At 45.2% G+C, this 71,478-nt stretch overlaps 2 long non-coding RNA genes across 4 annotated transcripts in view; both read left to right on the plus strand.

Moving 5' to 3' along the window:
• The first annotated feature begins 14,603 nt into the window (after positions 1-14,603).
• On the plus strand, positions 14,604-38,521 carry LOC118169969. 3 transcript variants are annotated; one of them, XR_004752400.1, is made up of 4 exons: positions 14,604-14,620; positions 15,846-15,961; positions 16,299-16,376; positions 37,265-38,521. It is a non-coding gene; the product is annotated as an uncharacterized LOC118169969 (long non-coding RNA). The 3 variants fall into 3 exon arrangements; XR_004752399.1 differs by lacking the exon at positions 37,265-38,521 and adding an exon at positions 21,043-21,151; XR_004752398.1 differs by lacking the exon at positions 37,265-38,521 and adding an exon at positions 18,814-19,419.
• Positions 38,522-68,419: 29,898 nt separating this feature from the next.
• LOC118169970 overlaps positions 68,420-71,478 on the plus strand; it is a 7,655-nt gene continuing 4,596 nt past the window's right edge. The window contains exons 1-3 of the long non-coding RNA XR_004752401.1: positions 68,420-68,491; positions 69,953-70,046; positions 70,562-70,855. This is a non-coding gene — a long non-coding RNA (uncharacterized LOC118169970). The remainder of the gene's footprint in view (positions 68,492-69,952; positions 70,047-70,561; positions 70,856-71,478) is intronic.

Here is a 71,478-nt window from a genome sequence, read left to right on the forward strand (position 1 = left end):
TAATTCACAGATTCGGATTAAATTTGAGCCTATGTAGCAATTTAAAACAGTTGGTGTATGCTAAACGTCTGTCACTGAAAACCGTGACCTACAAAAACTGTGTTATAATATCCTAAGCAATGAATTATTCACATACTTGCACATACTGTAAATGCAACGCCAGCTTCAAAAATCCAGACTGAGCTTTTGATCACATCGTCCCAGCAGGTCTGGCACTTGGCTGCGCTGCAGCTCTCCTCCGCACCCTCGGTGGAAAAGGAGAGGAAAAGCCAAATAAAATTGTACGAAGTAAGCCAAAGAAAGAACAGAAGATGGAGAAGAGAGAGAAAAGATGGAATGGCTCTAGTAGAGGCATAATGCTCAAGTGTGCCACGTCAGGAGCCTCTGCTTGCTGCCTTGAATTATCAGGGACTTGGGAAAGGTTTTTTAGAGAAGGGGAAAAAGAACAGGCCACTGGGAAAGCAGCTGATGTGTTCATATATGCGCGTTTCCAGCCACTGCTGTCATGCACACGTGTAGCAGGATCCAACGTTACACCTGAGGACCAGGTCTTGACAAGCGAGATATCCATAAGAATTGCAAAATGATATGGGTTTTAAGCACACATCTCAGAGCGAGTGAGCCGCTAAGGTTTTGAGGGAGAATGGTTCAGCGCGGGGCCAACAGCTTAGAGCCTGTGTCGGCTTTGTGAGAGGAGAACATGTAAGGCTGACGTTTCATAGCACTGTTGGCTCTGCAGTGTTTATTTATGTGTCTCATAATGGAGATAAGTTTTTAGTTTAGCTTCTTTCTACCACGACTGGTACGGAGCTGTATGAAGAGCTGTATGAAGAGAAAATGACATCCTACTCAAGTATTTCTTTATATGAGCTGTTACCTATAATGTACTGTTCATTTTGGTTTTGTGGGACTTTTAAATATTACCTGATCAAAATGAAACCTGTAGCTTGTTTAGATTTGCATTTTTGTAATTAACTGCACCATGTGAAAATCTGCAAATTGTCCCCAAAAGCTGCAGGTAAAACAAGCGTTGCTATTTCAGCTCATTTCTTCATCAGTAGAGCTCTCTGATTTTACTGCAAACTAGATGAGAATTTCTTGCTCTTTTAGCAACCCAAAACAGGTTTTTGCTGCCCCATTTAGTCAGCAGTGATGTATTGTACGTCTATTTTGAGATGCTTGCTATTTTATTCTTTAAGCAATGAAAATGCACCACAAAAACACCCAGCGCATCTACTGCACGATCTTGAGGGCAAAGCAAAACCTGGCTGTGAGGATTTAGCTCTTGACAGGAGAAGGTATTTTTGTTTGTTTTATCCAAGATGGGGTCTGAAATGTTGAGTAAAAAGAAGTTAAAAAAGGCCCACTAAACCACTTCCTTCTCATCTTTTCAGCGACAGCAGAAATGGGATTTGATTATTAATCTGAAAAGACTTAAAAATTATCTCAGTGGTTAAATTGCCTTTTGCTGAGTCCTTTATGCTTTTGATATAAATAAATAGAAGTTTCTATTGTTCTGGGCTTTTATCTAAAGTTATTACCATTCTTAATGTGAAAGTGATTCATCTGTGGCATTGGTATTTCATAAATTTCAGTTCTGATGCTTGTACAATCACACTAAGTAGTACTTTGCCTTGAAATCATATATAGGTATTAAATGCTTTCCTGAAGGCTGCTCTTCACATAATGATATCTTCAAAGCTCTCTGCAAGCATCGTGTAATTAATTGTCCCGGCAGCCTTGCGAGGAAGCTGGAAAGCGCAGTGGGTGCTGGCAGCGAGCGGATTGCAGCCCCGGCTGCCCCCGCAGCATTCCTCGGGACTAATTAGGGAAAATATTTTATTTTGGTTTCTTTTTGGACTTTGTTAGCCGAACCAGGTTTTATTACGCAGGTTAAGAAGGCTTCTCCAGTGAAGCCAAGCCTGGTGCATCTCTCGGCGTGCCTGTACAACCAGGCTCTCTTCTTCAGGGTGTGTAAAGGAGGAGTAAGAGGAAGCCATGTAGGAAGGTCCCAGGAAATTACTCCAGGTTTTGATGTCATTGGTTGCTGGAGTTCCGAACCCCAACTTTCCCTTGGTATTCAGAAAAACTACCTTTTCCTGCTGGATTAAACAAGCATCCCTACTCCCCTCCCTGCAAAGCAGGCACTTGCTTTGAGAAGAAAATTAATGAAACATGTTTGAGGAGAAAACCAAGTGTGAGTAAGGCTGCGGGTGGCAGCCACCTGCGTGGGGCCATGCTGATGGGATGGAGGCTCCCAAACATCGTCTGAGACCTCTGCTCGCCCTGCCCATGGCCTGCCACAGTGGGGTGAAGGAGTTTTGGGAGGGCTCTGTGCCAGTAGCGGGGGTCTTCTGCTTGGAAGAGGAACTTCTAGCATCTGGATGTGCTAGAAAGCCTGAGAGCTGGGGTCATGCCTTGTTTTCTTACAAACCTTTTAAAGTCCAGGCTGGGGATGGCTGCACAGCATCTCCCTCCATAAAAAGGTAAACAGTCTGCAGTGGAAGCAGGGGGTGAGGAAAATTACACAAACACCCTTTCCTCTCCCTTTCTCTGCCTTCTGGCTTCTGCCCTGACCCCTGCCCCTAGCTCCTCCATCCAGGCTGGTGGGCTGAGCTGGCCAGGGCTGAGGTGGGTGTGCATCTGTCCCCGCAGTGCCCGTGGGAATGCTCGCCCTCCCCTGGAGCATCACTTGCCGACTGAGCAGCTGAGGTATTACAAAAGGCTTTGCAAGTGATACAAAATGATTGTGCTCTGCTTTTGTACGTCTGCAAAGTGATTTCGTCTAGTCTGTCATCCAAGTGCTTGTTTCTAACTGAATTCCAGTTTTGCTTCCACTCGTATTATCCAAAGATCCATCGAAACAGATTAAAATAATAATAAAGAAAAGAAAGCAGCAATCAGCATACCTCAGTGGCGTCCATGGCAACAATTTTCCCCTTGCAATTAGTTTGACTCAGGAGACAATAAGACTGTTTACCGTGCTAAAGGAGATAAATAAAGACTAATAGCCATCTTTTTAATAATGCTTCCCCCTCTAAGTCTTTCATTTTCGCTGGATTAATATTCATGATTTATATTTGGGAATATGTTATCTTGCAGAGCTGTATTTTTTATTTGGGTACTCATCTTTCACATTTTTTTCTTGGCATCTGGTCAGTGTCATTTCCTAAGCAGAGTTTCATAAGGTGTGTGCCCAAATGCAGTTCATGTAATGAAGAGATGAAGAACTAGACTGTTTCCACAAAGTGTAAGCTGCATAGGAAACATATTTTCAGCGGCATGTGGCAATGTTAACGCTCACATCTCTTGCTAATTCCTGAGAAGCCGTCCTCCCCTCCCAGTGACACCCCTGCAGCGCCCACACAGACTGGGACACGGCCTCGGCGTGGGGAGAGTCAGCAGGGGCAGAGCTGAGCTTCCGTGCTGTGGGATGGAGCAAACAGGTCTTTTTTCAAAGAAACTTCTCTTTTTTTTGTCCTACTTTTTTGGAAAGCAGAGAAGCACGGAGAGTCTATTTGCTGGAATTGCAGCCGCACGTCTTTGTACATTCACTGTGCACTGCCTGAAAAATCCCTTTCTTTGCTAAGAGCATCTGAGGTCCAGGCTGCAATATTTCTCCAGACCTAGGAGCTCTGCTCTGCGGTCGCTTGCAGGGTGCTGCCCTCCCCGTCTGTGTCCTGCCCCTCGCCTGCCCCTGCCTGTGCTAGGGCCCCGCGCAGCCACTGCTGAAATTAAGAGATGACAATAGGCCAGAAAAACTGCAGAGAGCTTCTGTTTCCATTATCTCAGTACATGTTGCAGCACACAGGGTGCAAGGACTATATATTTTCAAATATGATGTATTATAATTATATATAGTGTATATATTTTAAAATAAAGCTTGTCCTACAGTTTATAGTGTCCCTGTCAAAAGCTCACCCATTTTGCTCAAATGTCTCATATCATAAAACTGAAATAACTTTTGGGGGCTGGTGAACATTGGTCCCTCAAGGCTCCCTGATGCAGATCCAATCTACATCGTCAAAGTCAAATGTATTTTTGCCAACTGGTGTTTGTCTTTCTGATGAGGGCTCCTGTGAGCTGGCACGGTTACAGTGACTTGCAAGTTCTTGTTCCTCTGGTATTGCAGCAAATTAGCTTTCTTCTGTTACACTTTATTAGCGATTGAGATAACAAACTATAAAATCAGTATTGACACTTGTAAAAAACTCAGGAACCAAACAATTCTCTCCTTGATTTTAATGAATTTGACTCCAGAGTTGGACTGGTCATAAAGGAATAGAAAGGAAAGAGCCTTTGATAATGCCGTGGTGTAAATTTCATTAAGTCTTCTTCACATAAATATGGCAGAAGCTCCTTGATTTTGTTTGGTGATGAGCTATTTGTAACAGCCAACTAACGCTGCAGTCCTCGCAAACTGTGAGGCTTGATTAAAAGACCCAGTGCCATCAAAATGACAGGAATGGATGCTCTCAGGGCTGTTAAGTCATACTGAGAACAATCAAAAAGTTGAGTTATGATTCCTCAATTAGCTGCGGGGTTAACTTCTGATGAAAATGAGGCATCTGAAAATGCCTCAGACTGTGTTTGAAAAGGCTTTCTGTAATGAATTGCTCGGCGCTTTTGTGCTCCAGCACCATTCTTGGCTTGGAAAGCTGCAGGGACGGTACATGTTTGCTGGATTTTTAAGTCAGAGAATATAGCTGCTGTATTTCGCTCTGCTGTATCACAAGGAATATGGAATATCGTCGTTAAGTCCCAAATACCCCCTGCAGAGAACAGCAATTAGCAATTCCATCACGCCCCAGCCGAAGCGTGGGGCCAGACGGCGGCAGGGCCGGGCAGGCTCATTTGCTGGCGGCGCATAACGAGCAGGTCCTGCCCCGCTCACGTACCGGCCCCAAACACGCACAGCTGGGACCTCACCACTCAAAACTGAGAAGAAGATGCCACAGCGATGATGCAGAGGAGAGGAGGCCAAGGGGACACACAGAAAGCAAACACGACGAGCAGACTGAGGGAGCGCCGAGGTGAGCGGAGGCGGCTGGGGACGGGGAGCTGCTGGAGGGCACGGCAGAGACCTGAGCTACCCCAGCAATGTGCCAAGGCACTTCTGCAACCTCTGCCTCCACCCAGTTCAGTCCCTAGCACCCCAGTGCAGGGCAGGCTGATAAGACAGGCATTAAGCTTAGTGCATGCCCACAAATGTGCTGGGAATACTGTTATTCCATCTAGCTGGCCTGCCAAGAGGCAAAGTGTGACAGCAGGAGATCAGGGCAAGATTATGTTATGTCTCAATAAACTGCCTGTACAAGGAAACTCGTTAATATCTAGTTTGAGTGTCTATGTCTAACATGGGAGTCCAAATGTTCCTTGAGAAAATCACTGCGCATGGTCAGACCGGTCTCTCCTGGTATACAATAACTTCACTGACTGCAGCTCCAGCTTAGCCCATGGGAGGCTTATGAACTGCTTGGGAAATCAGAGGAGAAATGACTTGAATTAGAAAAAAATAAAAATAAAAAATTGTTACAGCTGTGTAAATGTCTGGGAATTTTACCATTGAATCAAATGGCATGAGGATGTTGCCATGATACTGTCCTAAGCACCTTAGAAATACCTTGCACAATTTGCTAAGCAGGACTGTAGCTACATTAATTGTATGGCTGCTGGTCGTGCACTTTGAATAATAATAATTGCACTTTAAAACAAGTTCCAAAAGGATTCCTGTTAATACCCCGGCACTTGTTTAGTATGTGCAGCAAGTTTTTGGACTGTGGAGAACATAGAGGATCCAAAATAAATCTCACTTCGCAGGCAGATGATGCACATCTTAATGCCTCCATAATTCACTGTAACAATACCGAGTGATTATAGTAAGCTCAGTCTCTCATTCCGCTGAAAAACTGCTCACAGGGGAGATCACCATCAAAAGTTGTTTATTCACTTGCTTCACATGCACAACAACATAAGGTAACACAATAATAACCAGATTTTCTCACTTATTCCCTGTTCCTGTAAATACCAGGAGGAAACAATGAAGATTTATTGTCGAAGAAGTTTGTAACCAGGCATGGCTTGGCAAAAAGAAACCTACATCTGTGTCTTTTAATTTTATCTCAGTTATAAAGGCCCTAAAATTTAATTATTTGAATAAGATTTCCTGTTAATCTTAATGGAATTTCATCAGTAGAATCTAAACAAACAGGAATTGAAAAGCTGCAAGTAACACAGCATCAGTTTATCCAATTGTATAATAAAACATAAAATATATTTGTAGGTGACAGAAGAAAACCAAAAACAGCAAGTGAACGAAATGAAAACTCACCGCAAATCTTGCTGTGCTATCCACCTAAAATGCACCGTTCCTTTAGAAGACATGGCTAATAATAACAGCAGATTTTATCTGAGTACTGCTGAATTTTATGTTTCCAACTTAGGGAAAGCCCCTTTAGCAATTCGGGTGAGTTTCTTTGAGATGGGAATCATTCTCCCATCACCATGGGTAGCTCTCACACTTCTCATACCGTCCAAATTAATAACCTGCAATTATACTAAAATTATCTTATACATTGATGAAGATGGAGGAGAGTGGCTCTTTTTAATTAAACAGAAGTAGTGAGACTCAGACTTTTTTGTAGGAAAACTGAGGACTTTTCTGATGTAAAAGCTGCTGGTGTTTTCTTCACACCCAGACAGCTCAGGGACAGCTACTTGCTGGGTTTCAGTCATCTCAGAATTTAACTCAGAAACAGAATTTGTGGTGTAAACAAATCATTTTGAAATAAGAATGGATTTCAAGGTTCCTAACTGACTTGTTTTCTAACAAATAAAATGCAACTCGCTTGTTAGAGTAGGTCATTGCACACCGGTGAGGGAGGGTTTGGAAGAACTCAGCTCATCCCCTTTCTTACAAGACATTTTTCATGGAGAGATTTATTTTCCCCTTCTTCTTTGCATATTTTTCCTTTTCTTCTTCCCCCAGGCTGTCAGAAAGATCCCCCCCGTGTGATATTCAGGAGGGAAGGTAGATGAATGCATCCTGTCATCTTCCTTATTGCGGTGGATGGGCTGGGGATTCTCGGCTCACTGCTCTCAAACCTGTTGGCAATCCAGCCAGAAATGGATATACGGACGAATTCAGTGTTAATCTGTTTGCTGATGACTATCCCTCAGAAGGGGGATTATCTACAAATTAGGAGCCTATACTGTGAAGGGAGAGCACTTTCTCAGTCAAATCCAGGCTTTATTTGAAGATTATCTAAAGAATAAAACAGATTCTCCATCGGCTGTGTTTAACAGTTCACGTCTGGAGTGGCTGAGATGTCTGCAGAGCGGCGTTGTGGCTGGTCACATTCATTTTGGGCAGGGTTTTCAGTGATAACCTGAATTATATCCCAATTTAAACACCAGCAACAGCACTTCCCACTTCAAATCTTCAAGGAGGGCCATGATGCTGGGGATGTGCCTTGTGTCCGAGCAGCCCACACGTCACCCCACAGCACCCAACACACCACGGCCTGCAGGCCCCTGTGCTCCTGCTGCCTCTGCAGCCCTGGCCCTCACCCCCAGCCCAACATCGAGGCACTCAGAGCCATCCTCCAGGCTCATCTCAGCCACGTTGTTTGTTTTATGAGCAAGGAACCCAATTAAAATCGGTGTTGGGTGCCAAAAGCATGAGTTAGGTCTTGCTCAGCAGGTGGCTGAGGGCTAAGCCCCATTGCTGCCCGTGTGTTGCCCTGGGGCTGTAGGGCCAGGCGTGCGATGCTCTCCTGCTGCTGCTCCAGGGTCAGGCCGTGCAGCAGAGGGAAGCTCTGGGGAATATAAAACCTTGTATCTGGAGAGCCTGTTTATGGGAGAGCCTTAATGCTGCTTTTATTGCCGTGGCAAGAAAGCAAAATAATACCAGCGATGTGTCCTGTTTGTTTATCTCTGGCTCTTCTACACTGAGTGTAAATTCTTCATTTATTCATTCACTCCTGGAAAGAGACCTGGAGAGTGCAGGCTGGCTGGAGGTTGCTCAGCTACAGTCAGGAACGTGACCCCAGGCACTTGGCTGGCGGTGTGTGGCTGCCATCAGCAAGCTCCCAAGAAATACACCTTTGGACACTGCCAGGTTCTTCCATCGACATACCTGGGCTGAGCTGGACATTTGGGCTCGTGTGTCCCCAGGTGGGCTGTGACGTTCAGAAAGCTGGTGGCCCTGCATGCTGGGTCCCCTGCAGGACCCAGTTCCCGAAGCGATTTGATCATGCCACTGCATGCTGCCTGTGTTGAATGCTGCTAAAAAGCAAGGTGTTCGCATCAGCTGCTTGTGGTTCCTAAGGGAAAGCCCTTCCTGGTGTCCCAGGGCACTGCAAATTGTTTGACTATGGAATTTTCTCCATCTGTTCCCATAGCATGTAATGCTGCAACCACCTCCAATATGCCTGCACTTCCAGGGCAAGGAGAAACAAAGATATAAAAAATGAATGGGGGAAGAGTCTAATTCCAGCTGCGTCTGAAGCCGCAGCCCAGGAACATTTCTAGGTGGTGCTGGTTCATTGCTCCCCATCCTGCTGCCAGACCTCCTGCCGGTCTCCTCCTCTCACCCCTCCATAAGGAAAGGCTGCCCGCAGGAGTGCAGGCTCCGGCTCTCCCTGGTGTTCAGCTCTGAAGAGCAGCACCGAAAACCAGAAACTTAAAAGCCTGGTGGAATGGGTACTTCAGGCCAATCTCTGGTGAATGGCTGCTTCAATTAGCATTTGGCTGTGAAAATATTGTATTGTAGGCAGGCTATTTGTCTGGCATGGCATTATCTAAGTGCTTGCCCTGGTTTATAATCATTTCCATTCAGGGCAGCATTATCATTATGTTTTACTATTTGTGGGACTAACGTGTTTCAGTGTGCCTTTGTCCAGCCCGGTGCTTGCTTACATTGCTGGCTAACTTAATGGCAAAAACAAATGCTTCAGTTAATTTTACACTTGTGTTTGTACTGATAAAAACTCACAGCTTTGTAGAGAAAGATTTAATATACATGAAAATAGATTTATTTGGGAGAATACGTACACGGTATAAGTAAACATTACAGTATATAGCATTCTGTATAGCTGCAGTAATGTAGCAGTTTGGGTTAGGTTCTCCTTTTAGATGTGAACATTTGAACGTCTCTTCAACCGGTGACAGGCTGACAAAGCTGACTGGCAGTGTTTGCTCTCATGCAGCTCTTGCAAGCCACGGGAGGAGCGGCAGGGAGTGGGGCTGGGGCAGGGCAGCCCCCCAAGCCTGGCTGCTGCAGCGGGCACGGCCAGGGGGCTTTGTCCCACCTGGGTGTCCTGTTCCTGGTGGCGGAGGAGATGGCAGCAGCCAAAGCGGGTGGCTGTGCCCGAAGCTGCTGCACGGTGCTGGGAGCCCTGCGAAGGGGGAGGCAGCGGTGGGTTTGGGTTCAGCGCTGCCTACAAACAAAGCGAGTAAAATGGTTTGCTGAGCACATTCTGCCCAAATTATCCACCGATATCTGCGATCCCTAAAAGCAGGCTTACCGTTCTGGTTGGATTGTGACTGCTCGCTTTCCATCTGTAGTCTTTTTCATTGCTGTTTTTTAATGAGCTATTTGAGTTAGCTTTCATTTTGACTTCTTTCACACCCAGCTGGAAAGCTTTGAACATATCAACATCACCACAAAAAAGCTATTATTTTCAATTAGCTATTAAAGGCATCGGGATTTGATGCGGCCTTGCAGATCAGCCTGCCTGTGTTTCTTGTGAGTTTTGGGCTATCAAATATGAATTACTAGCTTTGATCAAAGTCCAAACCAGTTCTTAATGAATTATTGAATTCTTGGGGAAGATATACGCCATTTCCAGGCACTCTGCAAGCTTCTCCTGAAGCTCCTATCACATTCCCAATGCTACCTGACTCTCCAGCATTTATCCAGGAGAGGTGGGTGCAACGTCTCAGCTTGGTGCTGAGATGCAGGCTTGGACCCACACACCCTGAGACCTCGTGGGGAAGGACTGAAAATAAGCAAAGAGCAGGCTCAGCAAAGGGGAGGAAGGCACAGGGGCTTAGCTCTTCTTCCAAATCCAGACTTTATCTCAAGAGGTGAGACACCATCTGGTTTGGGTTGCTGAGACCTTTGGTGTCTTCCAGTGACTTAGGATTCACCAAGGAACTGGCCTTTACAGAGGTAAATCAGGGAGAACTTGAAATCTAAGACAAAACTTAACAAAAGGGCATGAAATGACTTACATGTTTGGTATGCTTAATATTCTGAATTCTCATTTTAATAGCGGAGGGCATAGTTTTAGGTTATTGATGCAATTTTTTTTTCTTGCATCTCTTATACTAAATTGAAAGAATAAAATCTGGACAGCTGCCTTGGCATCTAGCAGAGATGTGAATGCTCAAGAAGCAGTTTGAATAATGTATTGCTGCTTTCCTGGCTGATGCCCTTAATATCAACTTCCCTACTCTCAAGCAGGTTGGCACGACTCTTGAAATATTATATTGCCAGACCAAGTCTATCAGGCCACAACATCCTGGCTGGGAGTCAGCAGATCCCTTCTGCTGCCCCTGTTGAGTCTCTGCAGCATTTCGTGGCTGCTTGACATCTCTTCTGCTTCCCCACCTGTGCACCAGGGCAGTAACAGCCCCCAGTCCCACTGGGAAGCAGCTGGGGACCCTGAGATGAGAAGTTTTAAGTATCAATATTAACATTTTAATGAATAATGCTATCGGTTTCAACATTTTTCTCATAGACATGGCAGCGTTTTCCAAGAATTGAATGTTTTTGAAGTGATATCACCACATTGGCAGCTATTAGAGTGCCCATGAGCTCATTTAGAGAGAACTGCCTTTTGCAGCACAGCTCCTTCTTCATTTCCACGTTTCTCCTTTGCTTCGTTTCCACATTTTCCCGTTAATATGATGTGTGTTAATTTTGGTGCTCTTCAACCCTACATACGGACTTGTGCATTCACAGCCCCTTGGCACCAGTCAGCTGTTACAACCGAGTTATCCATGCCTCCTTCTTGTAAATGTCTCCACCTATAGATAAATCAAACAAAATAAACAATTAAGTTATAAAATAATTGAGGAGTAAATGTTAACATATAAACGGATCCAGGACCTGAACCCTCTCTCTGTGGGTCTGACCAGTGCAGAGCAAGGTCCCCTGTGTCGCTGTAGTGCTGCCGTGGGTGCCTCTAGAGGGATGCCAGCTCACGGCAGCCAAGGAGATGTTCTTGGGAAAGTAACTCCGGGCCAGAATTCATTTTTTATTTCCAGGATTTCCAAATCTGGGATTGATTACATGAAGGGCTGAGTCTAAATCATGTTGACATCTGCTTGGGGGTGAACTGACCCCTCTTGCTTGCAAAGCTGATCACGGGTGAAGCTCTAGCCAGGCTTGTTGGTGAGGTACAGTAGCAGAACAGAGTGAAAAATGGCTAACGATTGTAAGGAGAAAATTATCTGAACCCCTGGAAGTAAAACCACGTGCTGTAGAAATTAGAATATCAGAAAAGAATACAAGCCATGCGACTATGAAGGAGGGATTTTGACATCCCTTCTGTTGTTTTCTGTCACATTTAATTTTTCCAGTAGATTTGCCCCAACTTTTAGTGCCCAACTCTACCAAAATATCTAATATGCTTTGTGTTCAGTGTGCCTCACCACAGTATCTTACAGCCAGCTGCCCCGGAAAGGGCAGTTTGCTCAGCCACTCGTTCTGCCCAGCTCACTAAGATATGCAAACATGGAGACCATCAAGGCTTGAACACCACCATCGTTTATGAGAAATGGTTTATAAGGCACAGTAGGGGTGGAGAACTTTCTAAAAGCAGGCTGTGCTTTGCCTTAAGGAGTGGGCAGCCTGAGTGTCTAACTTTATGATTCCTCACACGTTTAAGTAAACAGTGCAACTGAAGTCAGTGTGACCTGCACCAAAGTAACCGGGTTGTGCCTCGTACAGCTGGCTCTAGAAAGGCAATCTGTGATTTTTATATCGACCTTGGCAAGCTTAGCCCTCAGGACTAGTGGAACAAGTACAGCCATGCAGTTAGTGTCAATAATTTATTTGTTCATTAGTGCATCCAGATTTGGTCCTGGGTGCTATTTAAATTGATGCTTAACTAAGTGTCAGCCTTTCTTACTGGGAGCAGGTGTTGCAAATGCTTCTGTCAGTGCACTGTGAGTACAGTTAGCAGTGCCTGCAGTAATTCCTAATGGTTAGTTTCCCTTTCACAGAGGGTCAGCTGATCGTGAAGTCCCAGCTCACTGAAGGACTGGAGACTTTGGTCTTAGGGACATGGTTTAGTGGTGGGCTTGGTACCATCAGGTTGATGGTAGGACATGATGATCTTAAGGGTCTTTTCTGACCTAGGTGATTCTATGAGCTGTGGTGCTACCAGGAGAAATACACCCCAAGAGAAAAGAAATGAAGAAGAAAGTCACAAACCGAGCCAACACGCTGGATTTGGGGACATTTGGAGATTTAACAGCCTTTAGCACAGATTTTGATGTTTGTGGTGCTGAGGAAGCACAAACTGCCAAGAGAAGAGAGTCTCATGTACAGTGGTCTCAGCCCCTTCCCACGGGACATTTCCCTTTCCTCTGGCCCCACAAGACCCTGCCCCACAGGAGCAGGGATGGGAGACATGGGAACCCACGCCGAGCCCCTCGCAGAGCATGGGGAGCTGTCTCCAGACAGGGCTCAGCACCTGCACGCTGGGCAGGACGCGCCCCAGGACCAGCCAGCTATTTCCAGACCACTTCTGGCTGCTCTGCAGATAGGTTTGGATAAGGGATCTAGGCCAGCAGCCAGGAGCAATGGAGACAAGTAGTCAGAAAGGAATAAAGAGAGAAAGGCTGCTCTTCCTAATGAGTGCAATAAAACAATAAAAGTGCAATTATGCAGTAAAACTATTGTCATTTTGGGTTTAGAAGATAATGCACTAGGCAATAACGCTCATTTTAGCCTGTGTTTTCAGGCATTTTTTATCCTCTGACATTATAATTATGTACTACTATCTGATTCCTGCATCTCTTCATTTTTATGGGTACTGAAGCACTGCATCAGAACAATGTCAGATCCAGAAATTCTGTAAGCCCATGCTCGTCCTTAACCTCGTTTTGTTTTGCCAGCTCTTGAACATACATTGAACTGTAGTCTCTCCATCCTTCACATTTGTCGAGTAACATGATAGGATGGAGAGGAATAATTACGGCCAAAGTATAAGATGCATTCCCAATGCTGAGCTCAGTGTATCTATTTCTCTTGCATGTGAAATCTAGAAATTGTGCATGAAATCATTTTTATCAACTTCCCCTTTGCTTCCTGCTAATAGCATAATTTTATGGAGGATATAAATTATAGCTTCTGTTTGATTTTGAAAAATGTCCTATTCCCTGCAGCTACATTTTGTCATAATAACCAGAAATACTGACAAACGCAGAATAATCTGGATTATTGGCGCTTTGTTCTCCTGTTTGGCAAATAGTATTTGCCTTCCCCCTCCTCTGGTTTCCCTCTTTTTGGGGGGGAATCAGTTAGATGGTGGGTTATTAGAACAAAAGGAGTGAGACACACCCATGCTGTCTGTGTGTGTTTATGCTTAACTCTTCTTAATATGATCCCTTGGCTTTAAGCCATTTCATACGTAGTTTCACGTCCTATTGTTCTGAAGCTTTCAAGCTGACCTAGCCGCATTTGGTGGAGGCATTTCTGCTTTGGAGTGGTCTAAAATGATCTCCTGGGAGTTTGAGCAAATGTCTTCCTTGCATGTTAAGAACAAATGCCATTATTTAGATTGAAAATTCTAACTTTAACTTATATCTGCATGCCAGTTTTACAGCAGAGGAGAGTGCTGCTTCAACCTTACTTTTTTAGGACTGTTCTTGCAATGGTGTAATAATAATAATAACCACCCTCTGTCCTTTAGGAAAGCACCATCCTTCAATTTGTAATTGACTTGGGTCTAATTCTTAACAGTGGTTCATTTTGAACACCGGGATTTAGTCACTGCTTTTCTAAAGGTTAATATAAATCTGTAATGAATGGTACAGATTAAACATTGGTGACATTCTGTTTTCCCATCTTGTATAGATAAAATATTTACACTTTAACAGGGATCAATTTAGAAAGCAGGTGCAGCTTTGATGTTTACATCTTTTAATCAGCAACCTTAATTAACAAGTAGTTTGCTAATGATTAATCACCTGCACAAATACTGTGTGGATTTGTCAGTTTTGAAGTTACAGGCATCTTGGATTATTTTTTTTTTTCACCTTAAGATGAAAAATGACATAGGATGATGATGATGACTGTGTCCTACTGAATGCTTGAGCTGGGAAGGCACAGAGGCAGGAGTGCGTGTTTTCCACCAGCCCAGGTCTGTGTGCAGGGCATTGTCTTGCAGCAACACAGACGTTACATACCAGGCTTTGGTAATTGCTATAATGCCTTTGATATTATCCTACCCAGATGCAGCTTTGCAGGGAGGAAGTGGAGATGGTTGTTACTTGCACCTGCAGTTAGCTCCTAAGCACATAAGTTAGGCTAGGGAGGGTGAAGGAGCCTTCCTGGTGTGGCTTCTGTGTTTGGCTTTTGGTGTCGACACGACTAAAGGCACAGGTTTGTTTTCCTTGTATAGCTGGGGGACAAGTTGTTGGTGTCTGAATTGCCTAATGATTATAGCTTGGAGGGAACTCTTATCTTTCCTTTGGTTGGTTCAGTGAGAATTGGGGCTCTTTTGGGGTTAGTGGTTTCTTCCGCCCTCAATGTTGTTGTGCTTCTGTTTCACAGAACCAAGCCTTTCTCGCACAAACCTGGTTGTGTTGATGACTTGAAAGGTACTAGGAGCAGCAAAACCAAAACAGGTCTCCTATGAGAAGAAGGATTTGCTGCTTCTGTCTTGCAGCTGCTGTTATGGGGGCTTTTCCCTGGGGTTGCCTAAAGGTGCTCCTGGGGCAGGGGAGTCTGGGTGCTGTGTGAGGGCAGCGCTGGTGGGAGCGGTGGGGGCTTCCCTCCTGCAGAGCCCCCCGAGTGTTTTCTGCTGATGACAGATCTCTGGGCCAGCTCATTAAAGATAAACTCCCTGCTCTACAGCTTGCAATAATTTATTATTGTTAAGCTATAGTTTGCTTTCTGAGCAGAAAGATGAGGTTGGAAAGTGTCTCTGTTCTGGTGGTGTCATTAAGCTTTAATTCAGTGCTTCACGTTATGAAGTACTTACTGGCTTTGTTTATTCACACAAAGGCTTTGACAGTGATGAAGTTGGAGAGGCCTGTGTCCTCCTGGGTAGTCTTCATGGATGCTCCCCATAAAGCTCCCAGGCCACTAATGACCCGCTTACTTGCAGCAGTCCATTAACTCGTTTTATTCCTACATCACAAACCATACAGCTGACCTCTTGAGCGATGAGGAGGTGTCGAGATGATTTGTATCTCTTCGGCTGTTTTATATTACTCTGCCTCCTGTGAAATGAATTACAATGCAGTATCGTAGAGGAAATAAGATTTAAGGGAGGCTTTGTGAAATGAGTGCAATATTTCAGGAGATATAATTGGGAAATACTTAGTAGAACAAGACACCTTAATAACTGTCTTCAGTAGAAGTCAAAACATCTGAATCTCCTTGAAGACAAGGAATTGATTGCTCTGCAGTGCAGTTCTCCAATCGATTGGTAGCCCAGCTCTGGAGACAGGAGCTTGGCATTTAACCTCGCACAGCAGAGGTATGAAACCTGACCCTGGTGCGAGGGGAGCTCCGTGCTGTGCTTTAGTGGGAGACTTTTCTTAAATGCCAGAATAAGAGCTTCTGCTTTTCTAAAATGGACTCTTATTTCTCTGGTTGACAGACCGATAGCAGTTGAATTTGTGAATAATTTAAGGATTAATTGAAATGTATTTAGGAAAGTATCCGTCACTGGAGACAAATGCTGAACTTGCACTAATGATGGTGCATGCGTGCCAGGTGAGGAGGAAGTGGGAGTTATTGTCTGTTACTCCTTTGTTCTATTACCAATATGTACCCTGGCTAACTACAGGCAGCCTTGGGTTTCTGGGCTCACAAAAATGATAGCTGTTGTGTTCCTGCATTATGAGCTGGGTAGACATCTTTAATAGCCAACATAGCACCTTAAGCTACTGGGTGTTCCAGCATGGCACTGCAAACTTAGGAAATGCAGGTTGCAGGCTGGTACTGGCTTTCTGTTCTGGGTGCTGGAATGTGGATTGCAAGAAGCCTTAAACCCACTGCTGTTATAGTGTTTTTTTTTTTTTTTTTTTTTTTTTTTCCCTTCATGTCACAGCAAGGAATAAATGATCTCTGCTCAGATTCTTGCTTGAGTGAGTATCTCCACCAGCCTCAAACTTTAAATATTTAGGAGGTAAGTTCCTGAAGAAAACAAAGTGGTAGACTGGGATTTGACACAAGGGCTACAAATGGACAAGACTGGTGGCCAGGCAGGTGGCATGGTCATATCTGCAAATACTAACCAGAGGTTAGTATTTGCAAATACCAACCAGGGGGCCTTCCTATAAAGGCCTGGATTCAAAGTCATGCTTTCTCTTGTGCTTTACTTCCCCTGGCTTTGTCCTAGTGAGTCTGGGCATTTTTCTGTGTGAAGGGGGGCTGGAAGGTCCAAGGGGGCTGCTGTGCTCTGCTCTGACCTGCCATGAAGTGTGATCCCTGGGCTCAAGCCCTCAGCCAGGATATCAGCACTGGCTTGAGCCTCTCAAGGGACTTAAGCAGAGAAATATCTTGATTTGGTGAGAGAAGGGACTGTGTATGCAGAACTGTAATCTAGTTTTGCCCTGTAGTATGGTTCATGGGAAGCTATTTAGAAATGCTGAGTTACAGAAACCAGAGAGGCTTTTAGTTACGGTACAAAGAGAATGTGAAAGATGACTCTGAAGGGGGGGGATCACGGGGAGAGAAGTCAAACCCTTGTCTGTGTACTGTGATCCTTTCTTCGGCTGTGCTCCAGGACTGTCCCCTCCAAAAATGAACTCCATCTTCTTGCTCCACCATGGAGATCGTTGCATGTCCTTTATTCTAGGCAGAGAGAAGGGATGTGACATGCTGGGCATCAGTAAAAATGCTGGAAAATGTCTTTAAGATGTCTTTACTGTAAGCCTCCATTGCAGAGGACAAAGTGACTTCTCAAATGAGTGAGCAAAGCAGTAATCCTCCACTGAAGGCTGTGTTTTACCCAGCCTGACTCCATTGTCCAGAAATGCTGCCCCCAATAGCTTAGACCCAGGGACTCAGGCACCGGTTATCTGCAGGGGAGGGGGTTGTTTTGGAGAATTTTCTTAGCTGAGTCTAAACAGTCCTGAGCAGCTTTGTGGTTGAGGCATCAGGTGCACAAAAGGGGTAAAAGTCCTCATGCAGCCTGTAATTCTTAGCACTTAACAGCACCTTTCAGCTCTTGTGAGCTGTACTAATCATATAGTGCGTGAGGATTTGATCCCTTTTAAAGAGGTTATATGTGAATATTAATTTGCTTTACTAGAGAAATGGCAAAGATGCTTATAGTGTTAACAATGTGCTCCTTTATCTCCACATACTATGATTTTATGCCTCCTTATGTGCAATGCATTGAAGATTAATGCATAGTAATTAAATGTAGCTTATGGGACAGGATTTTTAAAAATGTGTTTGAGTGCATGTCTAAGTCTTTAAATCCATATCTAAATGAAAGTGCACTTAGAGATGGAACTTCAAATACAGAGCTTCTCATTATTTCTGTTAATTATTTGGCAATGAAATACTACGTGTCTCAGTCTTTCTTCGTGAACTTACACCTCTGTAATCTGTAAAACAAGATTTTTTTTTTTTTCAAAAGATGAAACTGGAGACTAATTCAGTACCCGAGTTCCCAAAATGGGGTGTTCTCAAGCAGAAGCTTTCCCTGGAGTATAAGAATTCCTAGAGAATGCACGAAATCATCAAGAAAAATAGAAACCTTATATATGTGTATGCTGCCAGTTTACATATACAGAAATGCTATTTAAATAGAAGCATGTCCAAATGTTGTTTTTATAGTGGATTTTATTGGGCACCAATTTAACTGTAAAGGGTAGATGCATTTCAGGATAGCAAAAAAAGTTTTTTTCCCATTCTGTGAGGCTTGTCAAAATCTTCATGTCTCTTCCTCTTTCATATTTAGAAATGATGGATATCTTTCAAAGATTCCCATCCCAGAATAGTAAATTGATTGAAAAATGCAGATGCAGCAAATGGTTTGGCTGATGGTGAGAGTATTTGCTTCAATCAGCAACTTGAGCTTCTAGTCAAGATGAACTCTCCTATAGGGATTTGTGTGGTATTGTGCATTTCTCTCACCAAACACATGGGATTTTTTAAGTCTTGGCCCATTATCTTCACTGACCAGGCTACAGCCCTCCAGTGCCCTTCTTGGACATCATAACTGTCCTTTTGTTTTTGCCTCTTGAAATTTATTTTCCTTTAAATAGGGATTTACAAAAATGCACTGCCCTCTGGCTCTTCATGATGACAGCAACACCCGGTTGGCTGTAACACAAGGAATTTTAGCTGAGAGAACTGGTAGTGCAGACACAACAGCACTGCATTACTAACTTTTCCCATGCAGAGCAAAAAGTCTTCTGGTGTTTCCTTATGTTTGCCTTTAATTCTGACAAAGCATAGATGCTGCTCTGTGAGTGTCTTCTGCAGAGTGCTAATATCTTGTGAAACCTGCTCCACAAACATATTTGACTGTTTTATTTCAGCTGATGACATGTTCTTCCTGCCTCCATCAGCAATACTTACATGGTCATATTCTGATTATTTCTTCCTAGGGAAGAGGACTCAGGCTTCATCTGAGCAGTGATTTTTTTTTTTTTTAAATAAGTGAAAGCCTCCTCCACTTTCTTAATCATAAAAAGGAAATGTAAGACCAATCTTGATCCTGTTAGATTTGCTGGGCCTCCACACACCACCGGTCTTAAGATTAAAGAATATTTGTATGACTGATCTTAAGTTCCTGCTGCTCTTGCCTGCCTCCCATCAGTATGCTGCAAGTTCAGAGCCTGTTGTAAGAAATTAATTTCTGTAATAACCAGCTGTGATACCCAAGGGAACTGTGACTTCAAATGGAGAATTAACACAAGAAGCAAATAACCCTTTAAATGAAATCTGGGTTTTGTGCAGATGCTGTTCAGAATGAAGGACCTATTCACACCTTTGTCTGACATGGAAGAGTCATTAGAGATCCACAGGTCAGTGGATGATGAAATGTGTGCATTTCTGCAGATTTTAAATGCTTGGTTTAATGTTGACAAATGGTAATAATCCAGGTGCTTCATAAAAATTGGGCTTTTTCTTCCTTAATGAGGAAGACAGTGGTGAAGGAAGAAGTCATCTTCTGAGATAATTGTCAAGGTATACGTACGAAGAGAAATGTCAGTCACTCCCTTGTCAGGAGTGTATGGAAGGGCAATCATCTTTCTGCCATTTATTTCTGCTAAAAGTTTAAGGGTTCCTGCTTTGTACCTTGAGGGAGATCAGAGAAGTTTAATGCTGAAAGGTAAAATACCATAACAGTGTGTGTGCGGTGGAGGCAGTGGGCTGTACGCAATCAAATTGGAGGGATTTTCGGTGGCAGATCACATTAAAACAAGAGCTCAGAAAGGAATTGGCTTTGCTTTTGCATTTAGTAGCACATCTTATTCCTGGGGACATTCAAAAAAAGGTGTTCATCTTCTTGCAAAAGGATCTTTGCTATTCCCAGGTAGCCTGTATGTAATCTTTCTGTGAAAACAACATAAGCTGATTTGGAGGAGGGAGGTGGTAGGAGAATTGCTGGGAAAACGCTTTGTGGAGCTGTTCCAGGAGCTTCATGTGTCCAGTGCTCCTGTGCTTTCCTGGACCAGCACAGCTTGTGCTGAAGGATGTAGGCAGAAATGAGGATAAATTGGAAAACTGCAGTGTTTTGTCTTAAGTGTTTGATAAACTTCTGGAAACTTTAAAGAAAACCACAAAACAAACAAAACAAAAACACCACTAGTATATTTGACTGTCAAGGTAAAGGAAGGGGGAGAAGATGTTGAATGAGCGCAGAAATATTGTAAAACTTCCTTACTACAGGCTTGTGCTTAAAACCTGATTAATGTATAAGCAGTACATGGGGGAGTATGACCAATATACAATTGGTTTTTACCTTCAGTAAGGTGAAGTTAGCACCATAAAAGTTGAAATACACAGGGAAACAGCCTTCTGTAAATTGCCATGTTATTTTTCATTTGTTGCTCAGGGAGACAGCATAGACAGGCATTGTTTCAGTGGCCTCTGGATATTTTTTCATTTTGGGACCGATGATGTGAATCCCATTAAAACTTGCTGGGAATCATTTGATTCACCTCATGGCTTTTCCCCCAGTCAGCCCTGTAAAAGGTCAGAACTGTCTTGTTATTACTGTTTGTTGTTAATTATTGTTTGATATGCTTCTGGGTCTGCTATTCAAATTATCCTAACATCCACCTCACTGAGGAACAGGGATTTTGCAAGCGACACCTCCTAGCAGTTACCCTACTGCTAACCAGAGCCATGGGGGAGCTGGAGGAGGGAGGTATGTATAGCTGTAGTAACACTGCCATGCAGCTCTGTGCAGTTTGCGTGCACACTGACTGAACTAACTGGCTTTCAAGCAAAAACACTGGCCTCTGGATCTTCATTTTCAGTATTTCTACTGAGTCACAGCGTGGCTAAGGTTGGAAGGGACCTCTGGAAGGCTTCTGGTCCAAGGCTTCTTGAGCAAGGCTGCCTGGAGCAGGTTGCCCAGGGCCGTGTCCAGATGAAGCTTGTGAAGCAGCACCTCTTTACTCCACCTAGGAAGGAGCAAGTACACTCCCCTGGAGGCTGGGGCATTATCTGAGCTCCCTGTGTGTGAGTGCATCACCGTCATCTAATAGCTGACTACATTTGATCTGTTCTCTTATCCCTGAGGCAGGGAGGCAGGTGCTGTCCTGAAGAGCAGATCAAAGGGCTGTGCTCCATCTGATCCACTTCTCTTCCACCCCTTGACGTAGCTCCAGGCACAAGTGGCACCAGTGGTTTGGCAGCAGCGTGGTGTGTTCTGCCCAAAGCATCCTGGCACGTGGAGCAGGACCTTGACAGGAATTCACTGTGGGCTGGCACCTGGGGGAATGAATACTGTTCATATTTCTCAAAAGTTCTCTTTGGATATTCTACATCTTATGTACAATGAATAAAAGCATCTGAGAACTTGCATGTGTCTGAAATAATAGAGGAAGTGTTTACTTTCTGATATTTCCCTGTTCTTGTCAGTTACTGGGAGTTTATTAACTTGACCTCCAAGCTCAGGGCAGGAGCAGAGATCAGACCAGTGTCAGGTGTATATGTGCACCTCTTCCCAGCAGTGACCATATAACCAGTGAATTCGGAGTGAAATATCATTCCTCATCCTTGTGACAATAAACTGTCACACTGAAGCATGAGATGTGACTAATCACACTTTTACATGCATAAATGCATGCCTCATTACAGGCTGTAAAATGAGCTTGCCCCTCTTCGGTATCTCCAGCTGCTGTGCTTGACTCCAGCCTGCTGTAGCGAACAACTGTTCAGCTGTTTGTCACCTGGTTGCGATAAATGTCTCTGCTCTGAGCTTACCATGTGAGACTGTACTCGCGTGCCTTCCTTTAGCCATGTCAGGGGATTGGCAGAGAAGGGGCAAGTCAGCTGTGGGGGGCTGCCTGCTCATTGCTAGCTATGCTGGTGGAGATGGGAGTGTGCATTAGCTTCCAGTTCCAAAATCTGTGTTCAGATCAGTTTGTGGTGCTTCTCACTGACTAGAAACAGGTGTGAAGTTAGCATTTACTGATATGTGCTGCAGATAAAAGCTCACAAGCATCTTGTTTTAAGACTTACCAGAGTCCAGTGTTTGCCTGTTTCAGAGCCCAGCTGAGAGCTTTGAGACAGTCTCATAAAGTTGAACATAATTAATTAGGCCACAGATACAATGGATTTGGAACTGCTGTTGATAAATACAGCAGTACTGTATTTATCACTATTACTGCAGTAGTGCTACTATATGATAACAGTACCAGCAAAATGCTGTCCTAGGGCTTCCTCACCAAAGGGTGAAGGTGCAGAGCCTACTAAGAAGGCATCCTTGTCTTGGCGGAGGAGAAAAGGTACAGCCTTGTCTAGTTTTCCAATTTTCCAATTCCCTCACTCTAATGTCATTTTTTTTTCTTATTACACTGACTCCAAACATTCTCTTATAACCTAATTTTATCTGTTCCCTCTCTGGGGTGACGTTTAGCATGATTTAGCTGAGGAGTTGAGTACTACAGTCTTACGTTCAGCATGTACTTCTTTAATCATATTTAGGGGTGTGAACTTTAATATTAGTTTTTCAAATCATGAAGCAAAAAGGTTTCGCGTGGGCACTGTGGCACTCAAGATTCTGCCCTGCTGCCAAAACAGGGCTGCTCTGCCACCACAAGACTCCCTCCTTCAGCAACATCTCACACCAAGCTTGTGGACCCCCATCCACAAAGTTTCCTGAATAAGCTTGTGATTTCAGGCTGGTGGGTGAGGTGATGGACGTAAAAATTGAGCCCGATGTTCTGATGCTGTAATAAAACCTTCTGTTTGTTGGCTTGAGGTGCTGGGTCTGCGTCCCTCCTACTCTTCTTGGGTCATGCATGATTTCTGCAGGCAGTGTCACGCAACTCCTGAACTGCTTTCCCAGACAAATGTCCCAGGAGAAACGTGGTGTGAAATGGCTGTGACAGGAATTATGGAAAGTTTGCGTGGTGCCAGGCAGCACCACTGGAACTTACTGTGATATTTCAAAGAACTGGCCCCTGTAGAAGAAGATCAGGTTTTAGACCATCTAAGCAACCTGGAGGTACACAGGTCCATGAGGTGCATCCAAGGGCTCTGGGGGAACTGGCAGATGAAGTTGTTAAGCCATCATCCATCAGATTTGGTAAGCTGTGGCACTCCAGTGAAGTTCCCACTGACTGGAAGAGGGGGAACATAACCCCCCTTTTTAAAAAGAGGGGAAAAAAGAAGACCCAGGGAACCACAGGCCAATCAGTCTCCTCTCAAACCATTTTATGATTTTCTCTAGGCTAGGAAAAAAAATGGGGTAGGCTGTTGTGGGGGACAAATGGTTAACTACTGTCATTGTGTTCTTCTCCATCCAATTTTCCTGTCTTTACTTTCATTTTCCAAGAAGTTGGTGTTACTGTCATCTCAGCCTTATGTCTGTATAAGTTAAAATACTCTTTAGATACTCTAACCCTCATGGGACAAATGGCTACATTTCTGAAGCAAGAACAGAAACAAAGGGTGGGAGCAGGTGGATGGAGCAGTTAGATGTGTGTTAGGGGTTCTGTAAGAGTAGTTCTTGGGGGCAAAAGGGACTGGCTGAAGGACTGCAATGCAGTTTCACAGCAACTGCCTCACCTTTAAAATCTTATTTTGCCAGTTGTAAGAAGGAAAGTAAAATCTAGTTTCACTGGTGTGTTACCCAAGGTATTTCAGTAACCTCCAAAGAGGGGTTTTCCTTGGTATTTTGCTGGCTGGTAGCTCTGAAATGGGCATTTTGGTTCCTCCAGAGCCAGCAAAGCTCGCTGCAGCCCCCGGGGCAGGGCTGGGCTTAACCCCCGGCTGCTTCACCCATGGAGTCAGCGCCGAGAAGCAGGTGAACAGAGGGCACAAGACAAAATCCATCCGAGAAGTCGGGCACGTTGTGAGGGGAAGCTGGAGAGCAGTGTTATTTCTAAAACGCGGTTACAAGTGACCTTTAAATGTTCACAGAGGTCTTAAGAAAAGCGAGAGGAGAGGAAAGATATTTTTGTTTAGCTAACTTTGGGTCACAGAGGACTGCAGAAATATTGGAGTTGTGAAAATGTATAACGCCCTCCTTATAAGCAAAAGTTTCAAGTCAGCCACAGGGGTTTTGCACTGTAGCATTTCATTTAGCCCAGTCCGTATATCAGAGGTGGCTGCCTGTCTGCGAGCAGAAGGAGGAACTAACGACATTACAGAAATACCAGTTCCTGAGGAGAAGTTTCTCCTCACCAGTAAAAATCAGGATGTCAAGTCCCAGATCTATATATTTCACTCTACTTTGTAGAAAACCAGAAGTTCAATGTAAGCAATCATTTCCTTGTCACTCTGGTATGTTGGCAATGAAGCCTCTGCCTTCGCCTGCTTTGATTTCAAACGTTAGCTGTCACCTACTGTGAGCTAAATTGTTTTAAGGCATGAAAGTAGAATTTTTCATCTAGACTTGATTCACGCTTCCAGTGTAACTCATACTCTTAATTAAGTCCTAAGTGAATTTACTGACATTTTTGAGGGCTAAGTCGCTTGTCTTGTGGTACCAGTTCTGTCTGAGTTAGACCACAGCTAAGCTTTTGGAGGTCCCTTGCTTCCAGCTCAACTGCAAACCAGAGGGCTTTGTTTTCAGCCTTTTGCGTGCCAGCATGGGTCTGAGCACTTCTCCCCATACTTCACCAGGAAACCCATGACCCAAGGAGCCTGCTATTGGAGTACCAGCAAGGCTGGTACTCCATAAGACTCTGCCATCCTTCAGGTTACTCGGTTCCTGCCTAGAAAAGCATGAAGTAAAATAAGAAATACTGCCTGCTGTGTGTTGGTGGTTATTTGGGTAGTAACAATGAAGAAGTTAAACTCTGTCGCTCAGCTCTCAGTGGTATGAGCAGAGGGGGGTGGCAAGTAGTTTGAACACCAGGCATGCATCAATAAAAAGGCATTAGAAATGGCTTTCCTTGTTCACCTAGCTCTTTCCTTGCTTTACTGTTAAATTCTGTTTCCAGAATATGAGAGACTTGAGCGACTATCATAGCACTAGCAGCCGGTCGGTAAACCCGTCTTTAATTTGCTCAGGATAAAGGTGTTTGCAGGGGGGGAAATGCACAGGTTTCAGAGGCTCAGCCCTGGGCAACAAAGTATGGGAGGAGAAAATCTTGCCTCTTTCAGGGCTTCATTTAAATGATTGCAAAGCAGTGACCATGCACGCGTGTGCTCCTCTGCCAAAATGTAAGGGCAGTGCTGGGAGCCCCTTCCCCTGCTTTGCACGGGTAATGGGTTGCTTTCCAGCCAACAGACATCACGGGGGGCACCTGCGTGAGCACAATGGGCTTATCTAACAATGTCATCCCCGAGACAGAGCGCCACTACAGCCTCTATTTTTAGCAATATGAAGTGTGATGAGCAGGGATTATCTTGTTTATGGTATTATTATTACATAAAACATGCTCCTGAATCTGTATAAGGCTAATATGTGCTTGGAGGAGGAAGAAATCATTAGGTTTCTCTTGTAAAGATGGATGTGTAGTTTTGAGGAAGAGTATCTGTCCCAGAATAGTTAGCAGCTGCTGTAATAATTCTTCTGAGGTTATAAAGAAAGCGACAGGCTTTCTGGGGTTTGTTTTGGTAGAAGTCCAAAAAAGAAGAAAATTGGGCTTCAGGCATCAGATTCATCACCAGGGCTGGAAATGAAGGAGAGCCAGCGCAGCCCTGAAGCTTTGCTTCGTGTACAGCAGGAGAAGGTTTTGCAGTTGCCAGTCCTGCTCCCACAAAAAGGGGAGACAGCCCCATGGCCCCCAGTTGATCCTGGGTCAGAGAAACGTGCTAGGCTGGTCACATCTTTTAAAGACACTGTTTTGGAATAGCTGCGGATTTAAGCACGTTCTTCCATGTTGGTTAATAAATATGTCTCCTGCTTTCTGACTTTAAATGTATGGAAGTAGGTCTGTTTTTAGAATGAAGCAGGGAGAGAGAGTGGTTACAGCCACCTGAAAGCTTGATCTCCATGTAGTCATATGGCTAATATTCCTTGTGCTGGATTAATATTCCTGCACTTCAAATTTCATAGCAGTCTGTCACTTTAGAAGAATACTCAAATACCTCGCATACCTGAACAAAATACACCCTCCCCTCCCAGTCCCCCAAATAGCCTAATTGGAGGAAATGAAGCATAAAATATTGCACAGCAGGTGGCAATGATGAAATGATAAAGAAATGAAACTAGCTGTATGGTTGCTTTTTTTTTTTTTTTTTTTTTTTTTTTTCTTTCCCTCAATTCCCCAAAGGGAAAAGATGATTCACAAAGTGATTTGAGGTAGAAGCTTTAAGCCTTAGCAGCCTCAATGACTGAGGGTACATGGTGCTTAATCTACCTCCTTGGTCTATGTGGGCAGCAAGCATGTTTTATTTTTGTATTTTAATGAGCACACAAGTCATATCAGGTTTCCGGAAAAGACTAAATCATAACAGCATTCCCAGAAGCTTTGTTTCCTCTTTTAAACTCTGCTGAAAACTGGAGAGGGAAAGCCGTAAGGCTGGCAGACAGTCACCAGACATCTGCTCGGGGAATCCAGATTCACGCTTGAGCTTGAGCTTGCCTATAGGCAGCAAAATCGGATGGGAGAGAACCTGTAGGCACCTTATTACTTTGTAATCAAGGAAAAGTTGTAAACAGAGGTCTCTCTAGGGGCTAGTCTCCTCTGCCTGACTTCCCTACGATGTTTCTGGGAGTAATGCAGCCCTTGGACATGTCCTCTTGGTCGGGATGAGGTGGCTTCCATCCAAGGAACATGGGCAAAACCCCAGCAAATACCTGGGTGCCGTCAAGGAAGATGAAGTTACTCTTCTGACAAAAACTTACAGGACAAAGTACAAGTGATGAGAAGTAAACTCATTCCTGTGTAAATTCACCCTAACATGTAGGTCCTACTGATTTCACACGGGATAATTTGGTTTTGACTTTGAGTTTTGTGGAGCAATGGCTTTAGCTAAAAACTGCTAAGTTCTCATCTTTGCAGGCGATTTTTTTAGGATTCCTCTGAAATCCTGGGTAGAAATAGCTGTAAGGAAAGTGTTACCAGATGAAAGAAACAGCTTCTTTGTACTCTTGTGCTCTCTTATAATAAACAAAATTTTGCATAATGTGGTGAAAACCTGTGGATCAGTTGATTTTTCTAGTCTTCACTGTCTGCTGCTGATCCTGTTCCTGGTAAAGCCCAGCCACAGATGGACCATGGAAACAAACTTTCTGTACTGACTGTAGCCTTCTCCATTTACAAACTGGGACAGAAGCTGCATTTTTCAATTCCCACTGCACGTTTCTGTTCCAGGACTAGGCAGCACACTTGCATCTTCTCAGGAATCCATTTGGCACTTCTTGTGAGCAATAAAGTCAAATCTGAATCAAAGGAAAAAGTAAATGAGTTCTTCTTAAAACAGGCTCAGAACAGCCTGTTGTATCAAAAGATATCAGATCAGAGCCCGCAGGGAGCACTCTGGCTGAAGTGGGCTGCTGCTAGGATGTGGTCGGTTGACATGAAAACGTGCTGCAGGGCTGCTTTCAACAGGGGCTTCACAACTGAGGGACAAGGCTTGGGCAGAAGGAAGGCTGCCACGGAGCTCCCAGGGCCCTATGGACAGGAGTCATGTAGGGGGGCACAGAAAACCTCTCAACACTTGGAAAACACCAGAAGGGAGGTTGCTTGCATAAGCCTGCTCTGGCACCATGTACGTGTGCATTACGAAAATTACAGGGTGAAGCATTGCATCCTTCATGCAGAAGACCTGTCTTAGTCATAAGACTATACATGCGTTTGTTTGTATCTCTCCAGTTTTATATTCAGTCGTCCCTAGTAAGAATAAGTTTCACAAGTTAATTAAATTCTTGAGCAGTTTTTTGTTTTTCCCAGGAAAAACATCTTTAATCTCCTATGTTCCCCCGAAGAAGCAAATCTTTAAAACGTATTTGCGTCTAATGTGGAATTTATTTTATGACAAAACAGGAGATACTTGTACATGAAAAATAAATACCAAGAATAAGTCATGCATTTTTCATTTTGAGTCTGAGTGCAGAGGGTTGAGAAGTTTAAATATTTAAAATAAGCCCTCTGGTGCCCAGTAGAGCTCTGGGCTGTGCATGTAAGGGTGTGTGTGCTGGATGGGGGCTGAACCCCTGTGCCCTGCACTCTGGTGACTTGGAGGTGGAGGGTCCCGTGGGGAGGGAGCTCCCTTGCCCGGGAACATGCTGTGTTGGATGCCGGGTGTCCCAGCTGGGATGGCTGGTTGCAGGCATGGGGATGGGGAGAATCCCCATCTGTGCCGTGTGTGTTTTGCTAGACCCTCACAGTACCTTATTTACTTTGTTGTTTACTGCATAGGTGAAATCCTCATTGCAAAGGCCATCTTGGCTATTCACTTTCACCAAAAATTAAGTGGACTCTTGTCTGTTTTTATGGCTAAGGTCCAAGTGATCCAAGCCTGTAAACCAAGCTGGGGAAGAGGTGAGGCAGAAAGCAAACTTCTGGCCTCGTGGTGACTCCTCTGTAAGACGGAATGGAGTTATGTCTTTAAGTTCGCATCTTTTTATCACCCCCAATTACAGTTTCTCCTGCTTGCATATAGGAAAGCTCTGATGCTTCTTCATTTTTGCTAAAAACTAAACTTCCTTAGCGTAAAGATCATTTACTAGCCACTGGGACTAATGATCACCTGCATCCTGTGGGCCTTCAAAAACACCTTGCTCTGTAAGAAAATCACACAATGCACCATCATATGCAAGAAGAATAAAGCTTGGTATGGCCATGCCAGGCAGCACATCGCTGAGCTGTGCTGCTCTCTCTGTGCGTTATGTCAGATCATCACCTCTGAAGTGCCTGCCTTGCTCCTAGGTCACTACAGACATCGTTTGCATGGGTTGGCAAGTGGAAGCAATAGCGTCATCTCTGAGTTGCTGAAAAATAAAGGATACAGCAGGAGTAAGAATTTTCTCAGAAGTTAATAAGATCCATATGACTCATGTAGTGAATTTGCATTTTGTCTTGGTTGGTTTCCAGATGCAGTTATTTTTTTCACTGCTTTCTTCCTTTGCTTTTTGTGAGCTGGTTTCCTCTGACCAGTACCAGTCCAGATGAGCAGCCTATAGGTTACCTGATTTTCATTATCACACTTTTTCTTACCTTCCCCTTTTGCAAAAAGCTTGCCATTCTACAAATTGTTCTTCATCAGGGATAATGTGCCTACCTGAAATGGAAGCACTTCTCCCTTTAGTTGCTCCCAGAAAGTGGCCAAAACACCTGCAGATGCTGATGGGTTTTAAAAAAGGAAAATCAAATGTTGTCTCAGCCAGAAGGCAGTTCAATTAACTTTTCCTGCTGGGAATTATTAGACCTGAGGCTGTGCTGTTGGGAGGAATCATTTCTTAGCATCGATGCTAAGCGAATTAGGACTTTGTTGGTAGCAGAGAGGAACTTATCAGAACATGAGAGGCAACAGCAAAGCTCTGAAACTTTAAAACACAAAAAGATCAGATGGAGTTCCCCTTTGGAGGATCATAACGTTTCACTGAGAAATACATTTAAATGAGAAGATCCGAATGTAGATTTTCTTTTTTATCAAATATCAAGATTTGCTATAAGAATGGCAATGTGGACATGTTAAGGGAAGAATTTTTTTGATTAATTTTCTAAACTTTACCACTTCTTTAGCACAAGATCTGTCAATCTTGCAAGCTCAGCCTGTCTCTGTATAAAGGGCAAGCAGCTCCTGTAGGGCCAGGACCTCTTGTCCTGATGCAAAACACTTTATTTTTAAGGAGGTGAAGCTTCCATCCACATATTGTTTTTGGAAGAATTTGAGCTGAACCCCAAACTCTTTTCTCAAGAAACTTCTCAAGTCGTTGTCAAACTCTTAAGAATTTTATCTGAATCTGTGTGTTTTTAAACAACAGTATTTTCTTACCTTTTTAAATGAACACTACCAATAAACTCTTCTGCAAGGCAGTGGTGTGTGTATTTTTAGCAGTTTTAAAGGAGATATCTGGTATTGCTTGGACACCATGTGTGACCAGAATATCAGCCTCATTTCATGAACACCTGAGTCCTGAGAAACTTCTTGAAATTAATACTGATAACATCCCCGTGCTTTCTTTTTTAACGCTTTCATTCAGAAGGTGTGGACTGATTTTGGCAGTGATCACTGATCACAAGGAGGAGGAAGCCCTATATTTTATCTCCTCCAGGTGCAGTACTAACAAAGAAGGTTTAGGGCTTGGAGGTGATGTGTGCCTGGTGAGTGAGCACATCTTCCTGTAGTGTCTGCACATTGTGTGGCCTGCTCATCTTTCCTGTAGCACTCTAGAGAAAGCTATGAAGTTCAGAATTGGAGTACTCTACAAAACGCATGAGAGGAATATGTTGTAATCTATTATTCATGGCCTATAAGCACTTTTGATTTAACCATTTTACTTTTTTAATAGCTCACCTGCTTCGCTTATAATAGCTCATCCAGTGCTTCCCTTCTTAATACACAACTTTTTTTTTTTATATTTGTTTCCTTCAGACCTGTTCTACTTCCATTATTTCACTGCTTTCCAGACCTTCCCCTTCTCCGTATCTTTGTGCTGCAATTTTACTCCAGTCCCTTTTTGCCCTCTGGAAAAAATAAGTTCAGGGGTGGCACCTGCAGCCGAGCAGGAGATGCGGAGAAGATGCCCGGCTAGCAGGGTCTATTTCTAGTTCCAGTTCCTGTGAATTGCTGTGGGAGAAGCAGAGGCAGGGCTGTGGCTGGGGGGCTTTGGTTTGTAGGGATGGCACAGCCTGGGCTTGGCAGGTGCCGAGTGGCAAACTACGGCAAGTCACGGGGTGAAACCTGTCCCTCTGCTCTGTGTTACCTGCTGTGCTACCATATCCTCAAAAAATGTCTCAGAAGTTGTAGGGGGTGACCTGCTCACATTTCTAACTTCAATCTGTACTTGTTAAATGGCTGCTGGTGAGGGCTCAGCTGCTCCAGTTGTGGTTGTGGGAGAGGTTTGGGCACGCCACTTTAGGGGCTGCTCCCAGGTAATTAAAACATGTCATGCATCACCTCCACAGGCTGGTTTTGAATTTGTACTTATTCCCCAGGGCTGAGCAATGTGGAAATTAAAGAATTAGGCAGAAGCAGTAATCCTGTGGTGTTGGGATTGGAGTGGCCAGGCTGTGGAGGAGCTGAGTGCCAAGCTGCTCGGCTGTCGGGGACTCACAGACCCTCTGGCGATGAGCTGGGACCCAGCCACAGGCAGAGCTACTTTCCAAAAGAAATGTGCACCAGTGATGAGTATTTGGGCTTTTAGCTAATAAGCAACCTGGGGAGTGGGCACGGTTCTTGGCGGTACTGCCAGAAAGGAGAGGGAGAATCACTGCCTCTGAGCAGCAGTGGTAATGGGAAGTGCAATTAAGGCAGGTATGTCAGCTTCTCCCTAATTGAGTCTGTGCTGCAAATATAGATGTGTGCATGTGAGTAATGGCTGTGCCTCTGCAAGCTGCACGCATCTGATAAGCTGAAGGTGCTGGAAAAGAGACCTTCAGACAGAGCTGCTGTTCCTTGCAGTGTTTTGGGCACACCTGTCCCAATTTCCGTGATTTGTTTGGATTTGGGAAGGTGATACGCCTACAGCTCTGTGCCGAGAGTCTGTTAGTGAGAAACTTTTCTTCTGCTGGTGAAAACGTCGTAGTCCTTGTGGATGAGCTGTAGGCTGACTTTTTGTACCTTCTGTGCTCTAATTACCGGAAAATCCCTGGAATCAGAGGATGGCATCACATGGTTTATGGCTCTGCTTTAGCTGGGATTCAAATGCCTTACTCGGTCAAAATTTGCTCCGAAATTCGAAAGAACTTGTCTGAATAAGGCACACAGGATGCAGTTTATCGTCGGCGTGTGCCGTGGGTAATTGTACTTACTCAGCTGTCCTAGCCGTGTGCAGCCTGATAAGGCGAGCAGAGCCAGACGTATCGCAGGCTAAACCAAACACTAAGATAAATCCTTACTTTCAGAATTAACGAGGCAGTAAAGCATGTTGTTTTTCACTAAGCGTCCATAAGATGTAGCTGAATAAGGTATTTGCTCTCTCTGAATGGAGCAACAGCTCTGTTAATGTATGGCGCAGCCTGGATTTCCTCTCCCCGACATCTCGTAATGATAGCAGCGTTACAGGGACTTAAGGGAGAAGATGCTCCCCGTGGCTTACTGAGAATAAAACATGCCCTGCTATGACTCCTGCAGCCGTGGTCGCGGTGATGGGCACTTCCACAAGATGCGGACAGAGCCATGCATGGGTGCCTGCCAACAGGTCCAGGGCACAGGTAACAGCTAAATGCAGCGACACGATTCCCTCAGAGAATACATAGACCTATTATGTTTTCGTTGTAATTAAGAATGCATTAAACCTGGCGCTATCAATTAATCAGACTTTTATGCCAATTAGGCTGAGGCTTGGGGGAGGGGGAAATACATTCAGAGGCTTTATAAGAGACAAAATGGTCTGAGAAATTTGCTTTTATGTGTGATGAACAAGACAGCTTAAAGATAGCACCAGCCTTTGACAAGCTGCTCAAAAGGTACACAGGGTTATCTCAATTTTGTGCAAACCATAGTTGTAACAAAAATTGGAAAACTATCAGTTTCACAAAGCACGAGAGAGATTCTTACCGTTGGCTTTCTGTGAGCACCAAGAAAGAAAAACAGTCTGGGGTTACTTAGTTGTGCGAAAAACCAAAAAGCCCTGCTGCCTTGAGAGTGCTGCAAAAGGTGGGGTTTGGGGTGAAAAACTCATAGTGTGAATGCCTAGGTAGCTCAGGGTTAAGCTACTCCAATTAGTTTGGTGTGGACTTATTAAGCACACTTTATTACTGCAAACCACATTATTATTATTATTATTTTAAAGATGAACAAATACTAACAATATTTACTAACAGCCTGTTTAATAGAAGCTAACAGATGCTAAGCACTAGGCAGAGGGCTTGGCAAGACATGGAAACTCCACAGCACAGCCTTGGTCACTTCTGTAGTGATGAAACCATGGGCTAAGAAATTTTCTACATTGGAAATTCATTGGGAAACAGGAGATCAGCTCTATTGTGGAGGGAATAAATACATTTAGTTGGGTAGTTGTCTTGGTGAATAAGACAAAGATCAGTAAAATTCTGTATGCAAGGGTAGTGTGGCTTTTTTCTTTGTATATGTAAATTATGTGAGCCTATGAGTCCTCTGTAAACTTATGGGAATCATAGAAAACTAAAATATAAAATTAAAAAAAATGAACTTCAGCCTTTAGCTTGAAGGTTTCCTTGAACAGAGGTAACAAATACCAATGACATGAGTTTCTTCAGTTTTTTTTTCCTTCTGTGAATTACCTTCTGTCTCCACAAAACGTTACCTTCTGTTGCCATGGCTCTGCTGAAACTGGGGGTGAAGTTTGCTGGCTGTGATGAGGACAGGTTTTTGCAGCATGTAATCAGGTAGATAAGCTCTCTGGATCCAAAATGCAAACTTTCTCAGTTGTGTTTCAGGAGATAGCCTTACTGAACAGCTCTAATGCCACGGTGGCAATTGCTCGTTTCAAGGCAAAGTTCTGCTGCTGCCAGTTGGTTTTTATAACAGGAAATAAAAGTGAAATTGTCTTAAAGGTTAGAGGGTACAATGCATCAAACTGTGGAATTCTCATTTTTCAGAGTTTGGTAAATATTTGTTAGGGAGCATTTCAGGCTCTTTGGGCTACTAAGACGATGTTCTCAACATTAAGCCATTTATGAGCTTGGTTTAATTTCCACATCGCTTTCAGCTCCAGAATAAACCATCCTATTGTTTTTTCAGCTCCAGAATAAACCTTAGATCCTATTGGTCTAACTGGATTAGAGAAATAAAGTCTTAGAGGCAGGAGCAGTGTGTGGGGTTCAGGAGGCTGCGCAGGTGGGGGCTCTCTGAGCCCAATTTTGGCAGGACCAGGACCCCTTACTTCGGTAACTACCTTTCCTTATTGCTTGTTGGTTGGTTTAGTTGATCGCTGTCTATTTGGCCTTATTTATCCATGCCCCTATTGTGGAAGCAAGTATCTTGTCTGTTACTATGACCTTTTCCCAAGTGTTTTTTTAATATCCTGTATCTTTTGCAAACTTTTCTCATACCGTTTGTATTGCATTTGTGGATGAGATTGAATCTAAACAACTTATACCTTTCGCTTTAGCATGACAAAATTCTTAAATAAACAAAAACGTTTGGGATGTCTGTACTCCAGGCCTGGATGCTGAGCTCTGGGATCACATCTGCGTAGTCCCATGACACCTTACTCACGGACTGTGTTCCTTCGTTTTTGTCTGTGACTGATTATAATTAATGGTCTGGGTACAGAGTTACTCTCAGATGTGAAGTAATGAAATACAGTTTTCATTGCAGTGAACTTTACAGTGTCAGAATTTGGCATTTTATTTGTTGTTTTTATTCTGATAAGGCTGCCTTGAAAGATGTGACATTTTGTATGGTTACCAAAACGGAAAATTTTCTCTGCAAATGAATCTTACAGAACTGATTAGAAATGAGTGTTTTGAATGATCTCCCACTGCCACTGCTCATCTGTCTGATGAGACCTGAGATCCTGTAAGCCCAATTCGTACCAGCCTCTCAGAGGCGATGAAAAGCAATTTTGTGAATTCTTTAATAATGTCTTCAAATTAATTGACGATCTCAGGCACACATGAAGCAGTCTCTTGCTTACCAAGTGAAAATTCCTGTCTGTAGAGCTGATCCCTATCATTCTTTCCAGCAGCTCTCTTCAGAATCGATAGATGAAGAGTAAGGCAATGCAATACGCAGGAATGGAAACCCCTCACGATGGTCATTTATACATAGATCTGTTCTCGTGTTCTCTGAAGCCAGTGCAGAGAGAGTCACCGCCTTCCAAGGGGCTGTGTGTGTAATAATGCTAATCAAACCTCTGGGAACTAAACTCACAGTGAAAATTTTCAGATCGATAATGAGGAGGAAAATATAGTTGCTTTTTATTTAAGACTTTAAAGTTTAGTGTTTGATATTCATGGCTTTCCGAATGCTTTGTGTGTTTTCCTCTGTGACGAAGGGTGTAGGACAAGAACCAGCCCTCAGCATTCCATGCTTTAAAACCAGGCTACCATATCAATACCCCACCTGTACTTACATTTACCTAGCTGGTAAGACACCCTTCTCTATCTAGGTAAGACTCTTTGACTTAAGCTTTATTTTACCGTTTTAAGTTCAGATAAGTCACTTGAAGATTTTATACCCTTTACCTTTCAGCTTGTATTTGGTCTGCATAAGGGCTGTCAGATGATGTCCTGACGAATGGGCCCCCCGTGGTTTATCTTCATCATATGATCCCACCCAGTCTTTCCTCAGTCTAGGTTAAGAAAACTGATGGTCAGTGTATTTGACTTTGATGCAAAAGGTTTCTTTTTCCATTTTTTTTCCTCCCTTCACAAAACAAACTACCCAGGGATGTGTCACTATGTGTTCAGTTCAGTCATGTATATTGACACCATCTAGATTACAAGTAATTTTTAGTGAATAAAATCATAAAACTGAGCAGTGATGGAAAGGAGCAAGGAACAACTTTTATACCATGTCTTGATTAAAAAGAACTTTTCTTCTCAGTGAGCTGGAAAAATATTTACCTTCCTGAGAAGAAACTTTTTCAGACCATCAAATGAAATGGTTGCTAGCTGACAAGCCTGAGAAACAAACATGTACAAGTCAAGATCTTTTAGATGCTGTGTGACTCACGTTGTTGCAGCTGAAAACATTTTTTGATGGACAACTTGTCAAATAAGAATTTCATTATAGGAGACCTATGAATAAATGCATCTTCAAGACATATAAATTGCAGTGTGGCCTCTGAAATGAAAAAGTGCAAAAAAATAATAATTTCCAGATGCTCTGAATAAAATAGGATATACCAGTAGGTTTATGATTTTCACTTCAAAGTAAAATGTCCATTTGTCTGAAATAAGAAGTGTAATCTATTAAATTAGTATCCTGGAATGTGCAATCATAAAATAATGCAGTTTTCTCTGGTGTTATGTGGCAATTGCTGTCCTTGAAATTGAGAAGTAATGCAGGTGGGACAAAATGTGTAATGAAAGGGAGGAAAAATACTGGTACCAGAGGCACTGAGAAGTAAGACAGTCTTAAGCCACCCCTCTGCATGCTGGTGGCCGTGTGGTGTGGTCCACCCTTTGACATAAGGCTAATATTTACATATTCAGAGGTGCAGTTTTTGTATGCAGCTGTCTCCATAATTAAGGCTATCAAACACATTGCTGCTGCCCCTGCTCACCGGCTCCGTGCTCCGTCTTACGGCCGTGCTGTCTGGAGTGGTCGCGTACTGACCATGAATGAAATTCCTCCTTGAAAAGGGGCCCAAAGTCATCAGCCAGCACCATCGATTGTGTACGAGCACCGATTGATGGCTTCTGCTGGGGAGCCCCTGTCGGTGCACGGCCCCGTGGCTCAGCTGGGCTAAGCCCTGGTGTGGCAGGGACCAGCAGGCACAAGCCTCCAAATCGTGGTGTGGTTCCTGCTTCCCAGAGGTTCTCCTCCTGCACCGCCACAGCTCTGTTTTTTTTTTTTTTTTCTTTCTCTAGCATTTGTTCTGGGTGGGTGAGGTATAATGAATTGCAGCCTGATCGGCACTCGGATTGCTCTCTGACATCTCTGTGGATGGCAAAACTTGCAGCTGGGCTTCAGCAGAGGGATTTGCAGAAGGAGAAGAGGAGGGAGAAAGAAAAGAGCAGGTGACCAGTGCTGAGGTTATGTGGACCTTGCCTTCCCCCCTTCTGGATAATAACTGCCACTTGATGGGGATGCAGAGCCTGGATCAAGCTTTGTGTAGCCATTCCTTTATGGACAGGTTTATTTATACAGTAATTAAAAGTGTTAGAGGTTTTGTTGTTGTACTTCTTGCTTTGGCTTGGTCCGCTGTGTGGTGCCTCAGCCAGGCTTCTCTGGGCATCACAGTTTGGATCAGGAGCACAACCTGATGTCTGCAGCCCAGGAGCTCGCTACAAAATCATCAACACACTTTTTTTTTTTTTTTTTTTTTTTTTTCCTTTTTTGCAGCTGTAAACCAGTTGCGGTCTTTGCTTGGGCTGAATACTGCCAAAATCCTACTTTAATCTAGAGTCTTCAGCCTCTGCCACCTTTAAAACACAATTTGGATGTAGCGATGCTCTTCTCATGTGGGACGAGTTTCACGATCCTCGTGCTGGGACATGAGCTGAGCAGTGGCAAGGGCAATGCCCAGGGCTGGCTTCATCAGACCAGGCAAATCTCGGCTGATCCTTACTGCTGGCTAATTGGGCATTAATGATCAAAAACTCTCAAATGGCGTCCTCTTACTCGCATTTTCTGTTTCTAATGCTGGGGTTTTATTTCCAGGTGTCTGGGGACATTAAGTGGTGGAGAAGGGAGAGAGGAAGAAGAGACTCTCAAGCCCAGTGGAGAGAAACTTCAAAGCATCAGCAATTTATCTGAAAATCCTTAATGGTTCAAATTACCCAAGAACCTCAAGAAGCACTCAGTGAGGGGTGAAGAAGTAGTAGTGTGACTTATGTATGACTGACAAGGAGGGAGCAGGGTCTCCCCCAGTATGCATTTCTGCAGGTCTTCGATTAGAATAGCAAGTTAAAATATTCTTTTAGGAGTCTTTCCAAAAAAACATGTTTTTCTACATCCAAGCATCTTTGTAGGAAAAGACTTCGTAGGAAAGAACTTCATGGGCTTTTTTGTTATTTTCTTTCCTCCTTGTATATAAATGTTAATGGAATGGGCTGGAATAACAAAGGATAAGCATTTTTTTTTTTTTTTAAAGCCATTTCTGATACAGAAAGCTTCCCCAAAGCCTCTGCTGTGCAGAGAAGTGATATCTCAAGCTACAGACACAGCTACCACCCGCAACCAAGATCTTCACTTGGAAACGAGACCGAGCTGTGAGCCCTCCCCACTCCCACTCCTCGTGGCTGGGCTTGCAGGGAGCTGTGCAGGGTGCTGGGGGTGCTGCACCCAGGGATGCTCTGCGTGGCTCCATCCATCACACGGCACGTGCCCTCCCTGCACCACGACCGTCGACAGCTTCAGATTTTCTCAAGGGTTCCCATTTTACAAACACAACTCTTCTGTTCATCAAGCTACAGTGCAGGAATAACTTAGCTGGCAGCTCGTCAGGCTGAAATCTGGAGCTGCAGTAACGGTTGCTCGTTTGGTAGGACTGACGAGCTTAATTACATGCACCACATGACTCGAGTTCCAAACAGTTGTATTCTCATTTTAATTAAGCTGTATGTGAGTCGATAGTTATCTCCTCTTTCCTCACACTCAGCGTTAGCTTTCCTTCATGAGCAGCATCCTTGATAATGAAGGAAAAAAGTTATTTGAAGAAAAATTTATTGCTCAGTAAAAAAGTGAAGCCTTGCACAAAGCATCCCAACGAGTACCAGGGAGCTATGGGGAGGGATTTCTTCCATTTACATCTTTTCCCCAGGTTTTGATGCCTCTGCAAACACTGTCACTATGCTGGTGGATGAGCCTCCAAATGACGTGCACATGTGTGTCTGAGTGCTTCACAGACTTGTGTGAGGAGAGAGCAAATCCTCTTCACTAATTTGGTGTTGGATGCTTAATGGGTGTTAAATTTAACTGTTTCAAGAAGCCACTTGGAAAGCCTTTAAATCAGAGGATGTGTTTGGACCATTCTCAGGAGGAGTGCTCGGGTGCTGTAATGACCAAGGTGTGGGTTTCATAGGCTTGAAGTTATTTCACATGGGTAGGAAACGAGGCCCATATGCTGTTATGCCTTGTCTTGCCCCCTGGTGTTATAGCCACTTGTCAGGCAGGGCTGTGGCTCCGAGTGCACGAGGGGCTGTCTGTTCTGTTAACTCTGCCGTGAGAGGTGAGCACGGTCCCGTAGCCCGGGGAAGGAATAAATATTAAGAACGACGCACTGTAAAAATGTCACTTTAGGAAAAGGAGCCCACTTTAGAATATATTGATTTTTCTTTCCCTCCCCTCTGCGTGGGTAATGCAAACAGCATTCCCTCGCCGTTACCTGCCTGGCAGTGGCCGCTGCAGCCTCTGATTAATGACTCGCTTGCCTTGCCAAGCGGCTGCTTTAATTCTGCTTAAATCTGAGTGGTGGTGCTGCTAAAAGGCACCGTGCACAGGAAAAGCAGGTTTTCGTGTGCAAGATGGTCAGCTCCCAACAGCAGGGTAAGTTCCTGCCTTTCAGAAGCAGCTGTCCTCGGGCAGGAGCATGCAGGCAGCCTGCAGCTTGGGCATGGGGTTTGGAGGAAGGCGGTGGTGGCTGGAGCCTTCCCTGCCCCACCGGGCAGCGTGTGCCCGGTGGGCTGCGTGCCCCTGCTCCCTCTTGGTTTTCCCCCGGCACGTCAGCCCTGTCTGAAAGCGTGCCAGAAGATCCAAGGGCACGTCTTTCCAAAGGTTAATAATGAAAGGTACAAGGCAAGGTAGAGAGTTTAAATGCTTAAAATGAAGGGGAGACAGCTGCTATCCATGTGCGTGACAGCCCTGATAGGCTCGGCTGTGATCTTATGCAGAAAATACCCTTGACAGTAGCAATCCAGGCTTTACAAATATGATTTACCCAGCTGTAAGCTGTGGACAAAAAAGGTTCTCCCATAGTTTTATTATAGCATAAATATGCTTGCTGTGTTCTTTGTTCCACCCTTAGCGTTGGTCTCTAAGCATTGCCAGAGTGTGTAGGTAAGTCGGTCAGTTTTTGTCACGTTGTCTCCAGGCTCAGCACAGCTCTGCTGGTCTGGGGCTGAGGGCTTCCAGCCTTCCTCCTCCTCTCACCGTGGTGCTGGCGCTTCCCCTTCCCAGCACCCTGCTGCTCAGGGCTGCTGCCTGGAACAGAGATTGCACGTGGCTGCAAGGAGAAAGGCTGAGAAAAAGCCTTTGTGCCAGCCCAGGGTGTGTTGGGAAGCCTCAAGCAGTGCCTCAAGCTCTGGTCGGGTCTCCGAAAGCAGAATGACCCTGGGCTGGGGGCACTCTGCCTGTGGCAGCTTGCATCTATCTTTGAGAGCACGCAACAGGTAAAAATCGAGCTCCAGTCCCACTGCCACCTCTGTCCTTGTGGGTCGCACCAGACGCTGGCGTGAGCCCTCCTGCAGCCCACTTTGCCCGACAAAGTGTGCATGGAGCCGTGTAACAGGATGTTTTTCTTGCTCGTTGTCAGCCTGGGGACAGCTGCTATGAGTGGCTTTATGGGTCAGATTTTAGGAGCAAGAACTGCATTACAGAGCTGCACTGTAATTGGGATTATCTAGAACTAACTCCAAATATTTAGTGTTTAAACTTAGTGTTTAAAAGTGGACAAAACCTGAGGGGAACCAGCTCCCAGCAGTGCTCTGGTTTGCTGCCCCAGCCCCGCTCGGTGGCAGAGCTGCTGGGGAGGGGGCAGCCCTGGAGCCTGGGACCCCCCAGCCACGCTGCCTGGCGTGATCTGAGAGCACCTGCCTGGGCAAAGGCACCTGGTCCTGGTCTTGCTCCCAAACTGACAGCGTTAAAAAGTTACTTGAAGCGATGCTGAATGGTTTTGGGGGGCTGAGGTGGTTTCTGCAGACAGTAAATATCCGTGCTGGCATGGAGGCTTGCGTGCAGGTGATCCAAAGCGTCAAAACAGACTTATTTCATTTAAATATTTGCCTCTGTTTGGATTGCCATCACTTCTAAAAACCCTGCAAAGTTATGCTCAGTTGCTATGCAAGGAGTCTGCAGTAAGAGCGTTCTGCTTGGTCTGGTATTTGTTATTGATCTGCTGAAGCCGGTGAGCGCAGACCGAAGCCCCCTTGGTGTTTCAGGAGAGCAGCAGGACGGGACCATCGCCTGCAGCCGGTCACGGGAGCTATGCCTGTGAGTGCTATTAAAAGGAAAGTCACGGCAGGAGGGCAGGAGCTTTGAGGTGTATCTACTCATTTGAACTATTTCAAAGCTGCTTGCAACACAGAAAGGCGTATTACAAAACAGGAAATAAAATATTGCTCTCTGCTTTTATTCACCTCTAAAGGTAATAAACAGTCAGAACAAAATGCTATTTTATTAGTGTCTCCTATTTTTCTCCTCCCATGATGTAATTTATATAGTAAGAGAAATAAATATCAATCTTTAAATTGCTCTCAGTGGTGCAATACCAACATGCATTGCAGCTCTGATAATGTGCTTGATTTTTTTTCCTAGCTCAGTTAGTGTCACACCGCAAAAGTAAGTTGTATTTACACATATTTCTAAGCAACGTGCACGACAAGCTGCAATATAAATCAAATCCTGTGAGTGCAGTGCGAGACTACTACTCTGCCCCTGATTTTGTTATTCCAATTTCAGTTCCTTACGCCATAGTTTGTGGGGGAAAAAATCTTTTCAAATCCAGTCTGGTTGCTGCTAGCTCTGCTTTAATGTGATTTTGCAGGGTTTGGAAGGCAGGGTGTATTTATCCTAAACGCACGCCTCCTTGCATGTAGTGAGAGCAGCTGACTGAAGTGCTGCTCTCAACCTGACGTAAATCTATACAGGCAGAGTTTCATTAAGCTACATACATTTTATTAGCAGTATGTCAAAGTCATTAAAGTCTTAAATTAGAGCTCTGAGTAATTCAAGTTGCTTTTGCCTGTGCACATCAGTGTGAAATAATGCAACCTGCTCTAGCGTGGCCATGTGGGGAAAGGTGTGGTCATGACCAAGGCTGTGGTGAGCAGTGTGAGGGGACAGGAGGACACAGCAAACCCTCCTGGTTTTGTTGCTTGAGAGGCGAATCCCTCGTTCTCCAAAAGGAGCTGCCTGCTCTTTCACCCTTAATTACAGAAACTCACTGAGCAAGGCTTTTAGCTTGCCCTGTGGATGTGATGGCAAAAGCTAATCTAACACTTCTACTCCTTGGTGAAAACAGAAGGGCCTCATGTCTGAGGCCAGTGTTTTTACACCCACTTTACTTTTGTGTTGTGCCAATGAGGTCTAAGATGGCATTGCACTCAGCCCGACAATAAGCGCCTGGTGTGGAGGCTGCTGCAGCACATTTGAAAAATGGTGAGCCCCGCTCTCAAGTATTTTGTCTCCTGCAAACTAATGACTGTCTTAAGATTATTCCTAATGATAATATTATTTCAGCTCCTCATTCTCCTCTAGGTTGGACGCATAGTCCAGTTTTAGTCCCGTTTGAAAGAAGCGTGTATTTCTCAAAATAACCATTTCTGTTAAATTTCACAAAAACTGGCTATTACCAGGGGAAAGAAGTCCTGCTGATGACTCCTGCTGAACGACGGGGTGCTGGGCTCCTCTCAGTCTCTGCTTGACCCTGGTGGTGTGGCTGTTCTCCAGGACACTCGGTGTGCCTGCCCCTCACTGCGCTCTGCGGGGGCATGCAGCAGCAGCGCTGAGCACGAGGACGTGTCCAAGCACCATCTCTCACTTGGTGTAGGTTGGTTTTTACTCAGAGTACCATCCACTGATGGGTATGGATCGGCAAGCCTCAGTGATACTTGTATTGCCACTGCTCTTAATTAAGGCTGGGCTAATTGCCGCAGGTCTGCCCAGCGCTGGCTCTGCTCGCCCATCGTGTCCCCAGCACGCCGGTCGCTGCTGCCCGTCTCACCCAGCTGGCTACAAAACAACACTTACAAAATACTTACCTGCAGGGGCTGCAGGGTTTTTCTGCTTTCTTTTTGTCTGGTCTCCTGGAAAAGAAACCCATCATAACCCACGTATGAGCCTTTAACAGTTCAATTTGTCTGTTTCTTCCCGCTGTTCTGCACAGGGGCAGGAATGCTCAGCCTGCCCAAGGATGTTCACATTTGCATGTTTCAGCAGCAGTTAAGGCTCCTCCTGAAAAAAAAGCCTGCCACAGACGGTGCTGCACGCCTGCTGCCCTTGAGGTGTCATTTTCCCTTTAATAGACATCAGTTCAGTAAAGCTATTTTTTTTTTTTAGTTAGCACCTCGGCCACCTTCCCCTCTACCCCTCCCTGCCCTCTGGGGCTCGACTGAAAATTGGTGAAGAATTTATTCTTAAGCCTGGGAACGCCGCCAGCTTGGAGTGGTTTCTTTTGTGGCAGATGCTTCACGCTGTCCATGTGTTTATTAAATCTCATGCTGATTACTGCAGGTTCCTAATTTGTCCTCTGGACTATATGCTTAAAGAAAAAAAGTGCGGACAAGGAGACTTGAAATTTTAAGAAGGCGTATAGCGAGGGTGACATACAGCTGGTGTCATGGCTTCTTTTTTAGTCTCACTTTACTGCACCGTCTTCTCATAAAACCGAGATGGGCCTCAACCTTTAAATTTTATTTGCACAGCTCCTTGGGATGTGAGGCAAGAAAAGTACTTTATAGAGTTTATTGTGTTGTACTCTTGCCTCACCAGGTCCCCAAGGCTGTGAGTTGCGTAGCCCTGCACGCAATATTTCGGAGTAACGGGGAGGCGTGGGAGATGCACAAACCGACGGGCACCTTGCCCCTGTGAAACCCCTGACTGGGCTCTGGCGGAGGAGGATGTGTGGCCACCTCGGGGGGTGTTGAGCTCCACCTTGCAGTTGGCTTCCGTTGAACGGAGAATTGTGGTTTGGTCATAAGCTCAAACATAAATTAGCCAAAACCAGAACTGAAGCTACTACATTTATTTCAACAAGTATTAGATCAATTTGAAAAAAAAAAATAAATCAAAAAGCTCAGCAAATTAAAAAAAAAAAAGGCCAAATATACAGTAGCAATTAGTACTTCGGGACAGACAGCATGAACAGGCTAAGTGTAAAATCAAATATTTATTTTTCAATCAAAATATTTTCAGATCAAAGCAGATCAAAAAAGAATTAATCTGTGCAGGGATGAAAACAGTTTTTACCCTGATCGGCTTCCTCTTGCTGCTAAACCAGTATGTAAATTATTCACCAAGTCTAACGTTAATGCTAACGATTTTGTGCTGGGTTAATTTAAATAATAGCTTTACCTCTAACCTCTGTGTTGATATCCATCATGAGACATCCACTAATAATGTTCCCTGGGCCATTGTACAACAGGAAACTAAGGCAGAACCCACAAGTGAGGGACAGAGGCTCCCCTGGCTGTCCCCAGCTCTTAATGCTGGGCAGGGGGCTTGGGGAAGAGCCCCCCAGCTTCACGGGGCTCCAGCCTCTGCCCTGTGCCCCGCTGGTGTTCAGAGCTGGGTGCACGACCCACCCCCCGTCAGCTAGCTGCCATGTCTATTCAAATTAAGCCTCTAATTAAATGCAGTGGGCTTTCAATTAAACCAAACTGAAAATTGGGACAGTTGTCTGACTGTTTCTCAAAATCTTCATGGAGTATGGTAAGACTTTGGCATTATTATAAGACTTAATTATACCTTCAGTGCAGCACGCCGAGCTGATCTGAAAATAGCGTGATTTGTTTCCTACCGTTTGTTCCTTTAACAAGCTGCTAAACTGCTGCTTAGTGGCCCAGATTACTTCCATTAAAGAAATATTTATTGAACTTTATCTGAATTTAAATGTGAATATTTCCCTTAAAGAAAAAACTCGAGTAAAACAACAGGTGCTGGTGCAAAGAAAAGGTCTGCAGGAGCCTGCAAAAAACAGTTCTGTTTGGAAGTGATGGTTTTGGATGGAAAACAAAAATTTGACAGTCGAGGCAATGCCAAAATGTTGGGTCAAGTATAATTAACTGCCACCATGCGATGAGTTACGCAAGCCTTGAGGTCTTTAAAGGACTGCATAGCTCTCTGTAAGGTGCTGGAGACAAACAGTTGGGTGAGCTGCCGTGGGGCGAGGTACCGAGAGGCCTCGTGGCACTATTGCAGTGATTCCTTCAGCCCTTACCGTGCATCAAAGCATTTTGAGAAGGAATGTGCCTTTCTGACCATAACAATAAAAAATTAATTTGGTACCTTTGACTCCACAAACGCTACCTGTGGCTAAGTAGAAGGCACAACAGGATGTTACTTTTAGCCAATTAATTGTAGAAAGTGATGTTAGGCTTTATTTCTGCTTCTGGGTCTAGAGGTGGGTTTTGCAGTTTTATTATTACACTCAGCTGTCTTGAAAGCCTCATGCTGGCTTCTTCAAAGATCTGCTGAAGCTGGAAGCAGCCACTTACCTGTCTTTTGATTTTTTTTGTTTTGTTTTCAATAATGAATGTGTCATTCTTCTATGTAAATGTAATGTCTTTCTAAAAATAAGATGCATTTTTAAGGGACTGTTTTTGTAACGTCACCTGAACCAGTTGTTCTTGTTCCCTCTGCTTTGAGTATTCTTCCAAGCACCTGTTTGGGTTTAGCACCTGATGGGCCCGTAGCACCTCCTCAGATAGCATTTAACAAACGGGGTAGGACATCAATTTGGATGTAAAACACCGCTGCTGTGGAGTTGATGGCACAGGTAGCATCGGCACCAGCAGGGCAGTGCTCGATCCTCGGGTTTTTGTGCTTGGCTTTCGGAGTTTTTAAATTATTTTCATGCCTGAGTGCTCCGTTTGGACAAGGTTCATCTATATTCATACAGCTGTCTGCAGAATTGAGTTTCGTTCTGGAGTTGTTCAGTCCCTTTTTCTGAACTCGGAGCTGGGGCTGCAGGGCTGGGGAGGCTGTTAGGCTTCGTGAGTGATGAGCCTCCTGCGCAGCGGAGGGGCCGAGAGCTTTCTTACCAAATTTATCTCTGCCTTTGCTCTGGGCGTAGTTCCAGGGATGGATTTGGCACTTTTCCCATATTTTCACCTGAGGGAAGAAACACTTCTCTGTTCCAGCAACCATTTCTAATTTTAGTTTGCTGGAGGATAAGCATGATAAATAATTCTGTTTTCACACAAGAGTTTCTTTGCATAACTGTTGAATTTTCCTCCCACAATAAGCACTCTGACCAGGACATATATTTTTTTTTAAGTTATTCTGACTGAAATTCCCCATAGGAAAAAGTAACGATACTTTATCACAACCTGATCTCCCTGGTATAACTTGTATGCTCAACAAACTCTAGAAGCAGCTGTGCTTTGCTTGATTTATATTGTTAAATTATTCAGCATTCTAAGTCCAATTTACCAAAGGGTTTAATAAAGCAGTTAGAGAACTTGTGACTGGCCAGAAATTGCTTCCTGCTTACCATTTTACGTGCCCCCAGCCCCCTGGCCCTTTAGGGGTGTGGGAGCAGTGGGTAAGTACAGAGCATCTCATTTGGGGTCATTATTTCATTAATGATCTCAGATGAGAGGGAGGACTGAGTCCTGTTGCATCTAGACTTTGGACTCACAAATTTTCATGGGATGGAGCTATTTCTTCACGTGAAAGATTACCACTTTACCTGATGGCTTCTCCAGACAATTCTCAAGTGGCATTTTGGGATTCTGGGCATGCAGCTGTGGCTTGCAAAGGTCTGTTTTGTGTTCTCATTGAGCCCTACAGCTGCTCAGTTTCGAACTGTTCCTATGAACTTCCTCAGAAAATGTGGCCCTGGTTCACACTGTTACACAGACGAGGTCAAGCTCTGTAGCGCTGCTCTCATTTTCCTTCTTTTTCAGGTGTCATTAAATAAATTGCATTCTTAGAAACTCAGAAAAACCTGTATTTTTCATCTGGTTGGACTTCTTTTATATATTGCCAGTGCCATTTCCTTCCTCTTTCAGACAAGCAGAGGCCCTGCAGAGCTCCCTCATGCTCTGCTCTGGAGATGCTTGTGGTGTGAATGCTGCTCTGGTGAAGCAAGCACAGCAAGCACCAAGCCCTCCTGTGGCAAACCAGGTAAGCAGAGGTTTAAAAAATATATATTAATCTTTGCTTTGATGTAGGCAAATTTTGATTTTAATGTGTTTGGTGATCCTTGTGATCTATCCCAGCAGCCTCCGGATTCACTCCTAGCAGGTGCTTTAGCTTTGCAGGAATTTGGGGCCACGTCCATCTCCACGAGCATGGAGCAGCATCCTGGACCCGTCCTGCTCTGGCTGCTCACCTTGGAAATTGTTGCAAGGTGAGCAAATTCGCAATTGCAAATTGTTGGCAGTGGATTTTTTTGACTATTCTTAATGAATGGAGAAGATGATTTTTAAATGCAAATTTGACTTAAAAGTACCAGATCTTGAAGTTCCCGTTTGGGGTGTATGTAGATCATTTACGTAGCTGTCTTGTCATTTGCCTTGACGCTTTCGTCACGCTATCCTTGAACAAAAGGAGTCAATGTGACTGTTCATCGCTGAGATTTCTATTCTCTGGATATCCTTTAAGACCCACTTAGGCAATAAGTGTTTGTGCTTCTCCCATTGTGGCTGGGAAGAAAGGTCAGAGATTTTTCAACACTCACAAAGAAACAGACTTTTCTACAGGCAAACACCATGCCAAATGTATTATTGGTTTTGAAGTTCACCCCCAAAATCTGGGGAACAGAGCCGGGCAGATTGTCCACATATTTATTCTAAGACAGGTTTAAAATGTATTTGAATACATCCTTAAATGTGCAAAAAATAGGAATAAATAACATCTGTTTTTCTCATTTTTATCAAACTAGAAGGGCTCATTAAATCTATCACAAGATACATAGCTGTGAGTGTTTGTAAAGTATCTCATGCAGATATTTTATGTTTAAAGCAGGATCATGAACTGAAATTTTGAGGTCAGATTAAACCTTGTTAGCAAACCATCTGTCTAATGGGCAACAGCCAGTGATGGATATCACTGAAAGATGGAATAATTTATGAAGCTTGGATAGCTTTTCTCTTCCGGGCTGATTTCTGCTCAGTTAGAACAGCGGTGCTGGGGGGATTGGTGGTGCTGTGGTGGCCGGTCCCATGGGATGGGGCACATCCCCTGCTGCCACCTCGAAGTGCTCCCTGGCACCCTGTGTCCATCCTGGGACTTACATGAAAATAACCCAGCGGGGATTTACACGGAGCCAAGGCTCCTGCTGCGGGTTGTGCCGCTCTTGCACAACGTGGGGCCCTCACCTTTAAATAAAGGCAGAGGGAGTTGTCAAAGGCAGGTAGAGCAGTGTGACTCTTACCACTAACAGTGCAGATCAGAAGCTTGCCGTGGTAAGATTTTTTCGTATTGCACCTCAGGAACAGGAAAAGACCTTGGGCAATGGGAGGCTGCTGGTGGCATTATGCATCCCGTTTAAAACACACATCTGACAGTGACAGTGCAGTTGTCAAGGGAATTTACCCATTTTTCTCTGGAATATGATAATTATTGAATTTGAGTCTCTTTTTTTATTAACCGGTGGTCTTTACGATGGAAGTGAGGCTTTAATTGCTATTGTTTTGATTTTCTCTGCTTTGCTGAAGAGTTAAAGACTTTCAAATTTTAAACCTGTCAAAACATGAATTCATCATGAAAAAAGCAATCTGGGAGCGTTTGATGATTGAGCCCTGCTGCTAACACAAGTGGTGAATAATTGAAAAGACAAAAAAAAAAAAAAAAAAAAAAAAGCCAGCTTGTGGATGACTCTGTTGTGCTTTTCCCTGCGAGGCTGATGGTCTTTTTTAATGAAGCCTGTATATCTGAAATCCTGCTGAAGAAAGTAGACAAGCTAGGGTGGTTTTTTTTATTAATCATTTTTTATTTAACAAAAAGAAAGAAACCTCACAGGCATCCTTGGGCGGCCTGTGGTTCTCCAGCCATGATCTTGCTCCTGTGCTTGTCCTTAAAATGTGCCATCTAGCCTGTTGCCTCCAGCCGGGTGGCACGGTGGATGAGTGTGACCATGGGATGCTTCCTGTGCTGCGCTGGCTCAGGACACAGGTCTGTCTGCCTTGGGTTCCTGCACCTGCCCCTCTGGGAGGGCGAAAACACTCAAATATCCCTACGGGCAGGTGGTGTTGCAGTCCTGAAAGCTGGTGCTGGCAGAGGGGTAGGTCCTGATTCAAAAGGAAGCGTTTCCCACCCAAATGAAATTGGTTTTTATGTTCTCGGTTGGCTTTTTATACAGATCGGGCAGCAGGTGGAGGGAAGCTGGCTGACTTCTTATGTGAAGTTTTAACATGGTCGTCTTCAGGCTTTCACAGCAGAGCCCTGCTGAGGCTGTGGTTCCTCTCAGGTTCAGTATTTTGTTCAGATACTGGAGGAGGAGAAAGTCAGGGGTAGGAGCTGGACATGCGGCATGCAAGGCAGGGTGGCCTGCTTGCAGAAGACGAAGCGCTCTGACCACTTTAAAATTGTAATAATAAAACCCTACACACGCACAAAACAAACAAGGAAACAACAAAGGCTTGTCAATAATGAATGATTTGCTGGCCACAATGAAATTCTGGGGGATGGCTGCGTAAAGGGCTAATGATCAATTCCCAGTGGGGTCTGGAAGCTGTGGGTGCATGGAGGCATTTCTGTCTCCAGCCCCAGCAACGTGGGGAGGCTTTGCTGTACAGACCAGGGCGGTTCGTGTTTAGCAGCTGGGCTTTTTAAAACGGACATCAGCATCGCTGTGAAAAATGTCCAAGGGAAGCAAGGGTGTTCTCCACTGACAGGGCACCACCAAAGAGTGCCCTGGAAAAAATAATTGCCCTGCAGCAGTATTGGAACCTAATGGATTTTCCTGTGCAACTCCAAGGCAGGCAAGGGAGGAAAATCAGCGTGTTTCATCGGGCGCAGCATCGTGTCGTTTTCCCATGAGGATGTGTCGTAGCTGCAGCGTGGTTATGTAAAATGCCTCCATGGTAAAGCAAGTTCATTTCTTTTATGCTCAAATCAGTATGTATACAAAAACAAAAAAGAGAGAGAGAGAGAAACTCAGGGAGATTTGAACAGTGCAGAAAATGCCATCATACTCTGCTGTTACATAAATTCAGGTTCTCTCCCTCTCTAAAATCAATTGTCCTGGGAAGCTGCGCTGCAAGCTGACACATGGAAGCACTTTGTCACAAGCAATTATACCATGCTACAGTAAATTGCTGCACAATCTATTACATTATGGGACACTCAATGTGTGCAACATTTTTCTCTAATCAGTTTGCCTAATTACCCATTAGCAGAAATGAGATTTGCAAGATTTTCCTAAGACTTTTCCAAAGAAAGAGTATTTTTAAAAGGAAATGGTATGTTTCCCTATTTAGTATTTTGTGTTTTATTTGTTGAAAAGGTTGTTCTGTTCTGAAATAGGGAAAACTGTTGTTTAACTAACGCCTTTTCACTGGAGAGCATCCTATAGCCCAAGCCACCAACCTGCACTAATCTGGCAGGCCCATACACTAAATTATTGTTCTGGGTGGTTTGTGCAGGACGCTGGCCAGCTCTAACACTGACTGGACGACAAAACTGAAATATTCCTTTATCTAGTACAGGGGAACTTGAAAATCTTAGCAGCTCAAAACCACCTTATTGTGACTTTCCCTGTTTGCTATGACTAGCAAATCCAGTGCGGGAGGATGGTGAGTAAAAGCACACTCGCTTTAAGTCCATACAGCCGGAGTACCTTTGCTTCATTTAGATCATGACCAGTTGCACCAAGACACAGCTTAAACATTTCCAGAATACCATTTATTTGAAAAAATGAGGAGACATTGCTGACTGCTAGCTGGGATGGGAGGAAGAACACGAAAACTGAAGCTGGTGCAAACGACCAGAAACAGCAATGCTTTTTGTGACATGCTCTTGCAGACACAGTCAGTGGGGCAGGTGGCAGGGGCATGTAGCACCGTTTAACGATGCTATACAACAGAAAGAGCTCTGGGGCTCTGTGCTGAGGCTTTAGTAGGTCTGCTTGGAAATCCTTTTTTCAGTCTACTGCTTTATGTACGCAAAAAAAAAAACTGAAGGTTTTGGTACCTCTTTTGACCTTTGGCTGGCATGCCTCCCACAGACTGTGTATAGATTGCAGTGGCTACGCAAAGGTTACATTTTTAAGCAAGGTGTTCACGTTTGCCTCGCTACAGCTGGCCATCTTCGGCAGCAAAAGGTAAGCTGAGATAATAGCAGCCTTCGTACAAAGGCGAGTTTGGCTGCCCTCAATGGAGAGCATTTTATTGTCACCTTTCTGGCACTTCACCTGGATCACTTGAGACGTTTGTCCCATTTTTTTCCTGACCCTCTCCTCTCTGTGTGCCAGCGCCTCCGAAACCAGCGGCGCCCTGAGCATCCCGGGGGGGACGTGGGGCTGTGCCCCAGCTGTGCCCCCAGCACCCTGCTGCTGCCTGCAGCCGGTGACAGGTCTGCGTTTCACACAGTGCTGGCAGCCCGGCTGGCTCTGCCCAGCAGCACTGGCTCTTTGCTCGAGCAGCCGGGCGTCACAACAACATCTGCTCTCCGTGCTCATCTGCAGACGCCTTGGCTGAGACAAGAGCAGAACGGCTTTTCACCACTTCCCCCTCTGCTGTTTGTAAATTGCTTTTCCCAGATGTACTACTTTATTTGCTAAGTGCTGCACTTCTAGCTAGTTTTGCCATTGCTTCTTGTAAAGTCTCCTTCCCTTCCTGCCCTTCACTTTCTCATTACACTTTTGTATGTTGTTGCCTGTTCTGGCATCATTTGGCTGGTGCTTTAAACTCTGGTGCCTTTGTGAGTTATCGCCCATTCCGACCATCTTGACAAAGACTTTAGAAAGGCTTCCTCTTTTTTACAGCCTTGCTTGGATTTTGATTTGATTTGGAGGTCTCATTTTAATTCACTTTCACCTTAGGAACATGCATAATTTTGTAGTGACTTAATTTCTTTGCTCCCTCTGGGCAGGAGGGAAATGCAATCACACTCAGGTTCCTCTGGTAGCTCCCACCCACAGCACGCAGCAGCAAAGTGTGTTTTGTGGCTCTGATGTGCTGCACACATACTCAGTTTTGGGAAATATGACAGCCTTACCTATTTTGTAGGAGACGTCCCCAAGGCAAGAGCCATTTAGCAGTTAAATTAGATCGGTCCCAGCAGCTGCACTTGGGATCTTTGGGAACATGACCTCGGGAGGTGCTCTCCTTGCCTGCATGGCCGTGGTCCTGCAGCTCCTGCAGCGCTGCCAGAAGGCGTCACGAGCTGCGACCCATGGGGGGAATTTGGCAAGCATTAACCTTTCGCTCCAACCTGCCACCAATTGCAAAGCTGTGCACAGACAGAACTGCAATCGATGTCACTGAGGAGTAAAGGGGGGTAAGGAAAGAATTTGGGAAGTGAACAACAAAGTGCTGCCCTACAGGGCAGCCAAGTGCCATAACGAGCTTTGCTGCTCTGCTCGGAGATGTCTGGAGATGTTGTTTGAGTTATGTGATAACACAGCGCGAGCATTCACAAAACCTGGAAGGGTCTCTGCACGCAGCTCATAAACAGCTCCAACCCAGACCTTGAAAGTAGCTGGGATGCCAGCTGGTTGGGCTCCTGAGCAGCTTTTCTGCTTGGTTTCTGGTGCTCAGCTCCCTTTTCTCTCCCAGAAGGCACACAGTGAGACCTTACGTGCCATTTGTTTTTTGACTCATGTCCCTCAGAATGACTTTATCCCTCTTTCCCCTGCTTCACCGACTGCAGCATGCTCACTGCTGGGTGCTTGTCAACTCCCAGGCTGGTTTTTCCCCTCTCTTTACAGGAGTTATGTGGTGGATCCAGCTGGAACAAGCTAAAAGGCAATAGCAATCACCAGGTGAGTACCATCCTTTCAAAGGTAGGACTGTCACACTTATGCAAAGAAGTGGATATGGGGACATTTTCCCGGGGCACAAAACCCAGGTAAATGGCCTGACTTCCCGGGCCTGACCCAAGCACGTGCAAGCCCCGCGGCTGAGCTGGCTCCTTCCCTGCAGGGCTGGTGTCAGGACAGGGATGCCCCGGTGGCCCCCACCTCCCCTCTGCCAAGCAGAACTGGGACAGACATCAAAGCATGTCCGCAGATGTATATACACACGTATATATGGCTTTGACAATGGGCAGTTATTGCCTGGGCAGTTAGGGCTTGTGTAGCAGAGTTGCAGTATTTTTAAACTAAAGGCAAAAAGACTTTAAAAAAATAATCATGTTAATGAAAGCTGATTGGTTCCTAACTTAATTAGAGATGGGAACAAGGGAGCCTGAGTGACATCTGTTACTGCTGCCTTCTGCAATGTTTTGTTTTTCCCATGGACGTTACTCAAGGAGAAGCATATTCCTTATCCATTTCTTTTGAGAAAGAGTTTCAAGTCCTTAGCAATTAATATCAGGAATGGCTATGATGTGAAATGAATGACGCATTCATTGACATTTTAAATACTGTATTGTTTTTGTTCATTCCTTCTACTACACCATTTTATTTCCGATTGTTAGTTACAGTGTGTGAAACAAACCTCCTATGTTTGCTTTAATGCTAATGGCTGTGTGCTGGTTCTTCTGCACGGCCATCTCATCTCTGAAATGCGCGCTGCCACCCGCAGGAGCTGCTGCCTGGGGACACCAGCCCCGTCCACAGGAGTGGCTCTGAGGAAGAAGCTGAGGTGGTTTGTCCCCTCCTGGGAAAACCTCGCCTTGTGCCTGAGGACTGCCCGAAAATGTGTTGCTTTGAAAGGTGGGTTTGAATCAGGGAGAACTGGCATGAAGCAAAGCTACTGCTGCCTTGCGGGATGGCTGAGGAGCACCCGGACCTGGAGCATCCCCTGCTCTTTTGCGACTCGCCGGGATGTAGCCAAGGGCTGAGGTGTCCAGCATGTCCCAGAGGCCCCCCACGTAGGTGGGAGGAGGCTCTGGGGAAGGTGAGATGGTAAATGGGCGAGCAGGAGCTGGCTCGGGGAGCCAGGAGGGTCAGCTTGTGTCTGCTGGCTCCTGGAGCAGCATCAGGCAGAAACGCCGGCCCCTGCCCTGCAGAGGAACACAAGACAAAAACCTTGAAACTGCTGCTTACACAAAACCACAATAATGCGCACGGGATGCACATAAGAGTCGTAAATACTGTTCTACAGTTAATTTAACTGCTTAAAGGACTCGTGTGTAAAACAAATCACGTTGCACATCCACAGCATTACCTTGGCACTTTGTGCTCCACCTTGTAGCCCGCTTTATACCAGAAACCGTCTTTCTCTCACTCCCTCATCCCATGTTTTATTTTCAACATGAGACGTAAGCTCCCGTCGAGGACACTTACTTACCACAAATCAGCTGCAATCAGGAGCGGGGCCCAGGACGGGCTGCAGAAACCTGAGTGCCATTGATCCGTGTGATTACCGCAGGCACCAAGCCGCCCCTTCCTCCCGTCTGGTCGCCGTCTGCAGGGCCCGTTCTCTCATTACTTCCGCAACCATCAAATGCCTGATTGATTGTATTGGGCTGGGGAAGAAGGCTGTTTAACTCGCCAGTGCCCTGTCTGGGCCCCTGGGTGGGTGCAAGGGCTAGGGACGCAGCCGTGTCCAAAGTACCAAAGCATCTATCTCTTCACTAAGTACTAAAGCAGCAGAGTTTTCTTCGCTGAGCTGTGGGACTGCAAGATTAAATGGGTACAATACAGACTGAGGAGAGGGCAGCTGTTTGGGATGTCTGCCACCAACCTGCAGCTGCCCACGTTTGTGTCCGACACCGTTTTGATCTGGCTAAAGCCTGGGAAGGAAGAAGTTGCATGCTGCTGGTGACACCAGGCTGGGAAGAAGACCAGCCGGCGTGGTGGAAAGCGAAGAGCAGCGAGCAGCAGCGGGGTGTTAAAAGCCACTCGGGTGATTTTCATTCTGCTGGCTCCAAGTCGTGTGCATGGAAAACACGCCTGAAAGCTGGCTCCTGCCCCAACCCCAGCCTTGTTCTAAAGGGGGATGTGTTGGCTTCTGTGATGCTTTTGGGGACTAGCCATGTATTTCTGGTCAAAGCTTGCCCTGAGCATTACTGGGGCTCTCAGAGCAGCACATCTCCACCAGCATCGCATCTAGCAGTGGCTGCTGGCCCCTCCGGGACCACGTCTCCAACAGGCTGGGCAGTGCTGGGGTGCCCCAGGGGGGTTTCAGGAGCACTGCTCGTCCATAACGTCACCTGCAAATTCCTAAATCACGTTTAATTGGAGAACCCAGGGATCACAACACACATCAGGTTTGAACGGGCTGTGGAAAGGACAAAAAACATTACCAGTTGTAATATACAGCAAGTTACTGCTCCCCGACGGATATTTAGCCTTCTGCCTTTAAACATGTGGGGGAAATATAAAACAATAAAACATCACAGGAAAGCTGTTACCTTTCAGATTCAAGTATAAATATTTAAACTCGAGGTGGCTGAAGTTTCGTAGCTTGCTGTCAGAAATGGGCTGAGGGAAGCCAGGCGGGCTGGCAGCCCCGCAGCACGGGACGTGTCAGGAGCGGCTGCGTAAGCTCTTAAACCCAACCATGTAAATGAATTTATTCTGTGCTTAACGGTGCCTCAGCATGAGCCCAGACACTGCTAATCCTGAGAGCAGGCTGCCCGCAGCACCAGAGCCGGGGCATTTTCTGGTTTGGCTCTTTGAGTTTATTCCCAGGGGTTCTGTAGTGAAAGGTGACAAGGCATTGCTGGGGGCTCACTGGAAATTTAAATGTTGGTGTGTGAGATTTTTGTTGCAAGGTAATTTTAGTGAAATAACCTACCTGGGATTCGCATGGAAGTGAATGCTTCTGAGTTTCCATTTCATAAGAGCTGGAAAATTTGCAGTCTGGGCCACGTCCCCCGTTCAGCTGCAGCCCCAGCAGGGCCCAGCTGCCCCTTGGTGCCGAACGCACCTTTGCTGTGCAACTCGTCTGAGAAATATCACATGTAAAGTCCACAAAACAAAATTACTTGTTCAGTCCTTTAACTCACTTTCTGCAGGAATTTATTAGTCATCTACAGTGCATCTCAGCACTTAAGATCTCAGAAATAAGCCGTCAATATCCTTGTAGCGGGGGCCGGGGAGGTTGGGAATTACCAAGACCCCAGGCTCCCCAGCAGGGTGCGTGTTAGCTGTAAGTGCATTTACAAGCACAGCAGCTGGCATCTGTTAGAGGTAAGTGGTTTGAAAAAATATCTTTCCGTTCCTCGCTCCGCGCTATTTGTTTTGATCGTGATATAAACAGATAGCTTAATAAAACGCTGAAGTATAGCTGCTAAGACTAATGCCCAGCTGGCAAAATATGTGATCTCTGAAGCAAAATCTGCCACATTTTGAATGCATACATTAAAACTAAGGCTCGCTGATATGTTTTTATGATGATTAATATTTACAATGCTGTGTTTACAACTCACTGTGAAATGAATATCCATTTACTATTTTAAAGTGCTTAATTTTATGAATCATTTCCAGCTACAAACCCAGAATTGAGAGCAGTGTGTAACTTCTGTACAGCTGGAACTCTTCTGCCTACCCATAAATTCAAACAGTACTTCCCCAAATCCCCATTTCCTTCATCTCCAGTAAAACCCAGCCTCCACCATGTGCCTCAGAGAAAATTATAACGTTTTGGTAAACCATGGCAGGGGGATGTGGTTTGCCTTAATGGGCTCGTTATTTGCAGTGACACCCCTCTACCTGTGCAGCCCCCTCTTCCCTGTGCAGGTCCCGGTTCTGGGGCTTTGCTTTGCTGTGAGCAGAGCTTCATGGTTAAACCAACCTCCACCTATGCACTGGGATGGCTGAAAAGCCACCCATTTTCATAAAAGCTAGTTTTACTAAAGTCTTTGAGATCCTACATAATTTTTTTTTTTTTTTTTTGCATTTTTCCTCATCCTGCAAGGTAAGGTTTCCTCGGAGATCATAGGTACCTTCCTGGCAGGAGAACTTGTTGACAGAGCATCTTATTTAAAAATAAGGATGGGGTAGGTGGGCTGGGAAATAACAAAGCGACACATCTATGGCATGAGGAGTGCTTTAATTATCTTATGGATTATTTTAGAGAGGGCTGAACTGACCTTCGGGTGAAGTCATCCTGTCCATGCCAGCCCCCTCCTGCTGCCCAGAACTCCGTTTTCTCCAAATTTCTGCTGAGCTCCTCTATCTGCTCGCAGGGTAAGATGCAGGTTTCCTCAGAGCGCGTGGTGCTTGCACTGTGCTTGTAATGGTTTTCCTACAAAGCAGCTGGTCATGGCGTGGGGATGTTTGAACTTTGGATCTTGAAGGTCTTCTCCAAGACCCGAGCGAGCCTGTAATTCTGTGAAATATAGCAGGGGTTATAGAAGTTGGTGGGTCCAGGGTTAGTTCAGGGGGTTCCAGCTAAACGTGGCATGAAGGAGGTTTGTGGTTTACGCAGGGACGGGCTGTTCTGGAACAGCTTCTCCAGCCCCTCCATCAGCATGCGCTCTTCCTCCATCAGCGTTACTTCGCAGTCCCGATTCCTGTGGTTAAATTGCTAGAAAAGCCGAGCTTGGCCTGAGCCCAGGCTGCCATTAGGCGAAGAGCAGGGCTGGAAGAGGCGGCCCTCCTCGTTGCGTCTCGCTAGAGGCAGGACCAGGCCCTTAGCACACGCAGGGCACTGCACCATCAGTGCCCGCTGCTGCTGGGTGCACGGCTTGTGCGGCACCCCACACACAGGGCTTGCTCCCTCTCACCATGCTGGCATCTCCCATGGCTGGAATTAAATGCGATGTCCTTTCCTGGGGACCTCGGCCTAGCCCAGACAAGAGACAACACCCAGGGACTGATTTGCCCCATTGCCCCGCCGTACGGAGGTGCGGGTCAGTGCAGGCAGCCCAGGTTTGGCCTCAGCAGGCACAAAACCACTCACAGAGGGAAGGAGCTGGCTCCTCAGGTGATAATTTCCAGTAATTAATACCGCAGGGAGAGCTCTACCCCCTAATAGCATAACAGCCCAGAAAGCCTGCCAGGGAAGTGCCTTTTTTCTCAGGGTAATGCATTTTGTTTCTGCGGGTCATTTTCCTGACAGAAACCAGAAATATTGCCTTGTAACAGAGCAGGGCTCAGAGGCTGGCTCCTCACACACACCTCTGTTTGTTTGCACCTAGAAAAACTGATAAATGTCGAAATAAAAAGCTGTGCATTGTTTTTTAGCTAATTAATCAATTTAGTGCTCTTTGGGTTAATATTTATATAAGGTTTATAGATCAAATCTTGCAACTATTGGTAACTAGGGATCTATTCTGGCTAGGTGGACACTGAATTGGATGGGAATTTTTATTACAGGGAGGTGTAAATACAGGTGTTAGGGATGCGGGTGACATCAGTCAAAATGTGAACATCTTCAGGCAGAGGATTCACTCAGCATTGAGCAAATTCTGTGGTGGCTTCTTCAGAATTGGCTGCAAGCAGCTAATTACATATCAGCTGGTAAATGACATGTTTTCAAGAGCTGTTCCAGGCCTGAATGCAGGACACGGATAAATTGAAGGGGGGGAAAGGAGCAGAGCCCCTCACTAGTGCATCTCCGTAAATGTGCCTAGTTGTGCTCAAGCCCTCGTGTTCTGGGGGAAGCATAAAAATTAGTGCTGGGTGGAAACCTATCAGTTACATTTACTGGCAGGAAAGAAAAAGGCAAATGTCATTCCCCCGGTGCTGCCCCTTCCCCTGGTCCTGCACTGCTGCGCCGGGTGAGGCAGGTGGCAGTGAGGGCTGCCAGTAACCCAGAGCCAGGAATGGTGTGCTCAAAAAGAGCACACAGACGAAGAAAAACAGCAGGTGCCTCATCCCCCCAAAACGAAAATGATAGCTAATAGGAATTATTTGCTTTTATTTTGTTTCAAGAAGCTCAGTTAAACAAAAGTTTGAAAAAGCAAAGCGCTCTCATACCTGGAATCCACCCCAAAATGCTTTCTAGAGAAAATAATATATTTAAACTGGCTTGACAGCTGTAGTGATTTTGTACTTTATTAGAATAAAGAGTCAGTCTTCTCCATCCATCCTGGAGATTTAATAAAACCTGCTTTCTGTTATGCTGACTGTAGCTCTGCGTTTCCTTTTCTTTTCTCTGCTTCTTCACGTTCTTCTCCAGCTTGCGGCAGGAGAGGAATTGAGGCGCAGCAGTTTTGCAGTTTGCTCCTGCTCTGGGAGCATTTTGCACACTCACTTGGTGACATTCCTGTGAGTACGGGGTGCAGGACTGAGCACGGAGTGTGGCTTGTAGGGTGTGGGGGTGGGATGCTGATGCCTTTCCTCCCTGGGGTGTTACAGAGGGATCAGCCAGGGGGGCTTGGCTCAGAGCACGCTTGTGGAAGGGAAGATGAGCGAGCTAAAATACAGTCCTTTTGCTTTTCTTTTCCCTTAAATTACAAGTCTCCCACCCTCACTCTTTTTGCTCATGTTGACTTTAGGGAACACAAGAGGAAGGGAAGGCTTTGTGCCCTCAGCCCAGCTCCCAGCCCCATCCTTGGGGGCTCCCAGCTCCGTGCCCGGCCCCCCAGCTCCCAGCTCCATCCCCCCAGTGTGGGGATGCTGCAGGAGGTGGGTCCCCAGCGCAGGATGCCAAGGTGGTGCAGAGAGAGGAATTTGGGGAAGAGGAGGAAGGTTGTGCTGTACTACACGGCTGGGGCTTGGTCCTGGCAGCACGGATGTTGCAGCGCTTGCTCGTAACTACCCACCGAAAAACCTCAATTCTGAGAAGCTAATGAATGCACAGCAGTCTCAGACAAGTACAAAAAAGCAACATCTTCTTGGCCCCAGGGGAAATTTTCCATTACAGCAGTGGAGACCTCACTTCAGCAGAGCCAGCTTCTGGTTTGCAGGACAGCCTGTGCTAGCAGAGTCTGGCCGAGGATGCTGCGAGTGCCCCCCCTGCTCTCATCATGCTCTGTGCAAGGTGCTCACATCCCTGCTTAAAAAAAATGACAAGGAAAGTGTTTGTTTGTTTGTTTGTTTGTTTGTTTTTTTCTCTTTTTTTCTCTCTCTTTTTTTTTTTCTTTCCCCTAAGAATCCCAATAAAGCAGAGCCTGGCTCTGCCCCCCTCCTGTCTGCTGTCCCCCACGTGCACCCCCAGCACGCCCACGCAGGCAGGACAGGCACGAGGCAGCCGTGAGGGCAGGTTGGCTGCAGCCAGTTGTGCTGACCCCAGCAGTCCTGGTGTCCCCAGGTCAGGACGACGGTAAAACGTGCACAAAGAGCCAGTGTTAACGACTGCTGAAACTGAAAAGGAGGAAAAACCCTCCTAGTTTTCTCACAGTTTGCTGAATCTAAGTGCAATGAGCAAGCAGTTTTATCTACAGAGGCAGCATGGAAGTAGTTTGACCCAAACGACTCTACATTAATACTTTCTTGCATAAAACGTCAAAATGAAACACACAGTAATTCATATTTATGGGGAATATAAATTGCTTTTTATTTAATCTTGCAACCATGGGAAAGAAAATTAAATTAATTCCTGAAATCCAAATATAAATAAGTTTTGCTGTATGTATAGTAACTTGCCAGCTATTGCTCTAGGAGATTTCTTAAATTTTGTCTCTGCTTTTTAAGTTGGAAGTCTCAGCAAGACTTGCAAGAGAAGGGAGGATCTTCCAATCAGACAATGGTGTTCTTCCCTGCAGGGTGCAGGGGCTCCAGCTCCACGGCTAAAAGCATCCTGCTTTGAAACCCAAAGGGGCTGAGCGGCTCTGGCATCACGGCACCTGCATTACTTTGTCAATGGGAAACTGAGTAGTAATGTGGGTTTGTTAAAATCAGGAGAGGATAGGCAGCTTTTAGAACGGAAAGATGAAGGGGCTGCGCCATTTTCACTGCCCCTCTCATTTGTGATGAATTTGGGGTTTTTGCACGTGCACGTGATGCACGTCTGTGCCCTCCTGGCTGCAGGCTGTGCCTCGCCATGCGGGAGCAAAGCTGGAGACAGAAACGTGTGTGGTGGAGAACTGCCACTGCCTGCCAGCACAGCCCGATCCATGCAGTATGATCATTGTGAGGTCCCTTCTGCTGTGACTTTTTCTTGTAGGGCTTATTCCAAACGCATGCAAACCAAATAGAAGGCAGAAGGATTCCCTGGCGATAGGCACCTCTGTGCTGCGGGTGACTCTCCCAGGCAGCTGGACTGCTGCTGGCTTTACGTGGTTTCCAGCAAAGATTTCCTGTCTCCGTACCGGTGCCCCCAGGCAGCCCCCAGTGCATGTGGGTGCAGGCAGGAAAGTCCCGATTGCCCCCAGCATCACCTCCCCTCCCGCCCCCACTGCAGAAAGCACAAAAGCCAAAATCAGCGCTTCGTCTTGTTGGGTAAAGGCAGTGTTTGATGTGCTTCAAGTTATAAACAATCTGGACACTCTGCTGTAGTGTATATATTACACCATTTCGTTAGAAATTGGAAGAGGAAGGAAGAAGGAGAAGGTGATTTTCAGTCATCCTCTCAAAAAAAAAAAGACAGAAATCTTAGAAAAATTCATTCTTGTTGTTGGGTATGTTGGATGTTGGAGATCCTTCCATTCTCTAATTATGCTCATTAGCACAGCCTCTCTATTAAACCTGATGACTATTGCAGCTGAAGAAGATATACCGATGTGTGAACTTTTTAAAGCTTGGAGTTTTGCTTATGAACTATGTAAAATCACAGAATCATTTTGGTTGGAAAAGACCCTTAAGATCACAAAGCCCATCCATCAGCTAACGCTCCCGCATCCGTAACAAAACCATGTCCCTAAGTACCACGTCCACAAGTCTCTTAAATACCTCCAGGGGTGGGGACTCCAGGCAGCCCATTCCAACCCCAATCACCCCTCTCCATGAAGAAATTCTTCCCCGTATCCAGGCTAAACCACCCCCGGCCCCGCTGCTGTGGCGGCCCTTCCTTCGCGGGCGGTGAGTAAGTCTTCCTGCTGCGCGCGCCGTCCCGAATTGCTATCAATCAATTCAAGGCACAAACAAAGCAATTAAAAATCAATAGCTATGCAGCTATTAGAGAGCAAGATTTCATTAGGGTTAATAATCGCAGGAATTAGGGAACTAATCAGCCCTAGTGATCTCCAGGAGAAGCCATCGCAGGCTCTGCATCCAGCCTGCCCACAGACCTCAGTTACTGTGCCAAACACTTAGAATAAATGACTAGATGTTATTTTGTAACTAATGGTCATGATAATGACCGAAAATCAGGCTTGTAGCTAATATCTTACTTGTGTACTTGGCAGTAATCCTACTTTCTGTAGGATAAATAGGAGCAGTGTGCTGTGCGGGGAAGGCTCATCCTCTGTTTCTCTGTGCCTGAAGAGACCATTATTTTTTTCCATAAAAGCAGCTTGCAGGCACTTACAGCCTTGTAAATTCACTTTGGTAGCTTTTGTCTCTGGGTCACAAACCAGCGGCAGATATCCCTGTGGCCCTGTTCCAGGGTACCCACCAGGCGAGCTCTGCCCTGTCCCCATAAAATCCAGCCAGTGTTTGGGTCATTTCTCTTCCTCTGCAAGTTGAACAGGTCCTTGGGGGCTGCTAAAAGTCTTAGCAAAACATCCTAATCACCCAGAAATCAGGAGGAGCCTTCTGGGTGTGCTGCCACTAATCAGTCCATTTGCTGCAGGCAAGAGTCATTCTGCTCCTTAATTCAATACAGCAGATGCAAACCCACTTCTGCTCTGCTCCGTGTCGCTGCTGGGTGGGTTGTCATGAGCCCACCATGCACCACCGCAGCACCACCACCAAACGTGAGGACGGTGCTGCCACTTTTCCCTGTAACATTATATTCACCCCATAGTGGTGCCCCAGGAGCAGGTGCTGGGGCCAGAGAGGTGAATTATTCGTGCCCTGCTCTTTGCTTCAGTGGGTGTGATGAAAGGTGATGGGTGTGTGGCTCTGCAAACCCTGCCAGTAGCAGTCGTTCGCCACCCTGAATGAATAGCTCCTCCTGAATTATGCACAGGAAGGTCAGTGGGAGGTGTTGGACACGTGCACCCTGCTCCGTGCAGAGCTGTTCCTGTAAATCTTTCATGGCTACATCGCTGGTTGACCCCTCAGGTGCCCCAAAGCAGCAGGGTGATGGTGAGGATCCACAGTGGACCTGAGCAAGGTGGTCTAGGAACTATCTGTGGAAGTGGTATGCATGCAGGACAAGATATGAGTAGTGAAATGGGTGAGGAAACAGAAATTAACATCTGAATGTGAAGAAAAGGTTTTTGGTCAAAGCCCTGGTGTTAGACGGATGAGAAGTTTAAAGGGATGACTTAGCAGTATTAAGCCAGTTGTGGTTTTCTGTTAATTGATATAAAAATATTCCATTAATCTCTTTTTACAGATCCTGACTAACTTTCTGGGAACCTCTGGGGTTGTGGCATGCTTCCTGGTGCTGCTGCAAGTTCCAGGAACTGTGCTGGGATATCCAGAAAAAAAAAAAAAAAAAAAAAAAAAGAAAAAGAAAAAAAAGTTTATTTATTTATAGCTTCCGACATGAAGAATACCAGTAGAGGTATTGATGGAAGGCACAGATCAAGGAGGGGAAAAAAAGAAGCATGTTAATGTAGGCTATCTCCAACAGTACTTGGTGAGCTTTGCTATTGCTCTCTGGCTTTGCCAGTCATTTTCCACTGTTACTGTGAAGGGTTTTTAATTATATCTAATGACAAAGTAGTCAATCAAATCTAGACACTTTTTTTTTTTCTTTCCTTTTAATTGAAGTTAGCTAGAGAGCTCATTTTAAAACATCACGTAGGAAGTCTGAGATTTAATACGTGCTTCAGAAAAACAGCAATAATAACAATCGACTTTGGCCTCACTTCTCAGCTGGCAGAGGTGTGGAGCCAAGAAAACCTCGTCCATCCCATGTAACAACAAAACCAGGCCAGGGCTCTTCACTGGGGTGGGTCGTGCTCAAGGATGAGGCACTCGCAGTGTCACCAGGGCTGTCCCACCAGGGCCCAGTGCTCATCGATGCCCTGTCTCCTCAGCTGTGAGTTCTGCCTTCTCCTTTGGTGTAAGAAGGGAATGTGAGGTCCTCGTTTAATTCGATTAATTAATCTCATGCATCAGCTCTTTATTTCCATTGAGCCATACTAAAGGAATGCAAAAGGGATGCGAAAAGGTGATCACTTCCAGGCAGCTGGGGTTCTTGAAAAGGCAACGTGGGGACAGTCTGATAACTTATTCATAAGAAATAATTGTCTTTAATAAGCCCTGATCAAGTGTTTGTACCTGCCAATGTGCATCTGTGCTTGGGAAATCTGCTGTTTGTGGTGGCAGACAAGTGCATGTTTCACACTGGGCTTGTAGCAGGAACCTACACATATGAGTCATGTAAGAGATGCAAAAAGACCATTTCTACTTAAAACTGACAGGCAGAAATTATGCATATACATGTATTCAGGTAATTACAGACATGGAGATATTTTTGTATAGGAAACACTAGTTACACGCCACCTTTTTATTACTGAATTTGTCAGTTAGCACTTTTACATTTTTGCTGTGATCTTAGTGATTAAAAAAAAAAAAAATAAAAAAAATTGCTAGCGAAAAACTCACCCATCCCCTTACCACAACTGAGCCAGAAGTGTCTCGTGTGCCAGACAAGCTCCATAGGACAGCCCCAGGGCAGCCGGCACTGGGATGCTCAGCCATCAGGCAGGAACCACCTCGGGCTCGTCCAGTTTGGGTCGACACAACTCTTCCCAGGTCTGCCCTTGACTGTTAGGGCTTCTTGATTCTCAATAAATCAGAGTGAAAATGTGCACATGTGCAACAATGTAAGCAAGGAACAATCCACTCCAAGTGCATCAGGTTGCTAAAATGCTCAGAGATTTGTATATGTTTGCTTGTGTTTTTGTTTGTTTGTTTTGTTTTTCCAGATGCAGCCTTGTGATTTCAATTTATAATAAGGTGACCCGATCTTAATTGAACTAACCTTTATAGATCAGTTGATAGGCTTAAATATTTGCTTATATTAGCAGAGAGAAGGAAACCAAAGTCTTTTGCATAGTTACAATTGCCAAGGAAACCACTCTGCTGGTATCCACGTTGGGCATTTCATCTGCTCCTGTATGTGGCTGTTGGAAAACTGTCTGATTATAAAAAATAAAAGCTTCCAGTCTGACTAGGTGTCTAGTCAGTGTCTGCATAATTTTCTATCAGTTTATCCAAAGCTGCTGCTGTCCTGCAAAAGTTTGTGGAGTCACAGGCAGATTTCCAAATTTCCAAAATTCCAAATTTCCAAAAATCTAAGCAGCCAAACGTGAAATGTGACCCTTGATGGGAAACCATGAATTAAAAAATGACTGTAATTAGAGTGTTTTCCAGGCATCTCGTAGTTTTTCCGAAACAATCTTTTAGCTATGTGATTTATTTTAGCCTTTATTTTAAACGAGGTTGGTCTTAAGGATTTCTGCTGCTTGAAACACGCTACCAAATCAAACATGTTCTAACAAAGACTGGCTGGACTCTGTTTAAAAATAAGTGTTATGCCTGGAAAAGGAGTTTCCTGAAACTGAGCAACGCGCTAAAAAGAGTAGTGGCACAAGGCTGTACACGATTTCTAACTCAGAAGTCCCCTGGGGATTACATGTGCACTTTACTACGGAGGTATCAAAATTAAGCACTAATCCAAGAGGCAGCCTCGTTCACGGTGCTCGTCTTGGGACCAGCCTGTCCCTCTTCAGGCGAGGGCAGTGGACAGAGCCCGGGCTGTGGGCACAGACTGACGGATCGTGCTCTGATTTCAGTGCCCCTTCACAGACACCTCGCTTTTCACTCCTCTGTCTCCATGTGTGCTAATGAGTTGCTCTTTGAATCAACTTCTGATCTGTGTTTTTTAACCCAGCTCGGAGCAGGCTGTCTGTGGGGCTTTGTGTTGGAGAGCCAGGATAATTATTACAGGGAGGTTTTCGGAAAGCTGCTTTCGCAGCAGAGATAGCATCTCCATTCCTCTCTCGGTGCTAATCAGTTTATGTGGGCCTGCCTTATGCACAGCTTTCTGACCATGCCAAATTCTTCCGAAACAAACACTTCATCCATGGTTATCAGGCAGTAACATGTCTGAGAAATTACATTATACTCAGCAAAAAGCCTCCAAAAGCACGGATTTGCCACCTCTTTCCCTCAGAGAGCTGGACAATAGCGGATTTTTGTTATTGCTCATTTTTCTTCTGTCATAAGATCTGTCTTTTATTTTTACCTTCTATATCCTGGACAATTTCTAATCCTTTTCCATAGGCCACACAATAATAGCTTATTTTTCAGTTTAAAATGAAATATGACTAAAGCCTCCAGTCCGCAGGCTGCCTGCCCCAAACCTCCTTGTTTTCCTCTTATTTTTATTTTATCTTTTTTAACACAATTCAGATAGCAGCCATAGAAGTTTAATCTGCATGTTCAGAAACTGGAGAAAAATACCTGGCAGGTGCTGGCCTGGCACCACGGCCTGCCAGCACTCAGGCTCTATTTCCAGAGAGCAGTAGCTCTCTTATCCCAAGAATATATATATATATATATATATATAATAATATATATATATATATTTTAAAAAGGAAATGTAAAAATTACTTGAAATCTCTTTCTATATAATTTAGAGGAGGAATGCACTGCTCTTCACACTGGAGGGATAAGTAAGGTAACTGAACAGCCTTGTGTTCTTCATCACCCAGTCCTCACGGGGCAGGCGTTGTCCCCAGGACAGAGATAGCAGCCCTTGTGCCCCAAGTGACCTCCCTCACATGGGCTACTGGAGCCATCGGCCACTTGCTCTTGTTCCAGGAAATGCAGGGTGCAGGGTGGGTCTGGGCATCTCACAAGAGGAGAAAAAAGAATTAAAGGAGGACGTTGTTTTTGCTGTAAATCTTCTGTGCTACAACACTGCCACACGCCGTATCTGGGCACAGCCAGGGTGGATGTCAGGGGTGCCCCCTTGTACAGCCCCTGGGGGATGCCATGGCTCTGCTGAAGTCCTGCAGAATGACATCTTCCCGAAGCATCGAGGCAGATGTGCTGCTTGGGCCTGCCCCTGAGGTCTGCAGACCTGCCCACAGCTGCAGTGGCGATCAGCGATGCCTTTAGCCTACGTCGTGCTATGAGTTGTGATCGTCCTGCACCGAGCTTTGAAAGCACCACGCCTCCTTTGTTCCCTTGTCCCCCCAGGGAGCAGAGGTGGGATCCAGAGGTGGCTATCACCTTACAAGGATGTGCTGACGTGAACATATCAGCGTAAAAGAAGCTGCATGCACTCTCCTAGATCTTGACTTTCTCAAGAGCAATTAAAAACCAACATGACAACCTGCTGGACAAGGAGTTCAGCTCTTAAGCTTTGCTATGGCTGTGGTCCAGAGCGATTCCAACCTGGCCAAGCACTTAGGGGGAGAAACACAACTACAGCGGCGTGGCAGGAGCCCTGTCCCTTTGGTAAGGAAAAGGTCATTTTGCCTACACCACTGTCTGAAACTGTAAGACCCTTTGCAGTTGAAGGAACAGGCTGTGTCATTCTCAGAAATAGTCCATTTATTTATTCCTACCCAAACTGCTAGAGACCCACTAAATAACAGTATGCTGCGGACAGGGGCAGAATATATCTTGCTCTCAAGGGTTTGCATTAGTGGCCACCAGACTCATGAAGAATGGCAGCATTGCCCAAAATGGTATGGTGGTGTTTTCAAAAGCATCAAGGAGGCTGATGACAAATTTCCCTAGCACTCCGATATGTAAATGCCTTAAGCTCCTTCTGTAGTGTTTGCCCCGATGCAAATGGTCTTTAACTAAGTGCTGCAAAGTCTGCGGTAGCGAGGAGCTGAAAGCTGTGTGCGCTGCACAGATGCAATGTATCCTTCACAGAGCAAACTACGGATCTCTGTCTCACAAACAAACAGTTTCCATCTGTTCCTGCAAATTAATGATGTCTAATTAGGCAAAATACGTTATTTCCTTCATGCAAATTCAGCGATGAGTCTAAAAATGCAAAAGGACCTGTAGGAAGCTGTGTGTGCATGAGCCTTATGAAAAATCTCAGGCGGTGGCAGAGGATGGCTCACTGCTTGTCAAACAGCCAGGGTGCCACCCAGCAGATACACCAAGGAGGCTGCTGAGCTTGCTCCTTTTGTAGCAGAGCTCTGAGTTGCCTTACACTTGCAAAATGAGGTCTTGAGCTGAGGAACGAAGTGCATCACGAAGAATAAAAGATGGGAGCAATTTAAGAGCTCGTACTGATGGCCGATTGACTCATGCTCTCAATCTAGCCATCCCGCAAGCAGAAGGAGTCGAGATTTGGATGGAGGAAGACGACAAGCAAGAAGCTGTACGTGCCCATTCTGTTACAGCTCTTGGGACACGGGCTGAAGTCGGACCCCAGGCGTGCACAGCTCCCGGCCCCCTGCGCCCCGAGGGGCAGCAGGACCCCAGCTGGCTGCTTGGTGGGCAGGCTTCACAGCCTGGTCTGTTCTGCTGGCAATGGCTGGTTATATCACATTTTGTCTGCTTACAAACACTTTAAAGAGAACGCAAGGAACATGCCTCGAACCCCACGTAAAGCCTCCTGGTCCCCTTGCTGTTATTAATAACAGCACTCATCACAATTTACGTATGCGGCTGGAAGCCTTGGAAGGGCTCCTTTAAGCAGTCCCTTGCATAAATAGGGGCGATTCCAGCCCACCAGTTTCTTGGTTTTGCTTTGAGAGGGTGAGTTGGATGCCGGAGTCACAGCAGCAGTGGGCTCCAGGGGTATGGGTGGGTGCTGGGAACAGGTGATGGTGTTTTAGGGGGATGAGGGCACTCCCCACGAGCTACCCACCACAGGAAGGCCTCCTGCACTTGGTACAGCTGGTACTTTACACTTTTCTTTTCCCTTTCTAGTGTTTTTTTTTTTTTTTTTTTTTTTTTTTTTTTTTTAATTCACATTCAGGCCTCTGGACTCCTTTGCTCACTTTTCCCATCTCCCGGCATTAAAGGTAAGACAACGCATCCCTTGTTGCACCTGATTAATTAGCTCTCATTGGGCAGGTGATACTCTCTGCTTTTATTTTCTGCCTTTTTTTTCAGCACCTGAGGATGTGCAGTCCAGGGACTGCTGATTTGGGGTTGGGCAGTAAATCCTAGTCCCTTCCGAATCACTTACGATTACGGGTGACAAAGAGTTTATCAGAGCATTAGCTGTTTCTCTGGACTGTAACAGCAAGGCTGGTCTGCTGCTGGCTACAAGCAGCTCCCCTACAATTATTACTTAAAGCTGATGGCTGATATGAAAACTGCTCATCATCAAAGCCATCTCAGTACCACCAGGCTCCATTTTTCTTTCTCAGCATGCATGTAGAAATTTTACTTATCTAGGATAAATATTCATGCCAAATTCCTATTGAAATATAGAGAATAAATTTTATCACTCATTAGAGAAATGGAGCCCAGAAAACATAATGAACAGCGTAGCCATTTTCAGTGCAAAATCCATACACATTATTCTGTTATCCCCCAAATTGCTCTTCGGGTCAACCAAAGAGACACTGCAGAAATATTGGTGAAGTAAATTGCTGAGCCTAGTAATTAAAATATCACGTACGGGCAACTTGTGCTTACCCCCTGTTCCTTACATCATTGCATGAAATTTGTGCATGTGGCTGTGCGTGTGCACAGTCTGCAGCAGTGCAAGAGTTCTGTGCAGTAAGTTCTGTAGGTCAGTAATTCCACTTGAGATATATATATATATGTATATATTTACCCTAATCCCCCCCAGATCCATTTTCTTGCACAATCTCTTTCCTACTTGGAATGTTTACATCCCTACTGTCAAGGATTTGGGCAGATAGTAAACTTTTTATTTTTATATTGTGTACTTTCATCTCGGTTCCTGAGGTCAGCAGCGGCAGTGCAGGAGGAGAGCCCGCTGGGCTGAACTGGAGGTGAGGGTCTGCAGGTGGGAAGCTGTTACCAGCACGCTGGGCCATTCATCTCGGTCCTGCCTGCAACAGCCTATTTTAAATACGGGTTTAATAGAGCCGATACTGGTATGGCTGGGGAGAGAACACCGAATTCAATTTGCAGTGTCAGTTCTGGTGACAGGTTCATCCGTAATGGTGTGAATTAGTTGCAGCAATCTTACCTGTGGCTGTTTTGCATACGTTGTCTGCCTGTTCTAGATATCTTAGCCAGCTCTTGTTTCCTAAATGCAGGCCTGTTTTTTTCTTATCTCACAAAACTGCAAAACTTGGTTTCATTTCAATATGCCTTTACCTTCCCGAGTCTTGTCCTCCTGTCCCATCCCAGAGGGCCAGCTGCTCGTGCGTTTCCTGGCCTTCACCCTGCCAGAAAATGACTCCTCATTGCCTCCAGCCCGCCCGGGTTGGCAGTAAGGGGATTTTTTTAGAGCGTTAAGGGAGCCTTCATTCAGCCCCTTCCCATCTCCTTGTGCCCTGCAGGACAGCTCTGTACAAGGACCTGGGGCTGTGCCATAGCTAGCCCTCTCTCTGGGAGGAATTTCTCCAGGATTGCTGTTCTTTGGAAGAGTGCCTGGTACGTGAGTATGGCTATCCATCACCTTGGGAGCCACTCTAACGTTTCTCTTTCAACTGCACATATCCCCCTTCCCTGGGGTATACTTTGCTACTTGCCTTTCCTACGTTTCCCTTTTTCCACGTCGGATTTCCACCCCAAACAAAATCATTGTGCCACGGAGCTGGGGCTTTCACAACGCAAATGAGGGCAGCTGCACCCAGGCGGCTGAACAAATGATGACTTCAATTAACTCTGCCTCTGGCGTGTCGTCGGAGGTGCTTTGTGCTGTGCTCCTATCGAGAGGTTACAGCGATGCAGTATGTCTGTTTTACGGTCTCGTTAAGTCATAGCTGTGCTGGATTAAAGTCTCCATCTTATCAATCATTTTTCTAATGGTGATTAGTTTTTTCTCCTAGATTTGGAAGGAACAAAATGCATTTTTTTTTCTGAAATAATTATACCACAGAGATCTTGTTAAGTATGTCACAGTTCAAAGATGGGAGATGTAGTGGTGTGTTATCCCTGCTTTGCAGCTGCAATACTAAGCTGTGTCTCTGGAGAAGCAGGGATGTATCAGGTGTGGATTAATCTCAGTGCTCAAATATTACCTTTGGAAAGCATTCTGTTTACTGAAACCAGAATGCCATCGTGGCTGGGAACAGCCCCAGCAATGCCATTACACTCAATGCTGTGCTCAGAGCTGATGTAGCGGGGAGGTAACCGGACACTTGTGAGCAGCACGGGGATATCTGCAGGAGAGCACGGCTGGCCAGATGTTGTGTCTTTGCCTTCCCCAGAAGGAAGATGGAGATGGGCAGGAGCTGGAGGTAGGAGAGAGATCGGGGTGGACTGCTGCCCTAAAGCTGGACAGAAACCCCTCAAAGGTGCCTGGGCCGTGCGTCTGAATTCCTCTGGGATCTGCCCGAGGACAGCCAGCTGAGGGGAAACAGTGTGCAGTCCTCAATTTCCTTTCCAGCACAAACTGTAGGAATGCTTTTGGGATTGTTTGCACGTACCCCACTGTAAAAAATGACCCTGACCTCTACACAGCTGCAAAAAAAAGCCTATTTAAAATAAGGAAACCATGTACTTACTGTAAGAATTGGAGTCACTGCAGTAAAGTAAGGACAGAAGGCATGCAGAATTACGTGCAGCAAAGCTTTTTTTTTTTTTTTTTTTAAGTGTTTTCTTAAAAGAAAGAATACTATCTATGGTATTGTTACTCGATTACTAGATAGGAACAACACAGCTGTTAGTCACAGGGGGCAAAGGCAGAAACATTAAACAAATTTGTTCTGAAAATAAGTAATGAACCAGCTAAGGGCTCTTAAAGTTGCCTGAACGAGCTCTAGACCACCTTGAGAACCCCAGATGTACAGAATTAAATTTCACATCCATCCATGCGTCCAAGGCATGGTAGGGGAATGGCAAAACTTTCAGACCATGAATT

The sequence above is a fragment of the Oxyura jamaicensis genome, chromosome 7, assembly GCF_011077185.1.
Source record: "Oxyura jamaicensis isolate SHBP4307 breed ruddy duck chromosome 7, BPBGC_Ojam_1.0, whole genome shotgun sequence".
NCBI classification, from domain to species: Eukaryota; Metazoa; Chordata; class Aves; order Anseriformes; family Anatidae; genus Oxyura; species Oxyura jamaicensis.